At 41.8% G+C, this 72089-nt stretch overlaps 2 protein-coding genes, 2 non-coding genes and 3 pseudogenes across 4 annotated transcripts; 3 read left to right on the top strand and 4 right to left on the bottom strand.

The window, feature by feature from the left end:
* Nucleotides 1-6988: 6988 nt before the first annotated feature.
* LOC116485132 (small ribosomal subunit protein eS21-like) lies at nt 6989-7344 on the bottom strand. The gene has a single exon (XM_032753743.2). The coding sequence runs from the start codon at nt 7298-7300 to the stop codon at nt 7049-7051; it is 252 nt and encodes an 83-aa protein (XP_032609634.1). The 5' UTR covers nt 7301-7344; the 3' UTR covers nt 6989-7048.
* Nucleotides 7345-18047: 10703 nt separating this feature from the next.
* On the top strand, nt 18048-18679 carry LOC116484699 (myoneurin-like; annotated as a pseudogene).
* Nucleotides 18680-31000: 12321 nt separating this feature from the next.
* LOC116484698 (SWI/SNF-related matrix-associated actin-dependent regulator of chromatin subfamily E member 1-like) lies at nt 31001-39253 on the bottom strand (annotated as a pseudogene).
* A 316-nt stretch (nt 39254-39569) lies between these two features.
* On the bottom strand, nt 39570-40124 carry LOC116485131 (large ribosomal subunit protein uL16-like). The gene has a single exon (XM_032180438.3). The coding sequence runs from the start codon at nt 40025-40027 to the stop codon at nt 39632-39634; it is 396 nt and encodes a 131-aa protein (XP_032036329.1). The 5' UTR covers nt 40028-40124; the 3' UTR covers nt 39570-39631.
* On the bottom strand, nt 39996-40130 carry LOC116456409 (small nucleolar RNA SNORA70). Its single transcript, XR_004244642.1, has one exon. It is a non-coding gene; the product is annotated as a small nucleolar RNA SNORA70 (small nucleolar RNA).
* A 27243-nt stretch (nt 40131-67373) lies between these two features.
* LOC116484697 (cytoskeleton-associated protein 2-like) overlaps nt 67374-72089 on the top strand; it is an 11044-nt pseudogene continuing 6328 nt past the window's right edge.
* LOC116456527 (U6 spliceosomal RNA) lies at nt 68750-68856 on the top strand. Its single transcript, XR_004244737.1, has one exon. It is a non-coding gene; the product is annotated as a U6 spliceosomal RNA (small nuclear RNA).

Genomic DNA, 72089 nt, shown 5'->3' with positions numbered 1-72089 from the left:
GAAGATTTACAAAGTAAACATGCCTGTTTAAACACCACTCTGATCAGGATGTGGAACATAACCAGCACTCTAGAAATCTCTCTGCCATCATTACCACCACTGGTTATCCTAGCCACTCTTCTGACTTGTATCACCATAGATAGGTTTTACTTGTTTTGAAGCCATATATAAATGGAATCATGGAAGTTTGGGCTTCCCTGAGAGCAGATCTTCAGAGAAAAAACCTTGAGTGCAGTAGTTTATTTGGGGTTTGGCTCCAGGATGCAGGAGTGGGAAACATGGAAGAGAGAGACAGAAGAAAAACCAATAGAAAGGTATTATGGAGATTGGATATATAATGCTTCCCAGAATTGACCGAACAGGAGGCTGAAATACTTATCCGCTGGCTCCTGTTTCCAATTGATTGAGGGATGTCCCCAATGAAGTTAACTTCACTGCAATTCTGAGCTGTAATTGACCTTAATAAGCTCCAACAGCACTGAAGGACATTTGGATTATTTTCAGTTTGGGATAATACTACTACGAACATTCCTGTACATGTCTTTTGAGAATACGCATGTGTACATTTGTGATGGGTATGTAATGGGGTGGAATTGCTGGTTCATAGAATATGCGCATATTCACCTTTAATAGAGGCTGCCAACCATTTTTCTAAAGTGATTATACTAATTTATATTCTCACTATCTGTAAATGAACATTTCTGTTGTTCCACATCCTTGCTGGCAGTTGTTATTGATTGATTCCCCTTTTAATTTTAGGCTTTTTAATGCGTGTGTAGTGATATCTCACTTGCTGTTTGTTTGCTTTTTGGTAAATTTTTCATTGAAGTATAGTTTACATACAGAAAATCACACAAACTGTGTACAGGTGTGACTTTTCACACAGTGAATACATGCAAAAACTAGTATGAAATTAAGAGTTGGAACATCACCAGTACTCCAGAAGCCCCATGCATGTTCTCTTCCCGTTACTATACCACTATCCCAAGGATGGTCTATTAATTCAACAGCATAGATTTATTTTGCCTGTTTTTCAACTTCAAATAAATGAAATAATATATCATGTACTCGTGTCTGGCTTCTTTGACTCAACAATATGTCTATACAACTCATCTATATTGTTGCATGTTGTAGTTCGTTCATTCATACTGTTGTATACAGTATTGAATTGTATAAATATACTCTACTCATTCTGTTACTATGCATTTGGGCTGTTTCCAGTTTTGGCTATTATGAATAAAGCTGCTATGAACATTCTAGAATTGTCTTGTTGAACATATGTATTTCTGCTGGGTATAAAGCTTAAAAAGGAAATTACTGGAAAATAGAGTATTGCCTCGTGTTACCTACCTGCTATTTTCACTGTAATTTCATCCATTCTGGTTGATGTGTAATAGTGTCATATTAACATTTTTTCTTTGCTTTTATAAAATAAATGTTTTTATGTTGGAATAATGTTATCTTTACAGAAAAGTTACAAAGACAGTACAGAGTTCCTTATATACCCTTCATCCAGTTTCCCCTTATGTTAATATCTTAATGTTAACATGGTACCTTTGTCAAAACTAAGAAACCAACACTGACTGGCACATTACTATTAACTGAACTCCAGATCTTATTCAGATTTCACCAGTTCGTGTGTGTGTGTGTGTGTGTGTAAGTGTGTAGTTGTGCACTTTAACCACCACCATAATATATAAAATTGATTCATTGCCACAAAGGAACCCTTGTACTACCCACTTGTCACACCTTATCACCCATCCTTTCACCACCTTCCCTAACCCCTGGAAACCACTAATCTTCACTGTAATTTTGTCATTTCAAGAAGTTATGAATGGCATAATATATGTGATACAAACATAGCATATGTAACTTTTTGAGAATGGGTTTCCCCTCCACAGTATGATGCCCTTGAATTCCATCCAAGTTTTATTATATGTACCGATAGTTTTTCGTTTTTTAAAAAATTGCTGTGGATGTACCAGTTTGTCTAACTGCTCACTCATCTATTGTAGGACATTGGGTTGTTTCTAGTTTTGGGCTATTAAAAATAAAACTGCTGTGAACATTTGTGTATAAATTTTTGTGCATATAAGTTTTCATTTCTCTGGGATAATTGTCCTGGAGTGTGATGGTGGATAATATGGTAAGTATATGTTTAGTTTTATAAGAAACTGCCAAACTATTTCCCATAGTTGCTATCTCATTTTACATTCCTACCAACAATAAGAGATGCAGTTCCACTGCATTTTTGCCAGGATATAGGATTGGCACTAGTTTTTATTTTCACTGTTCTAATAGAGATGTATTGATACTGGTTTTCGTTTGTTTGCATTTCCCTAATGGCTAATGATGTTTAACATGTTTTCATGTGCTTATTTGCCATCCATATGTCATCTTTGGTGAAATGTATCTGCATGCCTCTTGCCCGTTTTATAATTGGATTGTTTTTAACCATTGTGTTTTGAGAATTCTTTATATATTCTAGATTAAAGTCCTTTGCCATGTGATTTGCAAATATTTGCTTCCAGTCTATAACTTATCTTTTCATCTTAACAGAGCCTTTTGCAGAGCAAAAGTTTTAAATTTTTATGAAGTCCAGTTTCCTTCCCTCCCTCCCTCCCTCCCTCTCTCCCTCCCTCCCTCCCTTCCTTCCTTCCTTCCTTCCTTCCTTCCTTCCTTCCTTCCTTCCTTCCTTCCTTCCTTCCTTCCTTTTCTTCAGATGAAGTCTCACTCTTGTCCCCCAGGCTGGAATGCAATGGCATGATCTTGGCTCAATGCAACCTCCGCCTCCTGGGTTCAAGCAATTCTCCTGCCTCGGCCTCCGAAGTAGCTGGGATTACAGGCGCCTGCCACCACGCCCAGCTAATTTTTGTATTTTTTTTTAATTTTTTTTTTTTGCACACAAAACAAACATTTTCTAAAAGTACATACAAACAAAAAGATGCATATCAAACATATTAGGAAGGTTGCACATGGGAAGACGGGGAATAGAAATGGGGGGTGGGAATTAAAGAAAATACATGAGAGAGGGACTTTGTATGGATCAATGATAATAACTCAATCCTCTATTTGACAAAGAAGAAGGAGAAGGAAGAGGAAGAAAAAGAAAGTGGGATAAAGGATCAGAAAGGGAGGAAAATAGAAAAAATTAGAGTATGACTCCAGGGTAGACCTGTTTTGTTGTCGCTTGGTTGGTTGGTTGGTTTGTCAGTTGTATTTTTCATATGTTTCGCCATGTTGGCTAGACTGGTCTCGAACTCCTAGCCTCAAGTGATCAACCCGCCTCGGCCTCCCAGAGTACTGGGACTACAGGCTTGAGCCACCACGTCCAGCCCCCACATTGCTTCTGGCCTCTGTGGTAGAGCTCCCAGACGGGGTGGCCGGGGCGGCCGGGCAGAGGCGCTCCTCACTTCCCAGACGGGGCGGCCGGGCAGAGGCGCTCCTCACTTCCCAGACGGGGTGGCGGCCGGGCAGAGTCGCTCCTCACATCCCAGACGATGGGCGGCCGGGCAGAGGTGCTCCTCACATCCCAGACGATGGGCGGCCAGGCAGAGACGTTCCTCACTTCCTAGACGGGGTGGCGGCTGGGCAGAGGCGCTCCACACCTCCCAGACGGGGCGGCCGGGCAGAGGAGCTCCTCATAATCCAGACAATGGGCTGCCAGGCAGAGACGCTCCCCACCTCCCAGACGGGGCGGCGGCAGGGCAGAGGCTGCAATCCCAGCACCCTGGGAGGCCATGGCAGGCGGCTGGGAGGCAGAGGCTGCAGCGAGCCAAGACCACGCCACCGCACTCCAGCCCGGGCAACACCGAGCACCGAGTGAGCGAGCCATCGTCTGCAGTCCCAGCACCTCGGGAGGCCAAGACGGGCAGAGCACTGGAGGACAGGAGCTGGAGACCAGCCTGGCCGACATGGCGAAACCGCGCCTCCAGCCAAAGGAGAAAAACCAGGGAGGGGTGGTGGCGCGCGCCGGCAATCCGCGGCAGCCCGCAGGGCAGGGCAGGAGAATCACGGGAGCCGGATGCAGGGAGTCTGCAGCGAGCCGAGTGTACTCTAGCCCGGGCCACAGAGGGAAGAAGAAGGAAAAGAAGGAAGGGAGCGAGCGAGCGAGGGAGCGAGCGAGCGAGCGAGCGAGCGAGCAAGCAAGCAAGCAAGCAAGCAAATTTTTGTATTTTAAGTAGAGACTGGGTTTCACCATGTTGGCCAGGCTGGTCTTGAACTCCTGACCCCAGGTGATCCACCCACCTCGGCCTCCCAAAGTGCTGGGATTACAGGCGTGAGCCACCACGCCCAGCCTATTTTATTTTATTTTTTTTGAGGCGGAGTCTCACTCTGTGGCCCAGGCTGGAGTGCAGTGGCGTGATCTCGGCTCACTGCAAGCTCTGCCTCCCGGATTCACACCATTCTCCTGCCTCAGCCTCCCAAGTAGCTGGTACTACAGGCGCCCGCCACCATGCCCGGCTAATTTTTTTTTTTTTTTGTATTTTTATTAGAGACGGGGTTTCACCGTGTTCGCCAGGATGGTCTCGCTCTCCTGACCTTGTGATCCACCCGCCTCGGCCTCCCAAAGTGTGGCGATTACAGGCGTGAGCCACCGTGCTCGGCCTCCATATGAATTTTAGACTAAGCTTGTCTATTTCTAAAAATATTGATTAGGTTGTAAACTAACAGCCCCACAGGTTCATCTTGCCTGCTGCCTAGACGGAGCCGATTTATCAAGACAGGAATTGCAATAGAGAAAGAGTAATTCGCACTGGAGTTTATTACTCATCAGTCTCCCTAAGAATTTGGGGACTGAAGTTTTTAAGGATAATTTGGTGGGTAGGGAGAAGGTGAGTCTGAGTTCAGACAGAGAGTTCTGATTGGCCAGAGATGAAATAATAGCGAGTCAAAGCTATCCATCCTCTTGTGCTGAGTCAGTTCCTGGGTAGGGGCCACAAAACCAAATGAGCCAGTTTATTGATCTGGGTGGTATCAGCTGATTCACTGAGTACAGGATTTGCAAAATATTTCAAGTACTTATCTTAGGTTTTTTTTTTTTTTTTTTTGAGATGGAGTCTCACTCTGTCGCCCAGGCTGGAGTGCAGTGGCACAGTCTCTGCTCACTGCAAGCTCCGCCTCCTGGGTTCACGCCATTCTCCTGCCTCAGCCTCTCCAAGTAGCTGGGACTACAGGCACCCGTCACCTCGCCCGGCTAATTTTTTTGTATTTTTAGTAGAGACGGGGTTTCACCGTGGTCTCGATCTCCTGACCTCGTGATCCGCCTGCCTCGGCCTCCCAAAGTGCTGGGATTACAAGCGTGAGCCACCGCTCCCGGCATCTTAGGTTTTATAATAGTATTGTTATCCACTGGATCAACTTGGGAAGGGTCAGAATCTTGTAGCCTCTAGCTGCGTGAATCCTAAACCATAATTTCTGATCTTTTGGCTAATTTGTTGGTCCTACAAGGGCAGTCTAGTCCTCAGGCAAGAAGGGGGTTTGTTTTGGGAAAGGACTGTTTCAAACTATAGACTGTACATTAAGTTCCTCCCAAAGTTAGTTTGGCCTACTGTCAGGAATGAACAAGAGCAGCTTAGAGGTTAGAAGCAAGATGGAGGTTAGGTCAGATCTCTTTCACTGTCTCAGTTATAATTTTGCAATGATGGTTTCATTATAATAGGAAATATGTTAGATCTGTATATTAATTGGGAGAATTGAACATGTTTGCCATGCTTAGTCCTCCAATCCATGAACATGGTATGTCTTTCCATTTATTTTTATCTTTGATTTATTTTATCATTGGTTTGTAGTTTTGAGCATACAGATCCTGTACAGGTTTTGTGAGATTTACACCTAAGTATTTTAGTATTTTTTTAATGATTGCAAATGATATTGTGTTTTAATTCCATCTTCTCCATGTTTATTACTGGTCTATAGAAATATAATTCATTGAGACCAGACTGAGCAACATGGTGAAACTCCATCTCTACAAAGAATACAAAAATTAGCCAGATGTGGTGGCACATGCCTGTAGTTCCATCTGCTTGGGAGGCTGAGCTGAAAGTCTCCTTTGAGTTTGGGATGCAGAAGTTGTAGTGAGCTGAGATCATACAACTGCCCTTCAGCCTGGGCAACAGAGCAAGAACCTGCCTCAAAAAAAAAAAAAAAAAGAAAAGAAAAGAAATATAATTCATTTTTATATGTTGATCTTGTATCCCACAACCTTAGTGAACTCTTTTACTGGTTTTACTGTTTCTTCTACCACTCTTTTTACGGGAGTACAGTGGCATGATCTCGGCTCACTGCAACCTTCGACTCCTGGGCTCAAGCAATTCACCTGCCTAAGCCTCCCAAGTAGCTGGGATTACAGGCACCTGCCACCATGCCCAGCAAATTTTTGTATTTTTAGTAGAGATGGGGTTTCACCATGTTGGCCAGGCTGGTCTCGAACTCCTGACCTCAGGTGATCCACCCACCTCAGCCTCCCAAAGTGCTGGGATTACAGGCATGAGCCATCGAGCCCAGGCTTTTTTTTTTTCTTTTCTTTCTTTTTAAGAGATGGGGGTCTCCCTACATTGCCCAGGTTGGTCTCAAACTCCTGACCTCAGGTCATCTGCCCACCTCGGCCTCCCAAAGTGCTAGGATTAGGGGCGTGAGCCACCATGCCCAGCCTTTTTTGTTTTATAATAGCATCCTAATGAGTGTGAAATGGTATCTCAATGTAGCTTTGATTTGCATTCACCTAATTATTAATGATGTTGAGCATCTTTTCATGTGCTTATTGACCATGTGTATATCTTCTTTGGTGTAATGTTTGTTAATTCAAGTTCTTTGCCCATTTCAAAATCAGGTTGTTTTAATGTTGTTGAATTGTAGCAGTTATTTATATAGTCTGGATAGCAATTTCTTATGAGATATATGACTTGCAAATATTTTTTCCCATTTTGTGGATTGCATTTTCACATTGTGGGTAGTATTTTACAGTGTTTTTTTTTTTTGTTTGTTTGTTTTTTAGGTTTTCATTATTTATTTATGACAAATATTCCACATCCGTGATTCTCTCCAGTCAAAAGTTCTTTGAGACGATGCCGTCGGCCTTGGCCAATCGGAGAATGGAATCATCTGACTCACCCATCCTACGAATGGCCCCGCAGATAGCATAAGTTTTAAACTGGCCATTAAACCTGCCTGTGACCTTGTCAACCTCGGCCACGTTCATCTGGATGGATGCGTGGTCCTTGGCACCGATGATGCGATTGCTAGCGGAGAATTTCCGCGGCACGTACAGGTCCACGAACTCGCCGGCGTCGTTCTGCATTTCGAGGTTGGGCTGCGCCTGCTGCCACCACACCGCGCGCGCGAGAGAAAAAAAGCGTATTTTACAGTGTTTTTGAAGGTATCTCTTTTTATAGTTGTTTTGAGTGGTTGCTCTAGGTGTTATCTTATACATACAAAATGGATTACAGTATACTACTATTGTTTTACCATGTCAAGTGAAATGTAGAAAATTTACCTTATTTACATACCTTACCCTCCCCATTCATAATACAATTGGATTAAATATTTTCTCTACCTATTAGAGAATCTCATTAAATAATTTTATGATTTTTGCTTCTACTCTTAGCAGTGGCAGAGATCTGAGTTACCCCAACGTAGCAGCAGCCTATCTGTATGAGTCCATGGCAAGTTCCAGAGCAGGAATGGAAGGTTATTTAAAAAGGCCTTAGAATAGGAAAGAAAGGAAGGTGCGCTTGGAAAAAAAAAAAAAAAGCAGGCACATGAAGTTTAATAGAGAAGGTCAAATGCCCTGTTTAACCATGATCCTAGGACTTTTTTAAGTTTGCCTCTTTCCCATGATTCTTCCCATAGGGTGGGCTTTCCGCATGCCCAGTACTTTCCTTACCCTTTGGAATCGAGCCTGTTCAGTGTGTTTAGGGAGTTATATGCATGTCCAATCTGAGGCTTTCTTCCTTTTTCTGGTGGAGCGTCCCCAGAAAATCATACTTCACCATTTTTGTCTCTTAACATCCATGCCCAGGAAGTTGCTTCTCCCTGGAACCTACATTCAATTAACAGGTGTGGACCATCAGGAAATGGCCTCTCCCTGGCCCTGCCACGTTGTCATTTTTAGAGAGGCAATGTGATAAATGCCGAACCATCACCAGACATTTCTAACGGGTGCAGGGAGAGCCCTCTCCTGCGCCACTCATGCCTGACTACCTGTAACACTACTGTCAAACGTAATCTTTTTAAAAATCAAGAAGAGAATTTTTTTGTTGTTGTTAACCATGTTTATACCCTTTCCATTGTTCTTTTCTCATTACTGCTACTTAAAGATTCCTTCTTTTATCATTTTCCATCTGTTTCAAAAACTTCCTTTGGCCATTTTAAAGGATAGATTGGCTGGCAAAAGTTCTTAATTTTCCTTTATTTGAAAATGTCTTGGCCAGATGCAGTGGCTCACACTTGTAATCCCAGCACTTAGGGAAGCCGAGGTGAGCAGATTGCTTGAGCCCAGGAGTTCAAGACCAGCCTGGGCAACATGGTGAGACCCTGTACAAAATTAGCTGGATATGATGGAACACGCCTGTAGTACCAGGTACTCATGAGGCTAAAGTGGAAGGATCAATTAAGCCTGGGAGGACAAAGCTGCAGTGAGCTGTGATTGCACCACTTCACTCCAGCCTGGACAACAGATTGAGACCCTGCAAAAAAAAAAAAAAAGAAAAGAAAATGAAAGAGAAAGAAAGAAAAAGAGAAGAAGGAAGGAGAAAGAGAAAGAAAAAGAGAAGAAGGAAGGAAGGAGAAAGAAAGGAAAGAAGAAAGCCAGAAAGGAAGGAAGGAGAAAGAAAAAGGAAAAAAAGGCCTGGCGCGGTGGCTCACGCTTGTAATCCCAGCACTTTGGGAGGCCGAGGCAGGCGGATCACGAGGTCAGGAGATCGAGACCACGGTGAAACCCCGTCTCTACTAAAAATACAAAAAATTAGCCGGGTGTGGTGGCGGGCGCCTGTAGTCCCAGCTACTCGGAGAGGCTGAGGCAGGAGAATGGCGTGAACCCGGGAGGCGGAGCTTGCAGTGAGCCGAGATTGCGCCACTGCACTCCAGCCTGGGTGACAGAGCAAGACTCTGTCTCAAAAAACAAAAAAAAAAAAAAAGAAAAAGGAAAAAAAAAGAAAGAAAGAAAAGAAAGAGAGAAAGAGAAAATGTGTGTAACTGAATTTCCATCTTGAAGGATATTTTATGCACATAAAATGTTGGGTTGACTATTCTCTCAGCACTTGAAAAATGTGCCACTTCCTTTTGGCCTCTATGATTTCTCATGACATTTGGATTGTTGTTCCCCTCTGCTTCGAGTTGGTATTTGAATTTAAAAAATAATAAAATTAAATAAAAATAAAAATAAATGGATTGTTGTCCCCTTATAGGTAACGCACCTTTGGCTGATTTCAAGATGTTTTCTTTGCCCTTAGTTTTCAAAAGTTTGATTATGATGTCCTTGTTGTGGATTTCTTTGGGTTCATCTGTCAAGAGTTTCCTCAGCTTCTTGAATCTACGTTTACGTCTGTTGCCAAATTTGGGGAAAATCCAGCCATTATTTTTTTTGAAATTTGTTCATCCCCACTCTCTTTCTCTTTTCTAAGACTCTGATCACACAAATGCTAGATCTCTTTTGTTATTTTCCCACGGTACCTAAGGCTCAGTTCTTTTTTTTTTCTTCCTGTTGTCCTTGTAGGGTAATTTCTACTGTGCTGTCTTTATATTTACAGGTCCTTTCTTCTGTTATCTCCATTCTATTTTTTTTTTTTTTTTTTCAGACCAAGTCTCACTCTGTTCCCCAGGCTGGAGTGCAGTGGCATGATCTTGGCTCACTGCAACCTCTGCCTCCCAGGTTCAAGTGATTCTCCTGCCTCAGCCTCCAGAGTAGCTGGGATTACAGGCGTGCGCCACCATACTTAGCTGATTTTTTGTATTTTTAATAGAGACGGTGTTTCACCATGTTGGCTAGGCTGGTCTCAAACTCCTGACCTCAGGTGATCTGCCTGCCTCGGCTTCCCAAAGTGCTGGGATTACAGGCATGAGCCACCGCTCCCAGCCACAGCTCTCCATTCTATTTTTTAGCCATCCAATTCGTTTTCAGTTTCAGTTATTGTGTTTTCAAATTTTAAAATTTCCATTTGGTTCTTATGTCTTCTATTTCTTTGTGTAGATTTTCTATTCTTTCATTTGTTGTATGCATATTTATAATTGTTTAATTATAATATATTTATAATTGAAGCATTTTTATTATGTCTACATTAAAACCTTTGTCAGATAATTACAAGATTTGTGTCATCTTGGTGCTAGCATCTGTTGCTGTTACGGGATCCTTGGGGTGTCCATTTTCTGGCCTGAAACCTCTGGCCAGTGGTGCCTTTGCCTGAGTTTTGCTCAGGCCTGCTGGGCTCATTCTGCCCACTTGGATTTGCAGGCTGCACTCAGCTCACACTACCAGCATGGATCCCACATCTGCCAAGGGTGAGTCAGGCACGGAGTGGTGAGGGGTATGTGAGCAAGCATGGGGTCCAGCCACTGTTGCAGTCAGACGTGCTAGCTGCTGCAGTGGGGCTGGCAGCTCCGGGTGCTGGCAAGGGCCCTGGCTCTCTGTGAGGCTGTAGCTGGACCAGGCGCACTGCAAGCAGCTTCCCTGGCTAGCACCAGGAAATGCAGTGGTGTCTGGAAGCTTGGAGACACCAGGCACTGCAGGACCCCAAAGAGGGAGTCACAGTCCTGGCTTGGGGAGCTCCCAGGTCTGGGCTCCCTGTGGAGTCACAGCTCTCCTCTCCTTCTCTTCACCTGCAACGTGGCAAGCAAGGGGCATGTTTCAGCCCTGTTTGTGTTATAGCTCTTTTAGCTCCACCATTCAGTGGGGCCGGAGTTCTTGTCCTGTGACCAGGAAGAATGAGGCATGCAGACAAGTGGAGGGTGAGCAAGATGAAGAGGAGCTTTATTGAGCAATAGACAACTTACCGGAGACCCACAGTGGGGTCTGCAGCCAGGGTGTCCCAACAGTGTTCAGCTCCTAGTAGAGAGGAGGCACTAAAGTGGGTTTCTCCTCTCTGCAAGCAAGTCTTCCAGTCCTCTTCCCAGCTCTCAGTAGAGAGGAGGACTTGGAGTGGGTAGCTCCTCTCTGCAACTGGTTGTCCTGTCCTCTGCTCAGCTCTGGCTGAACCCAGGGCTTTTATGGATTCATAAAAGCCCTCAGAGGGGAGGAAGTGTGCACTATTGGTCCATGGACAGCCATGGGTGACTGGGAAAAGGCATCATAAGTTCCCACTCCACGGGAATGGCAGCCCAGTCTCCAGTCCTCCTTGGCCTAAAGGTGGGGTCTCACCAGGGACCCATCCCCTTCTACCCAGGAATCTGTCTGTCTCCTGCTGTCATTTATGGTATCCTCCCAGACTTTGCTCTGAGATGGGAAGGGGGAACAGCAGGGAGAAGCCAGGAAGTGAGAGCAGGCGCTTCCAAGCCTGCGAGGTCAAGGGGGGCATTCCCGGGCCCGCAAGAGTGCAGGGATGTCTGAGTCTCCAGCCAGGGTTTGGGTGGCGGCAGCTGCGTGTGGAGGTGGGGGGAGAGGGGACAGGACTCCTGCCTGCTCTTTTGAGTGGGAGGCCCAGGTCTGCAGCTGCAGTTTTGGTGGCTGCAGCTGTGCCGTGGAGGACAGGGATCCTGCCTGCTCCCAGCCCCGAAAGAGCGCAGTGAGGCTCGGATCTTCAGCCACAACTTGTGCAGCTGCAGCTCCGCCCAAGAGGGCGGGGCTCCTGTTTCCTCCATGAAGTGAGAGGCCGGGTCTGCAGCCACAGTTTGAGTAGCCGCAGAGGCACCGAGGGACCTCCTGCCCCAACTCAGAAGGGGTGGGGCTCCCGCTTGTTTCCTCCGGCTCCACTAAGCACGCAGCCCCAGGTACCTCAGTGCTGCAGCTGGTGTGATGGTAGTGGCAGGCCATCTGGAGCAGCCGCTGCCATCATTGCCTCATTCAAATTGAGGTTTTTCTGGGTTCTTGGTATGACAAGTGATTTTTTTTTTTAATTGTATCTTGGACATACTGGTATTATTATTATTATTATTTTTTTTTTTTTTTGAGACGGAGTCTCTCTCTGTCACCCAGGCTGGAGTGCAGTGGCGCAATCTCGGCTCACTGCAAGCTCCGCCTCCTGGGTTCACGCCATTCTCCTGCCTCAGCCTCTCCGAGTAGCTGGGACTACAGGCGCCCGCCACCACGCCCGGCTAATTTTTTTTGTATTTTTAGTAGAGACGGGGTTTCACTGTGGTCTCGATCTCCTGACTTCGTGATCCGCCCGCCTCGGCCTTCCAAAGTGCTGGGATTACAAGCGTGAGCCACCACGCCCGGCCGGATATACTGGTATTATTTTATGATTTTCTGGATCTTATTGAAATTTTATATTTTAGCAGGCCTCCACTGACACCTTGCTAGTGGAAGAAGGAAGGGGACACCATCTTGGTATTTCTTTTTTTTTTTTTTGAGACAGAGTCTTGCTCTGTTGCACAGGCTGGAGTGCAGTGGCACGATCTTGCTTCACTGCAACCGCCGCCTCCCTGGTTCAAGAGATTCTCCTGCCTTAGCCTTGAGAGTAGCTGGGATTACAGATGCCCAGCACCACACCTGGCTAATTTTTGAAGTTTTAGTAGAGATGGGGTTTCACCATGTTGGCCAGACTGGTCTTGAAATCCTGACCTCAGGTGATCCACCTGCCTCAGCCTCCCAAAGTGCTGGGATTACAGGCATAAGCCACCATGCGGGGCCTGGACACCATCTTGTTACCACTGGGTGGAGGTGGAAGTCCACCCTCCTCCCCTAGCCTCTGCTGACATGAGGAAAGCTGCCTCATTTCTGCTGGGTAGGAGTAGAAATTTAGACACCCGATTCAGCCTCCACTGCTACCACCGGTATAGGGAGCGGGGCACTGTTGCTGCCAGGCAGGGGTGGAAATCTAGACACCCAGCTCAGCTTCTGTGGACACTGCAGGAAGGGAGAATGGTGCTTCATTATTGCTAGGTAAGGTGGAAGTATAGGCTCCTCATTCAGCTCTGACTGCAGTTTTTGCCATGAAGTTTGGCTGGAGTAGTGTAAATGTTGTCAAAAGATTTTCTCTCCTACTAGGTCGCCCATTTTCCAGTTCTTTGGCTGGAGAAAGAATTGGGGTTTGGGGGACAGTTTTATCTGCCATATATTAATCAGCTGGCAATTTTAAAAAACAAGCTGCTGGGATTTTAAGTGGGATTGTAAAAGCAAAATGGAATAAATCTTTAGAATTCTGATTCTTCCAATATATGAAAATGTTATAACCCTCCATTTGTTTAGGTCTCTAATTGTTTTAATATTATTTACTTGCTTTTAGCATACAGATCTTCCACATCTTTCATTAGAATTAATTTATTTTGGATACTGATGTAAATGCTATAATTTAAGATAACTTATTTTCTAATTATTTGTTTTTTAACAATAATTTATTTTTATGTGTTGATTTTGTATTCGGGTCCTGCCAAATTTATGTTAATTCTGTAGATTCATTTTGAGGTTTTTTTATTTTTTTATTTTTATTTATTTATTTTTTTGAGACGAAGTCTCCCTCTGTTGTCAGGCTGGAGTGCAGTGGCCCTATCTTATCTCGCTGCAACCTCTGCCTCCCGGGTTCAAGTGATTCTCCTGCCTCAGCCTCCTGAGTAGCTGAGACTACAGGCACCCGCCACCACATCCAGCTAATTTTTGTATTTTTAGTAGAGACGGGGTTTCACTGTGTTGGCCAGGCTGGTCTCGAACTCCTGACCTCATGATCCACCCGCCTCGGCCTCCCAAAGTGCTAGGATTACAGGCATGAGCCACCGCGCTCGGCCTCATTTTGAGTTTTTTATGTTGTCTGTGAATAATGAAAATTTTGTTTCTTCTTTTCCAGTACTTACATACTTATTCCTTATTGCCTCACTGCACGTTGTTAAATATAAATTGTCCAGTTTAATGTTGAATCAAAACAGTGACAGAGGATAAACTCATTTTATTCCATATCTCACGGGGAAAGCTTTTTTTTTTTTTTTTTTTTGAGACGTGGTCTTGCTCTGTAGCCCAGGCTGGGGTGCAGTGGCACAATCTCGGCTCACTGCAATGCAACCTCCGCCTCCTAGGTTCAAGTGATTCTCCCGCCTCAGCCTCCTGAGTAGCTGGGACTACAGGTGCCCACCACCACACCAGGTTTTTTTTTTTTTTTTTTTGAGACGGAGTCTCCCTCTGTCGCCCAGGCTGGAGTGCAGTGGTGCAATCTCGGCTCACTGCAAGCTCTGCCTCCCGAGTTCACGCCGTTCTCCTGCCTCAGCCTCTCCGAGTAGCTGGGACTACAAGCGCCCACCACCGTGCCCAGCTAATTTTTTGTATTTTTAGTAGAGACGGGGTTTCACCATGTTAGCCAGGATGGTCTCGATCTCCTGACCTCATGATCCTCCTGCCTTGGCCTCCCAAAGTGCTGAGATTACAGGCATGAGCCACCGCACCTGGCTAGTGGGAAAGCTTTTAATATTTGGCAATAAATATTTTGTTTGCTATGCTTTTTTATAGTAATCTTTTCTCATATTAAGGAAATACTCTTTCATCACTACTTAAAAAGGTTTCTAAAAAAGTTTTTATTTATTTTGTTTCTATTGCTGCTGAACAAATTCATAGCAAAGATTTTTTTTAAAATCCTGAATGGGTATAGCATTTTATCAAATGCTTATTCTCCATCAATTGTGACAACTGCATTTTTATCCTTTAATTTAAATGTTAAATCAACTTCATATTTTTGGAATAAACTCAACATCATATAACATTTACCCTTTTATAGATTGCTGGATTTGTCTTGCTAATATTTTATTTAGAATTTTTGTGTCTATGTTTATGAGAGCAATTGACCTATAGGTTTCTTTCCTTTTAATGTTCTTTTCCAGGTTTTGGTATCAAGGTTATGCTGGCCTCTTAGTATGAATTGGGCAGTATTTTCTCTCTTTCTAATCCCTGGAAGATTTTGTGTAATATAAATACTATTTATTCTTTAAATGTTTGGGAATTTTTACTTTTTTTTCTTTTAATTTTTCTTTCATGACGCAGACTTCAGGGGGTCCTAAGAACACGTTCCCCTAGTGTTTTTTGTTTTTTTTTTTGAGATGGAGTTTCACTCTTTCGCCCAGGCTGGAGTGGAGTGGCGCAATCTTGGCTCATTGCAACCTCCTCCCACTGGGTTCAAGCGATTCTCCTGCCTCAGCCTCCAGAGTAGCTAGGATTAAAGGCGCCCACCGTCATGACAGGCTAATTTTTGTATTTTTAGTAGAGAAGGGGTTTTGCCACATTGGCCAGTCTGGTCTTGAACTCCTGACCTCAGGTGATCCACCCCCCTTGGCCTCCCAAAGTGCTAGGATTACAGGTGTGAGCCACCGGGCCCAGCCCTCCCCTGGAAATTTTAATGATAAACCTACCAGGACCTAGAGGTTTTTTGTAAGTTTTTTTTGTTTTTGTTTTTGTTTTTTAGACAGATCTCACTCTGTTGGGCAGGCTGGAATGCAGTGGTGCAATCTTGGCTTACTGCACCCTCTACCTTCTGGGTTCAGGTGGTCCTCCCACCTCAGCCTCCTAAGTAGCTAGGGCTCCAAGTGAACGCCACCATGCCTTGCTCATTTTTTGATTTTTTGTAGAAATGAGGTCTTACTGCATTGCCCAGCCTGGTCTCAAACTCCTGGGCTCAAGCAATCCTACTGCCTTGGCCCCCCAAAGTGCTGGGATTACAGGTGTGAACCACTTTTCCTGGCCTGTAAGGAACTTTTAGATAAAAGATTTAAATCTTTATTAGGTATAGGATTATTCAAATTATCAGTTTGTTTTGGTAAGTTATGTTTTTCAAGAATTTTTACATATTTTAATTAAATTCTAAATGACATAATGTTGATAGTGTTCTTTTATCTTTGTAATCTTTGTAGCATCTTTTTTTTTTTTTTTTTTTTTTTGAGACGGAGTTCACTCTTGTTGCCCAGGCTGGAGTGCAATGGCACTATCTTGGCTCACCGCAACCTCTGCCTCCCAGGTTCAAGCGCTTCTCCTGCCTCAGCCTCCCAAGTAGCTGGGATTACAGGCATGTACCACCATGCCTGGCTAATTTTGTATTTTTAGTAGAGACGGGGTTTCTCCATATTGGTCAGGCTGGTCTTGAACTCCCGACCTCAGTTGATCCGCCCACCTCGGCCTCCCAAAGTGCTGGGATTACAGGCGTGAGCCACCGCGCCCGGCCTCTTTGTAGCATCTTATTGCCATTGTGATTGATTGATTGATTTAACAGTGAAGAATTGTGATTTAATTTGGACTCAGGCTATATAGTAGTTTATTACTTAATTTCTATGCAGTTGGGGATTTTATAGTTATCTTGGTGATGTACAGCTCAATTTCACAGTATTCATGAAGAGAACATAGTCTGTATTATTTCAATCCTTTGAAATTTTTGGAGACTTGCCACAACAGATAGATGTATGCTCTATTTTGGTAAATATCCATAAATCTTGAAAAGAACATATATTCTAAGATGTATTAGATGCAGTGTTCTATATATGTCAATTATGTCAAGTTTATTAATTGTGCTGTTCATATCTCTATATCCTTACCAATGTTTTTGTCAGATTGTCCTATCAATCTATCGTTTTCCAAGGGAGAGGTGTTAGATTCCTCAACTATGATTGAAATTTTGTCTATTTCTCCTTTATGTCTGGTCGGGTTTTGCTTTATATGTGTTTGAGATTATGTTATTAAATGTATATGGTTTTATGATAACTATATCCTTCTGTTTGATTGGCCCCTTGGTCATTATCAAACGTCCTTCTTTGTCTCTAGTATTGCTCTTCCCCTTTATGTCTACTATGATTGATATGAGCATAGCTACACTAGCATTCTTTTGGTTAATGTATGCATTATATATATATATATACATTTCATTCTTTTACTTTCAATCTTTTCCCTTATATTTTAGATGCAGTTTACAAAAGAAATGCAGGATACATGTTTAATCCTTTCCTTTTTTTTCTGTTGCTAGTTTTCAAGATATTAAATGCATTTCCTATTATCATCCACATCTGACCATGGTAGCGAGCACCCCTTGACTCTGACCAACCCTGAATAAGGTTGACCCGAGAACCAACAGGATATTGCAAAAATAACTACGTGTGCCTTCTGAGACTTCCAAGGTCGTAAAATACATTGTTACTTTCTATGTAGGGAGGCAGCCCTCATGTCACGAGAATACTCAGCCCTGTGGAGAAAAGCTGAGGCCTCCTGCTGACAGCACTGACACCAGCCATATGTGTAAGTTATCTTCTAAGCATATCCTTCCTGTTTTCAATTGGCTGCAGCTCCGGTTGACAACTTAACTGCAACCCCATGAGACAGCCAAGGCACAATTTCCTAACTATATGCTCCCAAATTTCTGATTCATAGAAAACCATGTGAAATAGTAAACGTTTATTGGTTTTATTGTTTGTTTTTTTCTGAGATGGAGTCTTGCTCTGTTGCCCAGGCTAGAGTGCAGTGGTGCGATCTCAGCTCACTGCAACCTCTGCCTCCTGGGTTCAAGCGATTCTCCTGCCTCCCTCCTGAGTAGCTGGGACTACAGGCACCCAGCTAATTTTTGTATTTTTAGTAGAGACGGGGTTTCGCTATATTGGCTGGGCTGATCTCAAACTCCTGAACTCAGGATGACCTGCCCTCCTCAGCCTCTCAAAGTGCTGGGATTACAGGCATAAGGCCAATGTTTTATTGTTTTTTAAAAGCTGTTAACTTCTAGGGCAATTTATTACATGGTAATAAGTAACTAATACAGATTTTGGTACATGGATGTGAGATGCTGCCGTAGTAAAAATCTAAAAAGTTGGAGTGGCATTCATAGTGGGAGGAAGCTGCAAGAACTTTCAGGAAAGTGTCACTGAAAGCCTAAAATTTCTTGAGGAGACTGTTAGTTAAATTCTGATAGCCTTTGAGAAGGCTACAAGTGTGCACTTAAAGAAACATGAGGAAGGTGTTACTGAAAACTGGAGACCAGTTTAAAGCTCATAGGAATGTGCTTGCCTCTTTTAGTATTTTGGTGTTATCTACAGAAGCACTTCTGAGAATAATGTCTTTTTGATCAGAATCAGGCTGATGAATTTCAGAAACAGTTGGAGTTTACATACATAGAGACGTTAAATCTTGACAGAGATATTTAGCATCACTGGAAACATTGAATTGAACCAACAGACTTGTCTTCTTACTCTATTGTAAGATCGTAATAATTGGGAGAAATCAAAAGTATCTACAAATTTAGTTCAGGCAAATCCTGAACAAGAGGTTTTGGCAAAGAAGTCACCTCAAACTAAAAAGAAAAAGAAGTCTTTCAACTCCCAGAAGACAGAATAGAATAAAACAGTGTAATATCTCAGTGACATTTTAGAGAATGCATCTATTGAATTATTCCTAGATGCAAATAAATTGTCCACACCCAGAGTAGAACAAGTTGCACAAAGAAATAATTCAGAACTTGAGCTGACATAAGCTGTGGAAAATTCTTTTCTAGCACAAGATGTGCAAACTGTTACAGTGAAACAGAAATGTGGAAAATCACAACCAAGCTGTGCTCTGAAAGAACGCTCATGTCTAATATAGCCAGTGTAGAAGATTATAGTAACCAAAACAACATGGTATAAAAATAGACACACAGATCAATGGAACAGAATAGGGAACCCGGTAATAAAGCCATATACTCATAGCCAACTGATTTTTGACAAAGTTGACAAAAACATACACTGAGAAAAGGACGCTCTTCAATAAATGGTACTGGTATTTTTTTTTTTTTTTTTTTTTAGAACACAGTTTCACTCTATTGCCTAGGCTGCAACCTCTGTCTCGTGGGTTGAAGAGATTCTTGTGCCTCAGCCTCCCAAGTAGCTGGGATTACAAGTGTGTGCCACCACATCTGGCTAATTTTTGTATTTTTAGTAGAGACGGCGTTTCACCACGTTGGCCAGGCTGGTCTACTGTCCTGAGTAGCTGGGATTATAGGTGCCTGCCACCACGCCTGGCCAATTTTTTGTATTTTTAATGGAAATGGGGTTTCACCATGTTGGCCAGACTGGTCTTGAACTCCTGACCTCGTGATATGCCTGTCTCGGCCTGCCAAAGTGCTGGGATTACAGGTGTGAGCCACCACATGCGGCTAGGAACATTTTATATATATATGTAGTGTACACACCATGGAAGACACACACATGTATATACACACACACGCACCTACATAACATATATGTATCTGTTATAAATACATATATATTGTGTATATATATACACACACGTATATATACATACATACACACACCATGGAGTATATACATACACATGTAGATGTGTTATATATACATACACATGTAGATGTGTTATATATACATACACATGTAGATGTGTTATATATACATATATATAAAATGTGTGCGTGTGTGTGTATACACACATACCATAGAATACTGATCAGCCATAAAAAAGAATATAATCATGTTTTTGCAGCAACATGAATGGAACTGGAGACCATTATCTTAAGTGAAATAACTCAGTACCAGAAAGTCAAATACTACATGTTCTCACTTATAAGTGGGAGCTAAATAATGTGTACACATGGACATAGTGAAATAATAGACATTGAAGACTGGAAAGGTGGGGAGGGTACCAGAGATTGAGGGATGAGAAATTAACTAATGGGTACAATGTACACTATTCAAGTGATGGCTACACCAAAAGCCCAGACATCACTGCTATGTAATGTATCCATGTAACAATATTGCACTTGTACCCCTTAAACTATAAAAATAAACGGAAAAAACTAGAAAAATATGGATTCTTGTCACCTAGTGGCAAAAAGTTTAGCACCACTATAATCTGCAGTAAAATGGAAGGTAGAAAAGGTATCTAGTGAAATGGGTGATCTAAGAAGGTTTTCAGGTTGGATGTTAAAAGCATTTCCTGATTCTTCTAGCTTCTTAGAGTAAAATATGAGAGAAGAGAGATAATATATAGAAAAGACCTTATATAAAACAGTCTTTTTTTTTTTTAAACAAAAAGGAGCAATAATTCGTGGGTCAAAAAATGTCTAGCATCTACAGATGGCAAGTAAAGCTAACACTAACAAATGACAAGTGGGATTCCATCCAACAGCAGCAGAATACACATTCTTCTCAACCACATATGGAACATTCTCTAGGATAGATCATATGTTACACCACAAAATGAGTTTTAACAGATTTAAGAAGACTCAAATTATATCAAGTATCTTTTTTGACCACAATGATATGAAAGCGACAGTCAGCAGAGTAAACAGACAACCCACGGAGTGGGAGAAAATCTTCACAATCTATACATCTGACAAAGGACTAAAATCCAGAATCTATAAGGAGCTCAAATTAGCAAGAAAAAACAAACAATCCCATCAAAAAGTGGGCCAAGGACATGAATAGACAATTCTCAAAAGAAGATATACAAACGGCCAACAAACCTATGAAAAAATGCTCAATATCACTAAGGATCAGGTAAATGCAAATTAAAACCCCAATGCGATACCACCTTACTCCTGCAGTAATGGCCATAATTAAAAAATCAAAAAATAATAGATGTAGGTGTGGATGCAGTGAAAAGGGAACACTTTTACACTGCTGGTAGGATTGTAAACTAGTACAACCACTGTGGAAAACAGTGTGGAGATTCCTTAAAGAACTAAAAGTAGAATTATCATTTGATCCAGCAATCTCACTTCTAGGTATCTACCCAGAGGAAAAGAAGTCATTATACAAAACAGATACTTGCACACACATGTTTATAACAGCACAATTCACAATTGCAAAAATAAGGAACCAGCCCAGATGCCCATCAGTCAAAGAGTGATAAAGAAATTGTCGTATATATATACATGATGGAATACTACTCAGCCATAAAAAGGAATAAATTAATGGCATTCAAAGCAATCCTGGACGGAACTGGAGACTATCATTCTAAGTGAAGTAACTTAGGGATGGAAAACCAAACATCATATGTTCTCACTCATAAGTGGGAGCTAAACTTTGAGGATGCAAAGGCATAAGAATGATACAATGGACTTTGGGGACTCGAGGGAAAGGGTGGGAGAGGGGTGATGGATAAAAGACTACAAATAGGGTTCAGTGTATACTGCTCGGGTGATGGGTGCACCAAAATCTCACAAATCACCACTAAAGAACTTACTCATGTAACCAAACACCACCTGTTCCCCAAAAATCTATGAAAATAAATTTGTTTAAGAAAAGAAACTAGAAATCAATAACAAGGGATTTCAGAAAATTCACAACTATGTGGAAATTCAACAACATGCTCCTGAGCAACCAATGGGTCGAAGAATAAATTAAAAGGGAAATTTAGAAATATCCTTCCTGTTTGAAAAACCCAGTCTCTGAAAATCTTGACACAAATGAAAATGGATGTAAAATGTACCAGCCCTTATAAGATGCAGCAAAAGCAACTCTAAGAGGGAAATTTATAGCAATAAATGCCTACATCAAAAAAGAAGAAAGATCCCAAATAAACAACCTAATATTGCATTTCAAGGAACTAGAAAAAGAAAAACAAATTAAGCCCTAAGTTAGTAGAAGGAAGGAAAAAATCAAGATTAGAGCAAAATAAATGAAATAGAGACTAGAGAAACAATAAGAAATATCAACAATTTTGGGTTGGTTTTTTTTTTTTGGCCAGACAAGGTGGTTCACGCCTGTAATCCCAGCACCTTGGGAGGCTGAGGTGGGTGGATTGCTTGAGCTCAGGAGTTTGAGACCAGCCTGGGCAACACGGCGAAACCCCATCTCTACAAAATAATGCAAAAATTATCCAGGTGTGGTGGCATGTGCCTATGGTCCCAGCTACTCAAGAGGCTGAGGTAGGAGGATAGCTTGAACCCAGGAGGTGGAGGTTGTAGTGAGCTGAGATTGTGCCACTGCACTCCAGTCTGGGTGACACAGAGAGACCCTGTCTTAAAAAAAAAAAAAAAAAAAAAAGTTGATTTTAAAAAAAAAAGATATAATCAACAAACCTTTTTCAAGAACCTACAAGTGTGAACAACTAGAAGCAGAGAGTAGCGTGGTGGTTACCAGAACCTGTGAGGTGGAGGGATTGGGGAGATGTTGGTCAAAGGACACAAAATTTTATCTGGACAGGAGGAAAATATTCAAGACATCTATTGTATATCATGGTGACTATAGTTAATAACAATATATTGTATATTTGAAAATTGTTAAGACAATAGATTTTAAGTATTCTAGCCACAAAAAATGATAAGTATATGAGGTAGTGAATATGTTAAATAGCTTGATTTAGCCATTCCACAATATATACATATATCAAAACATTATGTTGTACATCATAAATACATATACTTTTTAGTAGTCAATTTTTAAAAAACAGCAAATAGGAAATATTAAATTTAGGGTACTTTTAGGAAAACTGTCTAAAGGTGAAGCTTAGAGTGATGGTAAAATCTTTTAAGACACAAATTTATTTATGCTAAGTAAGGGATATGAGAAATTAACTGCATAAAGATACCTGCATAAAGAAGACACAGCAGTACTCTATCAATGTGACAATTATTCTTGGCTTTCAAATCTTCACAAAGATGTTCAGCTGCCTGTGATAATCTGATTGAAGTGAAAAATTCCATTCCATCCTTAATAAAGTTTTCTTTCTTAGGGTTTGTTTTATCTCTGCCTAGTCATACCAGCTCTTTTAATAAAGCCTCAGAATATTTCTGAATGTTTACTGTGAGGCAAGTTACATCTGAAATAAATGTTTCATCATCATAGAAGAAGCAGATTTCAGGTCTGCTTGGGAAAATTCTGCAAACATAATGGCACAGGAAAGCTGAACATGAAGGAATAGGAAAAGATGTGTCATTCAAATACTCACCAAAATAGGCCAGCTGTGGTGGCACACATCTGTAATCCCAACACTTTGGGAGGCCGAGGTGGGCGGATCACCTGAGGTCAGGAGTTCAAGACCAGCCTGGCCAATATGGCAAAACCCTGTCTCTACTAAAAATACAAAAATTAGTCAGATGTGGTGCTACACGCCTGTAATCCCAACTATTCGGGACGCTGAGACAAGAGAATTGCTTGAACCCAGAAGGCGGAGGTTACAGTGAGCTGAGATCACGCCACTGCACTCCAGCCTGGAGACAGAGCAAGACTCCCTCTAAAAACAAAAACAAAAACAAAAACAAACAAACAATAAAACCTAACCAAAATAAAGCTAGTGTAGCAATATTAACATAAGACAAAATATAACTTATCATGAAAATCATTACTGAGAAATCAGTAAGAGATAGACTTCTGGCATGACAGCATGAGGCACTCTGTTGACTTTGTCTTCATTGAAGCTGATGAAAATTATTTAAATGGCCAGGCACAGTGGCTCACGCCTGTAATCCCAGCACTTTGGGAGGCTATGGGCGGATTGCTTGAGGTCAGGAATTCGAGACCAGCCTGGCTGACATGGTGAAACCCCATCTCTACTAAAAATACAAAAATTAGCGGGGCGTGCTGGCACACACCTGTAATCCCAGCTACTCCAGAGGCTAAGGCAGGAGAATCGCTTGAACCTGGGAGGCAGAGGTTGCAGTGAGCCAAGATAGTGCCAGTGCACTCCAGCCTGGGAGACAGAGTGAGACTTCGTCTTAAAAATAAAAATAAAAAAAAGAAAATTATTAAAAACATACACACACACACACACACACACACACACACACACACACACACGAGCCATATGAAGCCTCTGGAAATGGTCCTAAGGGTAAGCAGGAAATGAACAAATACCTATTTGAGAAAACGTACATAAGTTTGGTAAGAAAGGTGAGAGTTTGTGGTATTTGAAACAAGGCTGCTCTAGAGAGGAATATTTGATTCCAGACTACTACAGCCAAGAGCACACGCCTCTCTCTCCTCTTCATTTCCAGCCAGTGCTGAGCGCTGACTTCACACCAAAAATTAACTCAAAAGAGACCAAAGACTTACATGTAAGAACAAAAAGTATAAAACTCTAGAAGAAAACATTTAGAAGGTAAATATTCATGACCTTGAATTTGGCAAAGAATTCTCAGATATGACACCAAGAGCATGAGCAGCAAACGAGAATACAGGTAAATTGGACTTCGTCAAAATGAAAACCCTCGTGCTTCAAAAGACACCATCAAGAAAGTGAAAGACAACTCATATAATGGGAGAAATATTTGTAAACCATCTATACCTGATGAGCAACTTGTATCTAGAATATATAAGAAACTCTTATAAGTCAAAAATAGAAAAACACATAACCCAGTTTTAAGTGGGCAAAGGATCTGAATAGATATTCCTTCAAATAAAACACACAAATAGCAAACAAAACAAAACAAAACCACATGAAAAGATACTTGACATCACTAGTCATTAGGAACAAGAGTGAGATATTGCTTCATAGCAACTAGGATGGCTAGAATAAGAGTCAGAAAAGAACAAGTGTTGGTGAGGATGTGGAGAAATTAGAACACTCTTTTTTTTTTTTTTTTTTTTTTTTTGAGATGGAGTCTCGCTCTGTCTCCCAGGCTGGAGTGCAGTGGCGCAATCTCGGCTCACTGCAAGCTCCGCCTCCTGCGTTCATGCCATTCTCCTGCCTCAGCCTCCCGAATAGCTAGGACTACAGGTGCCCGCCACCACGCCTGGCTAATTTTTTGTATTTTTAGTAGAGACGGGGTTTCACCGTGTTAGCCAGGATGGTCTTGATCTCCTGACCTTGTGATCCGCCCGCCTTGGCCTCCCAAAGTGCTGGGATTACAGGCGTGAGCCACCGCGCCCGGCCAGAAACTACAGCCCTCTTACACTGGTAGCGGGAATTGTAAAATTATGCAGCTGCCTTGAAAAACAGTCTGGCAGTATCTCAAATGATTAAACAGAGTTAGGATATGACCCAGCAATTCCCCTCCTAGGTATACACCCAAGAGAAACGAAAATGTGCACATGGACACTTGGGCATAAATGTTTATAGCTGCGTTATTCATATTAGCTAAAAGGATAAAACATCCCAAAGGTCCATCTCCTGAAGAATGGATAAACAAGATATGGTATATCCATACAATGGAATCTATCTGGCCATAAAAAGAATGCAATACTGATCCATGCTACAACATGGATGAACCTTGAAAACATTATGCAGAGTGAAAGAAACCAGCCAGAAAAGACCACAGACTTTATGACTTCATTCAAATGAATGTCCGGAATAGGGAAATCTACAGAGACAGAAAGTCGATAAGTGTTTCTTTAAGGCTGAGGTGGGAGTAGGTGCAGAGGGATAAGAAAGTGACAGCTAAAGGGTATGGTGTTTCTCTTTCATGTGATAAAAACGTTCTAAAACTGGCTGTGGTGATGGTTGCACATATATGTAAATATATTTTAAAAACCATTTCTTAAAAATTTTTTTCTTTCCATCCACGTTGAGTTAATCTAAAAACCATTGTTTTGTACATTTCAAGTGTGTGAATTGTATGATATATGAATTATACCTCAAAGCTGTTTTTACTTTTCTTAAAATTTTTATTTTAGGTTCAAGGATACATGTGCAGGTTTGTTATATTGGTAAACTCGTGTCTTGGGGGTTCTTTTGTACAGATTAGTCATCCAGGTACTAAGCCTAGTACCCAATAGTTATTTTTTCTGTTCCTCTTCCTATTCCCACCCTCCACCCTCAAGTAGGCCCCAGTGTCTGTTGTTCTTCTCTTTGTGTCCATGTGTTCTCATCATTTAGCTCCTACTTATAGGTGACAACATGCGGTATTTGGTTTTCTGTTCCTGTGTTAGTTTGCTAAGGATGATGGCCTCCAGCTCCATCTGTGTTCTAGCAAAGGATATCATCTCATTTTTTTAAATGGCTGCATAGTATTCCATGGTGTATATGTACCACATTTTTTTTTATCCAGTCTACCATTGATGGCATTTAGGTTGATTCCATGTCTTTGCTATTGTGAACAGTGCTGCAATGAACATATGCATGCATGTGTCTTTATTGTAGAACGATTTATATTCTTTTGGGTATATACCCAGTAATGGGATTGCTGGGTCAAATGATTGTCCTGTTTTTAGCTCTTTGAGGAATAGCCACACTGCTTTCCACAATGGTTGAACTAATTTACACACCCAACAGTATATAACCATTCCCTTTTCTCCACAACCTTGAAAGCATCTGTTATTTTTTGACTTTTTAATAATAACCATTCTGACTGATGTGAGATGGTATCTCATTATGGTTTTGATCTGCATTTCTCTAATGATGAGTGATATTAAGCATTTTTTCATATGCTTTTTGGCTACATGTCTTCTTTTAAATATGTTTCTTCATGTCCTTTTCCCAGTTTTTAATGGGGCTGTTTGGTTTTTTCTTGTAAATTTAAGATCTTTATAGATGCTGGATATTAGACTTTTGTCAGATGCATAGTTTGCAAATATTTTCTCCAATTACGTAGGTTGTTTGTCTACTCTATTGATAGTGTCTTCTACTGTGCAGAAGCTTTTACCTTTTTGGGTTTTTTTGTTTGTTTGTTTGTTTGTTTTTTTGAGACGGAGTCACGCTCTGTCACCCAGGCAGGAGTGCAGTGGCACAATCATGGCTCACGGCAACCTCTGCCTCCTGGGTTCAAGTGATTCTCCTGCCTCAGCCTCCCGAGTAGCTGGGACTACAGGCGCCTGCCACCATGCCCGGCTAATTTTTTTGTATTTTTAGTAGAGATGGGGTTTCACCATGTTGGCCATGCTGGACTCAAACTCCTGACTTCAGGTGATCCGCCCACCTTGGCCTCCCAAAGTGCTGGGATTACAGGCATGAGCCACCACACCCGGCCTGCTATTACCTTTAATTAGACCCTGTTTGTCAGTTTTTTCAATTTTTTTTTAAAGAGATAGGGTCTCACTATGTTGGCCAGGTTGGTCTTGAACTCCTGGCCTCAAGTGATCCTCCTACCTCGGCCTCCCAAAGTGCTGGGACTACAGGCATGAGCCACCATGCCCAGCCTCTGTCAGTTTTTGCTGTGATTGCTATTGGTGTCTTTGTCATGAAATCTTTGCCCATTCCTATATCCAGAATGGTATTGCCTAGTTGTCTTCTAGTGTTTTTATAGTTTTGGGTTTTACATTTAAGTCTTTGATCCATCTTGAGTTAATTTTTGTATATGCTGTAAGGAAGAGGTCCAGTTTCAGTCTTTAGCATATGACTTGTCAGTTAGTTATCCCAGCACCATTTATTAAATAGGGAATCCTTTCCCCCTTGCTTGTTTTTGTCAGGTTTGTTGAAGATCAGATGGTTCTAGGTGTGTGGCCTTATTTCTGAGCTCTCTATTCTGTTCCATTGGTCTGTGTGTCTATCAGTACCATGCTATTTTGGTTACCATAGCCTTGTAAGTATAGTTTGAAATTGGGGAGCATGATGCTTCCAGCTTTGTTTTTTTTTTTTTTTTGTTCATTTGTTTTGTTTTTTGCTTAGAACTGCCTTAGATACTTGGGCTCTTTTTTGGTTCCATACGAATTTTTAAATAATTTTTTCTTGTTCTGTGAAAAATGTCATTGTCAGTTTTATAGGAATAGCATTGAATCTATAAATTGCTTTGGGCAGTATGGCCATTTTAATGATATTGATTCTTCCTATACATGGGCATGGAATGTTTTTCCATTGTTTATATCATCTCTGATTTCCTTGAACAGTGTTTTGTAATTGTCATTGTAGATATCTTTCACCTTCCTGGTTAGCTGTATTCCTAGGTATTTTATTCTTTTCGTGGCAATTGTGAATGGGATTGCATTCCTGATTTGGCTCTTGGTTTTGCTGCTATTGATGTATAGGAGTGCTAGTAATTTTTACACATTGAGTTTGTATCCTGAGACTTTGCTGAAGTTGTTTATCAGCTGAAGGAGCTTTTGGGCCAAAATTGTGGGATTTTCTAGATATAGAATAATGTCATCTGCAAACAAAGGTTCTTTGACTTCCTCCCTTCTTATTTGAATGCCCTTTATTTCTTTCTCTTATCTGATTGCTCTGGCCAAGACTTCCAGTACTGTGTTGAATACGAGTAGTGAGAGAGGGCATTCTTGTCTTGTGCTGGTTTCCAAGGAGAATGCTTCCTGCTTTTGCCCATTCAGGAAGATGCTGGCTGTGGGTTTGTCATATGTGGCTCTTATTATTTTGAGTTATGTTCCTTCAATATTTAGTTCATTGAGAGTTTTTAACATGAACGGATGTTGAATTTTATCAAAAGCCTTTTCTGCATCTGTTGAGATAATCATGTGATTTTTCTCTTTAGTTCTGTTTATGTGATGAATCACATTTATTCATTTATATCAATAAATGTGTATGTCGACCCAATCTTGCATCCCAGGGATAAAGCCGACTTCATTGTGATGGATTATCTTTCTGGTGTGCTGCTGGATTCGATTTGCAGTATTTTGTTGAGGATTTTGGCATCAATGTTCATCAAGGATATTGGTCTGAAGTTTTCTTTTATTGTTGCGTCTCTGCCAGGTTTTGGTATCGGGATGATGCTGGCCTTATAAAATGAGTTGGAGAGGAGTCTCTCCTCAATTTTTTGGGATAGTTTCAGCAGCAGTGATAGTAGTTCTTCTTTGTATATCTAGTAGAATTTGGCTGTGAATGCATCTAGTCCTGTGCTTTTTTTGTTGGGTAGGCTATTTATTACTGACTCAATTTTGGAGATTATTATTGGTTTGTTCAGGGAATCAATTTCTTCCTGGCTCAGTCTTGCAAGGGTATATGTATCCAGGAATTTATCCATGTCGTCTAGGTTTTCTAGTTTGTGTGCATAGAGGTGTTCACAGTAGTCTCTGATGGTTATTTGTATTTCTGTGGGATCAGTGATAGCATCTCTTGTTGTTTCTGATTTTGTTTATTTGGATCTTCTCTGCTTCTTCTTTATTAGTCTAGCTAGTGGCCTATCTATGTTATTTTTTTTTTTTTTAAAACCTAACTCTTGCATTTGTTGATCTTTTGAATGGGTTTTTTCATGTCTCAGTCTCCTTCAGTTCAGCTTTGATTTTGGTTATTTCTTGTCTTCTGCTAGGTTTGGGGTTGGTTTGCTCTTGCTTCTCCAGTTCTTTTTGTTGTAATGTTAGGTTGTTAATTTGAGATCTTTCTAACTCCTACTTGGGGAGTTCAGTGCTATTGTATATAGGTCCCCAATCTCTTCTGACTTGTAGAAGTCTGCTGTTAGCCTGATGGGGTTCCCTTTGTAGATGACCTGTTCTTTCTTTCTAGCTGCCTTTAACATTCTTCCTTTCATTTGGACCTTAGAAAATCTGACAATTATGTGTCTTGGGGATAGCATTTTTGTGTAGACTCTGCAAGGATTCTCTGTATTTCCTGAATTTGACTGTTGGCCTCTCTAGCAAGGTTGGAAAAGTTTTCATGGACAATATCCTGAGATACGTTTTCCAAGTTGTTTGCTTTCTTCCTGCCCCTTTCGGGGTGCCCGTGAGTCATACATTTGGCCTGTTTGCATAATCCTATATTTCTTGGACGTTTTGTTCATTCCTTTTCATCCTTTTTTCTTGATTTTTGTCTGACTGTCTTATTTCAGAAAGCCAGTCTTCAAGTTCTGAGATTCTTTCCTCAGCATGATCTGCTGTTAATACTTGTGATTGCATTGTGAAATTCTTTTAGTGTGTTTTTCAGCTCTGTCAGATCAGTTAAGTTCTTTTTTATACTGGCTATTTTGTCTGTCAGCTCCCGTATTGTTTTATTGTGATTCTTAGTTTCCTTGGACTGGGTTTTGCTGTTCTCCTGAATCTTGATGATCTTCATTCCTATCCACATTCTGAATTCTATTTCTTGTCATTTCAGCCAACTCAGCCTGGTTAAGAACCCTTGTTGGAGAACTAGTGTGATCATTTGGAGGACATAAGACACTCTGACCATTCGAGCTGCCAGAGTTCTTGCGTTGGTTATTTCTTATCTCTGCACGTGGGTATTCCTTTAACTGTGGTGTAGATTGAGTACAGAAAATTGACTTCTTTTCTGGATATTTTCACAGGTCTGAGGCTTTGTGCAGGGTCATTATTTGTAGCTGACTTACCTTTGGTTTCACAGAGGGGTAGGTTAGTGAGGTATTTTTGGTGTTGAAGCTTTGGAGTGTGATCCAGTAGGTGGCACTTAGGTGTAGTGGTCAGTTGGTAGGCTCTTGCTCAGTCCTGTGGCTCCCCTATATTTCCTCACAGTTGCAGCCATGCTCCCTCTCAATGCTGTGAAAGTGTGCCCTCCTCTCCCACTTGAGTGCTGCCTGTAGATTGTGGCTTGACACTCCCAGGCTTCCCACTGCAGCTCTGGGGTGTTCTTAGGGTTTATGTTTCCTCCCTAACTTGGAGGCATCAGAGGAATGAACTTTAGCAGTGGTTGTGGCTGAAAGTCTTTCACTTATCTTTCACTTATCTGGGGCCCTACCCCAGAGAGATACAGGTCGGCAATCACTTAGTGCAATCAGCCCTGAATGGGGGCTGTGGGCCCAAGCTGAGGGTTCCCTGCTGGGTGATAAGTGTGGGGTAAGGGAAGGTGAGGCATAGGTGGGGCCCGTGGGAGATGGACTGGGCTCCTCTCCTTGGGTAGACTGCTGCTTGTTGGAGGTGTGGATAAGGTACTTAGGGTCTTTGCTCCTTCATTAGTCTCAGGGTAGCAAGAGCAGTTCCACTGCAGAGGCACTGGCAGAGGGGTTTTCATTTGCCCCTGAGGGCTTCACCTCTGAGGGATGTGGAGCCACTGTTACTGGGAATGTTCAGCCAGTGGGGTGGGGCAGCTGAACTGCTGGCATTAGCTTGGAGCTCTGCTTGGGGATCGGGGGTCAAGGGCTCGCTTGGAAGAGAAACTGGTCTCCTCTTCATATGGTTACTGTGGTGTGCTGTAAGCTCAGGTGTAGCCCTCAGGCTCTTTGTTTCTTCCCCAGACCAAAGGCAGCAGGGATAGAACGGCTGCCGTGGTCGTGGCAGAGGAGCTGTTGAATGCCTCTGGGGTTCTCTCCCCAGGGAAAACCCTGGGCCACTTCCAATGGGTATAATCAGCTGTGGGTGGGGCAACTGTTCTGCAGTCATGAGCTGGGGGCCCTGCCTAGTGAAGAATGGGGGCCGGGGTTCCCAGGGAAGAGGGCTGGACTCCTCTCTATTGTGGCTGTGGCGTGCTGGAGGTGCCAGTGTAGTGACTAGGCCCTTTGTTCCTTCCCCAGCCCAAGGGCTGTTAGGGTTGTTCCACTTCAACTGCAGTAGTGGAGGGGTTGTGGGTTGACTCAGGGATTTCCTCCTTGGAGAAATGCTGGGCTGCCTTTGTGATTGAAGTGGTCAGGCGGGAGTAGGTTGGTTGTGCTGGAGTCCCAGGTTGGGTGGCCCTGCTCAGTGAGGAGAAGTGAGGACTGGGATCTGGGTAGAGAACAGCCCAGCCACTTTTCTGCAAGGTGGGTGCTCTGTGCTGGGGGTTTTGACCAGCCTGTGGTCCCCACAGACTCTCCCGGGCCTGGAGACAGTAAGGATAAAGGCTGTAAGACAGCAAAGATGGCAACCCACCCTTCCCACTGGGAGCTCTGTCTCAGGGAGTTTCAGAGCTGCTACTGGCTTGATAGCCCCAGTGGGGGGTGGCTGGAAATCCAGGCCAGGAAGACCCACCCAGTGAGGAGTTATGGGATTGGGACCCACATAACAAATAGTCTAGCCACTTTTCTGTAGGGCTGCTATAATATGCTCGGAGTCCATTCCAGTCCCTAGTCACCTCATTTTTTTTAGTATCTGAAGGTATTAACAGTGAAGGCTGCAAAACAACAAAGATGGTGACCCACGCCTCCCTCTGGGAGCTCTGTCCCATGGAGGTTTGGAATTGCTGCCAGCTGGAAAACACCTGAGGGGGTGGATGTAGACCTCGGTCAGGATGTTCAGCCAGAGAAGAGAAATGGGATCCAGGACCTGCATGAAAAAGCAGCCTGGCCATCTCTCCGTAGAGCTGCTGTGCTGTGCCAGGGGACTGCTCCAGTCCCTACTCATCTTGGACTTCCCAGAGCCAGATGGCAACAACAGCTAAGGCCGTGAGACAGCAAATATGGTGGCCTGCCATCCCTCTGGGAGCTCCATCTCAGGAAGATGAAATGCTGCTGCTGTGGCTGGCTGGAGTTCCAAGCCAGTGGGTCTTATCCTGTGAAGTGCCACGGAAGTAGGGCCTGCACACCATTGCTGCTCAGTCCCCTAGATTCAGCCCCTTTCCTAGAGATATGTACAGGGGTCTAGCCTTCTTTTTTTTTTTTTTTTTTTTAGATGAAGTCTCACTCTTGTGCCCCAGATTGGAGTGCAATGGCACGATCTCGGCTCACTGAAACCTGTCTCCCAGGTTCAAGCGATTCTCCTGCCTCAGCCTCCCGAGTAGCTGGGATTATAGGTGCCTGCTACCACGCCCGGCTAATTTTTGTATTTTTAGTAGAGACAGGGTTTCACCATGTTGACCAGGCTGGTCTCGAACTCCTGACTTCAGGTGGTCTGCCTGCCTTGGCCTCCCAAAGTGCTGGGATTACAGGCATGAGCCACCACACCCGGCCGGATCTAGCCTTCTTGGCCAGAGTTGCAGCTGCTTTTGTTTGAGAAGCCCAGATATCTAAAGCTCCTGGGGCTCCATGTGTGCCTGAGTGGCTGCTCTGCTGGGACTCCACGTAGCTCTGAGTGTCAGACCACAGGCCCTGGCGGAGTGAGTTCACAAGGGGATCTCCTGACCTGAGGTTTGCAAAGATCTTTGAGAGAAGCATGAGTCCCCAGGATTGCTCACTCACTTACTCACCACTTCCCTGGGTTGGGGAGGCTCCCCTTGCTCCATGTTGCTCCCAGGTGGACAGTTGTCCTGCCTTGCTTTTCTCCATCCTCCCTGGGTCCAGTTGTTTTCTTGACGAGTCCTAATGCACATACTTGGATGTTTCAGTTGAAGATGCCGTATTTACTTGCTCCTTCTTTTCTCCCAGTGGGAGCAACATCAACTAGCTGCTTCCAGTCAGCCATCTTGGCTAGCCCCACTTCAAAGCTATTTTTAAAAAAATAAATCAGAAATAACATTATTTATTTATCTAAATTAATGATATACCAAAATGATACAATCATGAACGTTTTGCACCTAACAACATAGCCTCTAAATACAAAAAGCAAAAACAGAACAGAACTTTAGGGAGAAATTTATAATCCAAAGTCACTGGAAGATTTTAATATTTTTCTATCTGAAATGGACTTGTTAAAAATTTGGTAGTGTAGAACATTTCATCCTTCAATTAAGATATACCTTAAGCCGGGCACAGTGGCTCATGCCTGTAATCCCAGCACTTTGGGAGGCCGAGGCGGGCGGATCACGAGGTCAGGAGATCGAGACCATCCTGGCTAACACGGTGAAACCCCGTCTCTACTAAAAATACAAAAAATTAGCCGGGCGAGGTGGCGAGTGCTTGTAGTACCAGATACGCGGGAGGCTGAAGCAGGAGAATGGCGTGAACCCGGGGGGGCGGAGCCTGCAGTGAGCCGAGATCGCGCCACTGCACTCCAGCCTGGGTGAAAGAGCGAGACTCCTTCCCAAAAAAAAAAAAAAAAAAAAAAGAAGATATACCTTTACCTATTTTATATGTATAATTGCATATACCTATATCAGAACTTAGTAGAGGGACCATGTATTAACCCACAAATTTCAGAATTAATATCACAAGACCCTCTTCTCATGTTGCTGTTCTGTCGGAGGCAAGCATACTGTTTGCTTACTCTTTTTAGTAAATCCAAGTGTTTTTTTCAAGTTTGGCTGCTCTGCTAGAATCTCCTCTCCCTTTTGCAATAGGTTAGGTCCCAAGGCCATGGTGTTCCTATCCAGGAGCCCCTGCAGCTATTTTCTCCTAAGGTCCTACAGAAGGGGGTCCCCAACCCCTGGGCCACAGACTGGTATTGTAGAACCAGGCTACACAGCAGGAGGTGAATGGTGGGTAAGTGAGCAAAGCTTCATCTGTATTTACAGCCATTCCACATCACCTGCATTACTGCCTGAGCTCTGCCTTCTGTCAGATCAGTGGCGGCATTAGATTGTCATAGGAGCTGGAACACTATTGCGAACTGTGCAATGTAAGGGATCTAGGTTGCATGCACCTTGTGAGAATCTAATTAATGCCTGATGATCTGAGGTGGAAGAGTTTCATCCTGAAACTATCCCGCCACTTCCCTCCCTTTACCCCAGTCTATGGAAAAATTGTCTTCCACAAAACCAGTCCCTGGTGCCAAAAACACTGGGGACTGCTGTCCTACAGCTCCCCGGACTTTGTAGTCTCCACAACTCCTCTCCTACTCAATTATTTACTAGTGATAAGGGTAAATTTTTATTCCTTCCAGAGAAGTCTACTACAGCAGATATAAACTATAATCCTTTATCAATAGGTCATCATTGATTACTAATGGATTAGCCTGGTATTATTTCCCTACAAAGAATTTTTGACTAGTACAATTTTATCTTCAGGTTCACTTTGTTCTGTTTTCTATCTCTTCCAGTCTCAGAAATTCCCAATCCTCACTTTGGGAGAGGGGTTAATTTGATCTGTCAGTAATATTTTAATTCAAACTCATCTTCTTGATCTTTCTCACTTTTCTATAGCTATTATTTTTGTTACCTGCTGGTCATTCCCCTCAAATAAAAAACAGTAAACTTTTTAGAGCAGTTATTCAAACTATTCCGAGGGGTCCTTGTGAGTTACACAGGGACTTTTTCATGTCCCGCCTATGAGGAAGAAAAAAAATTGAAAGAGGCTCCTATTTCTGTTATTTTGCATAGAGGGACTCCCTCTCCTTTTATTTGAGGAAACATATGGCTTCTCAAAAATCTGAAAAATACTGCCTTTTTAAACAACCATAACCCTCACAAAATTTTAGTATTTCTTAATTAATCATGTGGAAAATTACCAGCAAAAAACTCTTAGATTTACATAGAAGTTAAAATCTAAAGAATGGTGTATAATTGGTTCCAAAAAACCATAGAAAGAACTTCTATTTTTAAAAAACAAATTCATGGTTATTGCCCTTGGATCATACTTTATGAATCACTGTCTTAGAAGACAAAAGCAAAATTCTGAGGTGACAGCTAAGAAGAAAGGGATCCAGTTGCTTGGACAACTGAAGTCTTGTATTTTAGATGACATGATGTCAAAAGATATCCTTATTTTATGTATTTAAGGAATAACATTTTTCATTCCTCTCACAGCTGGAGACCAAACTCCTTTCAAAACGGGTCTCTCACTGTGTATCTACAACTCTCATCATAGAGACCCTTCTTAAAAGGAGTTTGGTTTCCAACTGTGAGAGCAAATGCCTGGGGTCTGTGGATGAGGGAGGCATAGGAAAGAAGCTCTATGTATACCCTCCTCCCTGGGATAGCACAGTGAGAGCACATGTGGATATGAAGGGCAGGCAGCCAAGGAAAGCAGCCAGTGAGATTCCTTGAGCAACAGTGATCCCAAACAATGGTTCTTAAACAGTAGGCTGCCTTGCCCAAGGTTCACAGGAGAAGCTTGTTATATGTGCAGATTCTAGGTCCCAACCCACAGAAAATTTGATCCAATAGGTCTATAGCTTGGCCCCAAAGTCTGGTGATTCTGACTGAGACAGGAGGTCTCTGAACCTCACTCTGAGAAACACTAAACCATGGGGTACTTGCAGGAGCAGACGGATCTTCCTGAGCCACATGTTTATGCATATCTCTTCCTAGCTTGCTGGACTTGTCCGTGTCCTGGGAAATCAGCCTGTGGGTAGGATGGTCATCCTGGACATGCTCTTCCCTCCAGAAGACCTATCTGTGGTTAACAGTTTCCAGAAATCTGGGTTACTACCTGGTGATAATCTAACACCAGAGCATTCTCTCCTTCAAAGTTGCTTCAGATGTCTTTCAGCAAACCATGTAATTCCAGCAAAGCGCCTGGCTTGATGTCAGAGCTGTTGCTGTGGGGGTCAGAACACAAGTCTTCCATAGAAACACAGCAAAGACAAAGCCAGACTCACTGTATTCATAGGCTGAGTCTGGGGATCAGAGCCTGCCACTGACTTTAGTCTCTCATGTCGTCAGAGGTGTGAGGCACAGCTGATCTTGTGCTGGCAGCAGCCACCCCAGAGCCATCTTTTCCCCTGGCAGCCCAGCAGCTCACCCCTGGGGAGGAGGATGTGTTCACTGATTAAAGTTTAAAAGGCAGATGAGGAAGTAGGACTAATTAGCCCCATGAAGGCCCATTAAAGTGTTTGAAAAGTTACTAGCATCTCTGAGAGTCTACCCATGAGGAAACAAGTGGCTGGGAAACAGGGAATGAGGGGACTAGATCCACACAGATCCCTGCAAATATGCTGCTCATTCGCCCCAAAACACTACTCCACCTTCACTCTAAACTTAACTCTTACGTGATTATCTGTATTTCCTCGACACTGGAAAACCAGGTTTTTCTTTCTTCTATGCCAGTTACCCAATGTACATTTGTGTTGTACGTTAGAGCTGAGGACCTTCCTGCCCTTCAAGATTATAGCAAAGTTAGAGGCATAATATGTGGTTCCCAAATATTTGGGAATTTTCTAGGTATCTTTCTGTTATTGATTTCTAATTTAAAAGAATATGGTCAGAGAATACATTTTGTATGACTTGATACTTCTGAATTTATTGAGACTTACTTTAAGGCCCAGAATAGGGCCTATCTTGGTGAATGTTCTATGTCCACTTGGAAGGAACATATACTCTGTTTTGTTGAGTGGAGTGTTCTATCTGTAACTGCCAATTAGGTCAAGTTGGTTGGTATTGTTGTTCGAGTCTTTCTAATCTGCTGTTAATCTCACCCAGTGTATGTTTTCATATCAGACATTGTAGGTTTCATCTACAGAAGTTTGTTTTCAGTCTCTTTTTATATCTTCTTGTCTTTACTTATTTTTCGTACATATGGAATACAATTATAATAACTGTTTTAATGTGCTTCTGTACTAACTCTAACATCTGTGTCATGCCTGGGTCAGTTTCAGTTGGTTGATTATTTTTCTTTTCATGGGTCATGTTTTCCTGCCTCTTTACAAATCTAAATAATCTTTTTTCAGATACTAGAGATTGTGAATTTTATCTTGTTGGGTGGTGGATATTTTTATAGTCTTATAAGGATCTTTGGTTCTGGGATGCAGTTAAAGTTATTTGGCAACAGTCTGAGCCTCTTGGTCTTGCTTTCATGATTTGTTAGGCAGGTCCACAGCAGGGTCAATCTAGGGCTAATTATTCTCCAATACTGAGGAAATAACTTCCGGAATACCCAAACCCCCATGAGCTATGAGCTTTTCCTGTTCAGCTGGTAGAACTGGCACTGGAATTGGCCCTCTGTAAGCACTGGGCAGTGTTCCCTCCAGTATTTTCAGGTTGTTCCTTCCCTGTCCTTGGGAAGTTTCTCCATATGATGTGCTCATCACTACTCTTTTTTTTTAAAACAAAAATTTTTTCATTTAAAAAAGTATTTAGAACACATAAAACAAGGCAACATTTCTCCTTTTTTCTCATCTCTGGTATGGGATCTGTTGGTGACTCCTCCACTGTTGCGCTGTTGCTTTCTGAGCCAGTGTTACTATCACTGGTTCCTTCCTCTGCCATACTGTCGATCCCCTCCTGCCCACTCTCTTTGTCTTAAGGAGTAGATGTGCCTTCTTCACTGTTCTGTTGGCTCTCTGTCATTTCTTCAAGGTGTGTCTCCTCTGTCGCCATTGGAATGTTCTCGTCGTCTTTCTTCTCCTCACCTTAGTTGGCCGCGTGCTCTTCCTCAGGAACGATGCTGCTCTGACTGCGCTTAGCTTGGTCTGCCACCTCCCTCTCCCTTTCCTCCTGCCTTTTGTGGGCCTGTTCCTCTGCCCGTGCAATCTCAGCTGCAATTTTCTCCATTTCCACTTCTACCTTCAGACTACACAACCTTTTAAGTTATTGCTAAATGAATCTGTGCTTTCCAGGAATTTCCTCCTCTTCTGGTATCGTTCCTCTATTTGAAGAAGTTCAGCTTCTAGTTTTTGGGGATGAACTATTAAGGACTGGACCTGTCGTTTGAGGACCTGCATTCCAGCTGTTGTGACAACTGACTGAACGTCTGGCACCACACTGTCACTAAGGATTTCGTTGATGAGGCTGTGGTTTCTCTGGAAACAGGCAGTGGCTGTATGCTTCATTGAAACGCCATCATCATAATCACCTGGATCTTCATCACGCTGAATGCTCATGTAAGGTTCTCCTTTCTCTATGCAAGACTGTCTCTGTCGACTTTCTTTCTCTAAGGCAGCTTCTGCACAACTCTTTTTTTTTTTTTTTTTTTTTTTTTTTTGAGACGGAGTCTCGCTCTGTCACCCAGGATGGAGTGCAGTGGCGTGATCTCGGCTCACTGCAAGCTCCACCTCCCAGGTTCACGCCATTCTCCTGCCTCAGCCTCCCGAGTAGGTGGGACTACTGGAGCCTGCCACCATGCCTGGCTAATTTTTTGTATTTTTAGTAGAGACAGGGTTTCACCGTGTTAGCCAGGATGGTCTCCATCTCCTGACCTCGTGATCCGCCTGCCTCGGCCTCCCAAAGTGCTGAGATTACAGGTGTGAGCCACCGCGCCTGGGCCTGCACAACTTTTTGCATTTATGTAAGCAAGGTACACGGGGGAATTATGATAGGACTTCATAGACTCATTGTACTCTATCTTTTCTTCTTTGTATTCGTTTAAATATTCTTGTTTTTCTTCATCAGTGAGATCTTGCCACATGCCACCAATAATCTTGCCAATCTCCCACAACTTTAGGTCAGGGTTGGAAGCCTTGACTTGGTCCCGGACCTTTCGGCTGTACCTCATGTAGGGCATCAGCAGCTTTCTGATGGTTTTGGAATCATAATACCAGAGGATGCCATGACCCGGCTGTTGGTGCCTGGGTTCCCTCCCAGCCTGTAGTTGTTGTAGGTGAGATGACTGTATGGATTGTATCCCACAAACCCTGATGTGCTGGGCGTTTGTGTTGCAGGAGCTGGGGTGGGAGGTGGGGCATAAGATGGTCTTTTTGACATTTTAGAAGATTAAATTCTCAGTTCCTGAGAGTGAATCTGAGACCCTGCAGGCAGAAAAAGCGCCCGCAGCTCTGGCTTCGCTTCCCTTTGTCCTCTCATCACTACTCTTACGAATACTTGAGAGACGGCCCTCTGGGGTTCTCCGTCTATGGAAATTTCACTGTCTAGTACTCTGTCATAGGAACATTGGCCCATAGGTCTTTCTAAAGTCCCAGCTCCTTCTCAAGTCAGAGTGTCCTCCAGGATCCTTCTCAGTCCACCCTCTCTGCCCTGTGGTCTGGAAACTCTCCAAAGGCAGTAAGCTGGGGCAACTGTTGTGTTCACCTCATTTGTTTCCCACCTCTTGGGGTCATTGTCTTTCATTGCTTCCTGTCTGAGGTCTTTACTGTTTTTTTTTTTTTTTTTTTGGACAGGAAGTAGAATTTATTGGTGAGTATTAAGAGGGGGTCAGCACATTGGAAGCCCTCATGAGTGCAGGGCCCGCCACTTGTCCAGAGGGCCACGATTGGGGATGTACTTGACCCCACAGCCATCTGGAATGAGCCGCTTCTCAGCCACCATGTCTTCAAATTCATCAGCATTGAACTTGGTGAAGCCCCATTTCTTTGAGATGTGGATCTTCTGGCGGCCAGGAAACTTGAACTTGGCCCTGCGCAGGGCCTCAATCACATGCTCTTTGTTCTGCAGCTTGGTGCGGATGGACATGATAACTTGGCCAATGTGAACCCTGGCCACAGTGCCCTGGGGCTTTCCAAAGGCACCTCGCATGCCTGTTTGGAGCCTACATTGGGGTAGTGCAAGGTCAGAAACATGAACATCCATCGGAAAGGCCTGTCTCCAAGGTCCCTTAGAGCAACCCATACAACCAACAGGCTGCGTACACTACCAAGGAAGCTGCTGTGTGCAGCCATTGCACACTGGGCCCCCATGAGGAAAGGAACTCAGTTGGCTTAATTGGCTGCAGATCTTTACTGTTTTATGTATTTTTTTTTTTTTTTTTTTTGAGACGGAGTCTCGCTCTGTCGCCCAGGCTAGAGTGCAGTGGCGCAATCTCGGCTCACTGCAAGCTCTGCCTCCCGGGTTCACGCCATTCTCCTGCCTCAGCCTCCCGAGTAGCTGGGACTACAGGCACCCACCACCACGCCCGGCTAATTTTTTGTATTTTTAGTAGAGACGGGGTTTCACCGTGTTAGCCAGGATGGTCTCGATCTCCTGACCTCGTGATCCGCCCGCCTCGGCCTCCCAAAGTGCTGGGATTACAAGCGTGAGCCACCGCGCCCGGCTGTTTTATGTATTTTTAAGTTATTTTCTTTTTAATTTTTGATGTGGTTTTAAGTAGGGGGGTAAATTTGATCCCCACAACTCCATCTTGGCCAGAAGTTAAAGCTTCCCATGGGTAAATTCGATTATAAGATTTCCGCAAATTTGGAGACTTACCATGGTCTGGCTATCTGTTGGTTTCTGTTTTTGCCTATCATGTCTTCATTCAGCACTGTGCAGATCTAACAGGAAATCTAATACCTTCTTTGCTACACACACATACCTCTTACACAAAGCATTCATGTTGAGAATCTATCAAAGATTTTTGTGGGTGATAAAAGAGAGGTTTATATTGAATTTATTCACACATCGCCAAATTGCTTTTATGGCTTTATTGTACTTAAAATTCTCTTTGGCTGACACCTAGGATAGCTCTCCGAATTTCACCCAGAAATCAGAAGTATATATATCTCGGCTCACTGCAATCTCTGCCTCCCAGGTTTATGCCATTCTCCTGCCTCAGCCTCCTGAGTAGCTGGGACTATAGGCGCCCACCACCACACCCGGCTAATTTTGTATTTTTAGTAGAGATGGGGTTTCACCTTGTTAGCCAGGACGGTCTCGATCTCCTGACCTCGTGATCCACCCGCCTCAGCCTCCCAAAGTGCTGGGATTACAGGCATGAGTCACCGCGCCCTGCCTGATGGCTGTAAGCTTTCTACATTGTTAAATAAAATACATCACAGTAAGCTTTTTAAAATATTTAATAATTGTAGTTCAATTAATTTTTTCATATATGGCATGTTGCCCTCATTCAATTGAACTATAAAGTTCATTGCAACGCATATTATCTTCTGTTCTTTTTGCACAGCAGAGTTTATTAGGCTGATGCAAAAGCCATTGCAGTTTTTGTTATTACTTTTAATGGCAAAAACCGCTAGTACTTTTGCACCAACCATAAATTTGTTTGATACATCAACAAATTAAAAATAAATAAATGGGCCAATTGAAAATATACAGGTTTTTTTTTGTCTTTATTTTACTTCATTTTTTTGAGACAGGGTGTGGTTCTGTTGCCCAGGCTGGAGTGCAGTGGTACAACCTTAGCTCACTACAATCTCTGCCTCCCAGGCTCAAGCAATCCTCCCACCTCAGCCTCTGGGGTAGCTGGGACTACAGGCTGGGGCTACAGGCTAATTTTTTTTTTAAATTTTTTTGTAGAGACAGGGTCTTGCTATGTTGCCCAGGCTGGTCTCAAATTCCTGGGCTCAAGTGATCCACCTTCCTCGGCCTCCCAAAGTGCTGGTATTATAGCCATGAGCCACTGTGCCTGGCTTAGATTTAGACTAAATAAGAGTTAAGCAGGGTTTCTGGACCCATGGTCAATATGCAAAAATCAGTTGTACCTCTACATAGCAGCAATAAACAGTTATAAAATATCTAAAAAAGATATTACAATAGAATAAATGTATCAAATACTGATAAATTATAAAATATGGGTGAGACCTCTTATTTTTAAAATATAAAACATTATTGAGAGAAAGTAAAGACGATCTTTTTTTTTTTTTGAGAGGGAGTCTCTCTCTGTCGCCCAGGCTGCAGTGCAGTGGCGCCATCTAGGCTCACTGCAAGCTCCGCCTCCCGGGTTTGCGTCATTCTCCTGCCTCAGCCTCCCGAGTAGCTGGGACTACAGGCGCCCACCACCACACCTGGCTAATGTTTTGTATTTTTAGTAGAGACGGGATTTCACTGTGTTAGCCAGGATGATCTCGATCTCCTGACCTCGTGATCCACCCACCTCGGCCCCCCAAAGTGCTGGGATTACAGGCGTGAGCCACTGCACCCGGCAAGAAGATCTTATATGTAGAGAAATATACAATGTTCAAGAATTGGAAAACTAAATTCTTATAAAAAGATATCAATTCTCTCCAAACTGATAAAGTATATACAGATTTAGTGCAATCCCAATTAAAATCACAATAGTTTTTTTATGGAACCTTACAATCTGAGTTTACAATTCATATAGAAATGCAAATGCAAACAATAACCTAAATGCTTTGAAAAATAAGGTGGGAGAACATAGTCTACTGGCTTGGATTTATGATAAAGCCGCAGTAATTAAAACAATGTGGTTTTGGTGCAAGGATGGATAAAGAGACCAATAAAACCAGAAATTCACACAACACACCCAACACAAAAATCTCGTCAAAATGTATACAAAATGTAAATACAGGTTCACAGTAGATCTAAGTGAGAAAGGCAAACAATACAACTATCAGAAAATAATATACAAAAATAACTTCATGTCTTTGAGACAGGAAAACATTTCTAAAACAGTTCATAAATATTACAAATCATAAGGCAAGGACTAAATTTGACTGTATCAACATTTAAACCTCAATTTATTAAAAGATATTTTAAAAGCAAAGAAAGACAAGCCAAAGGGTGGGAGAAAACATTTGCACACATATAACCAACAAATGATAAGCATCCAGAATATATGAACCAAACAGAAAAAGATAAATAACCCAGTGAAAAAAATAGACTAGAGGAACAAGCACTTCACAAAGAATTCAAATTGTCATTAAATCCAAAAAAAGATATCTCATTTATTAGTAATCAAGAAAACACTCATAACTCACACACCCACCAGTAGGATCCAACTATATATTCAGACTCAGACTGAATTATACTACCCACTCACCAATAGGATCCAACTATATATCATAATATATGCCAACTATATATTCACCTGAGTAGCAATAGCAAGGATTTGAATCAACTGGAAGTTTCAAACCTGTATTGTGTAAGTTTGTATAAGCACTTTGGAGCAGCTTGGCATTAGCTGCTTTAGTTGAAAATAGGCATATGTTGGCCAGGCGCGGTGGCTCACGCCTGTAATCCCAGCACTTTGGGAGGCCGAGGTGGGTGGATCATGAGGTTAGGAGATCGAGACCATCCTGGCTAACACGGTGAAACCCCGTCTCTACTAAAAATACAAAAAAATTAGCCAGGCATGGTGGTGGGCGCCTGTAGTCCCAGCTACTCGGGAGGCTGAGGCAGGAGAATGGCGTGAACCCGGGAGGCGGAGATTGCAGTGAGCCGAGATCGCGCCACTGCACTCCAGCCTGGGCGACAGAGAGAGACTCTGTTTCAAAAAAAAAAAGAAAGAAAGAAAATAGGCATATATTATGATCTAACAGCTTTGCTTGTGATATTCACCCAACAGCTATATGTGACCATGTACATAAGGGGACATGTAGAAGAATGTTCAGATAAGCCATTTTATTTTATTTTATTTTATTTTTTATTTTTTGAGGCAGAGTTTCCTCTTGTTGCCCAGGCTGGAGTGCAGTGGCACGATCTCAGCTCACTGCAACCTCTGCCTCCCAGATTCAAGCGATTCTCCTGCCTTAACCTCCCGGGTAGCTGGGACTATAGGCACTTGCCACCGCACCCAGCTAAGTTTTATATTTGTTTACTAGAGACGGGGTTTTCACCATGTTGGCCAAGATGGTCTCGATGTCTTGAACTCACGATCCGCCCGCCTCGGCCTCCCAAAGTGCTGGGATTACAGCTCTGAGCCACGGCGCCCAGCCAAGTCTATTTATTATAACCAAACAATGGGAACAGACCAAATGTCTATTTACAACAGGATGGATAATTAATTATGTGACATTCATTCATTAGAATACCATACAGCAATGAAAGTGAACAAATTATAGCTAACCACAGCATTAAGTGTCTTATGTGAACAAAGCCAGATGCTAAAAGATACATATGATTCCAATTATACAAAGTTCTTAGATTAGTTGGAAAAAGGATTCGAAAAGTAAAGAATTACCATAAAACTCAAGGAAATGACTACTTTTGGGGAGAAGCAGGTGACTCCAACTGGTAAAGGGCACAAGGGGAGCTACTGGGATGCTGAGAATGTTCCATTTCTGGAACTGGGTACTCATTGCATGCAAGGGTGTTCACTAAGGTAAACATTTATGTTTTATGCATTTTTTTTCTAAATGGGTGCTTTATTTGGCAATGAAAAAAATTCAAAAATACTTCTTGCAAACTTTAGTTTATGAACTGAGATTCATGTGAAATGCTAAGTATCTGATAAAGCATAAATTCTGGGTCTATTTCTTACTAATACCTAGAACTCTTTGAGAGAAAAAACATACACATGTTACCTAGAGTAAGAAATGAATGTGGCTCTCTATATGTCACTGAGCTGTATAAAGACACTGTTGTGTATTAGAGTTCTCCAAAGAAACAGAACCAGTATATACATACATATATATAACCATTTATATCTATGTATCAATATATACACACACACATATATACACATATATAGTCACGCATTGCTTAACAACAGAGATACATTCTAATAAAAACATTGTTGGGTGATATCTTTTTTTTTTTTTTTGAGCTGGAGTCTCATTCTGTCACCCAGGCTCCCAGGCTGGAGCGGCACGATCTCTGCTCACTGTAATCTCCGCTTCCTGGGTTCAAGCGATTCTCCTGCCTCAGCCTCCTGAGTAGCTGCGATTACAGGTGTGCACCACCATGCCTGGCTAATTTTTGTATTTTTAGTAGAGACAGGGTTTTGCCATGTTGTTCAGGCTGGTCTCGAACTCCTGACCTCAGATGATCTGACTACTTTAGCCTCCCAAAGTGCTATTACAGGCGTGAGCCGCCGTGCCTGGGCCTGTATATGAGGTCTGTCATTGACCAAAACATCAGTATTTGGGTTATAACTATATATATAGAGAGAGAGCGAGGGGGCTGGGTGGGGGCAGGAGAGAGAGAGAGATTTATTATTAGGAATTGAATCACATGATTATGAAGTCTCACAATCTGCTATCTGGGAGCTAGAGACTCAGTAAACCCGGCAGTATAATTCAGTCTGAATCTGAAGGCTTGAAAACCAGGAGGGCTAGAAGTGTAAATCCCAGTCAGACAGCAGAAGATGAGATGAGATGTCCCAACTAACTCAGGCAGGCAGGTAGCGAAAGGGGTGAATTCCTCCTTCCTTTGCCTTTTGTTCTGTTTAGGCCCTCAACAAATTGGATGGTGCCCACTCACATTGAGGAGAGCAATCTACTTTACTGGTCTGCTGATTCAAAGGATAATCTTGAAACACTCTCACAGACACACCCACAAATAATGTTTAATCTGGGCACCCCCAGGCCCAGTCGACACATATAATTAATCATTATGCCCTAGTAATAGATACAAACAATATTAGCCCCTCCACAGATATGAAATGAATATGTTTTAGCATTTATTTATTTATTTATTTATTGAGATGGAGTCTCGCTCTGTTGCCCAGGCTGGAGTGCAATGGCATAATCTCAGCTCACTGCAAGCTCCGCCTCCCGGGTTCACGCCATTCTCCTGCCTCAGCCTCCCGAGTAGCTGGGACTACAGGCACCTGCCACCATGCCCGGCTAATTTTTTTGTAGTTTTAGTAGAGACGAGGTTTCACCGTGTTAGCCAGGATGGTCTCGATCTCCTGACCTCGTGATCCACCCGCCTCAGCCTCCCAAAGTGCTAGGATTACAGGGAGCTTTTATTTTTAATTGTGGTTTATCTTTATTATTAATTTTTAAAATTAAAATTAATCTGTTCTTAAAATTTTCTCTAAAGTTGATAACATTGACCTATAAGATAAAGCCTAAATTCCTGAGGGCTGCCTTCTCATTCATCTCGTCTCTTGGTACCTTTCTCAGAGTTTATGCTCCAGAAACACTGATCTATTTGTATTATTTCCCAAAATACACTGTATTTCCTCAAGCCTTTTTTCTTTGCATCATATTGTACTCTTTGCTGTAACATTTTCCTTTGAAAATTTCTACACATTCTTCAAGTTTGCTGCTGAAATGCTACCTTCCTGTGAAGGCATCCTTTTGCTAAGCATCCATACTCCTAATAACTTTGTGCATACTTCTGTTAAAGGAATTATCTAAATTTCCAATAAGTATAAAATAATTCCTCTCCTTCTCCACTAGAGGGCAGAGACAGCTTTTTCCCCCATTTTTATTTCTAGCGACATGAGGGACTTATAATTAACTAGCCAAGTTACTGTATTTGTTGAGTTAATTAAGATGACTCTTAATCCATGACGCATTCTAGCTCCCTTCCCAGGGTTGTAATTATTGCACTGGTGGCAGTAAATCAGCTTTCTATAAGTTGTGCAATTTGGGGTTTAAAAATATCTCTAGGCCGACCCCTCCTTTCAGTAACAACGCATCCTCCAGTAACTGCAGGAACTTGTGAAGAATCAGAACACACCTGCGACTGCTAAGATGGCAAGTGAACTCAGGTTGCTGGCTCCTTCTTCTGAAATCAGTCCTGCAGTAAATATAAAGTAAGAGGTAAACATAGACTCCAGGAATTAACCATCATTACCACTACCTCTGTAAGAAACCCCAGGGAAAACTAGAGACTGTCTTGCACTAAAGTGTGTGAGAAGGAGTGGGAGAAGATGGGAGTGGGAAGAGCAGGGGAAGGTAGGGGAGACTGTGGTCTGGGCAGAGGGTAGCAGCCAGAGTGAAGAAAGGCTTCTTAAAATTCTGCTTCCCCCTTTCTGCAGGTTTGCTTTGGAACAGTTGTTGCCTTTGGCTTCACAGTAAAACTAGTGGCAACATCCTAGACCGCTGTGGATGGTATCTATGGAGGCTGTGTTAAGGAGCTCCAGTATGTTGCTTCTAACAACTGCATAATACTCAATTATTTTATCTGCTGCATCCTACTTTCCCAGTGCCGTACACAGTTTGTCTCCAAATTCCTTGGCAGTATTCCTGCAAACTTTCTCTTTTCTGTTTTTTGTTTTGTTTTGTTTTGTTTTGTTTTTTTTGAGACAGAGTCTTGCTCTGTTGCCCAGGCTGGAGTGCAGTGGCACGATTATGACTCACCTGTAGCTTCACCCCTCTGGGCTCAAGAGATCCTCCCACCTCAGCCTCCCAAGTAGCTGGGACTACAGGCACACATCACCATGCCTAAGTTTTTAAAAATTTTTTGTAGAGATGGGGGTCTGACTATGTTGCCTAGGCTGGTCTTGAACTACTCCTAGACTCAAGTGATCCTCCTGCCTTGGCCTCCCTAAGTGTTGGGATTACAGGTGTGAGCCACCACACACAGCCTTATTTCTTTTTCTGCTTAAATTAGCCAGTTAATGTCTGTTTTTTGTAACTATTAACCCTGACCTTTAGTGGAAACAAAACTGGAAGAAAGAAAAATATTAGGAGGTTATTAAAATAAACCAGACAAGACACAGTGATGATGCGGGCAAGAACATTTGAGGTATAAGAGTTGTTGGGCTAGGGATATATTTTGGACATAAAGAGGACAGGAAAGGGAGGAAAATAAAGTAACCAAGCATGAGTCCTAGGTTTTGGCCACAGCAACTGTAATGAATGGTGGTGTCATTTATCGAGACGGGAACTAATAAAGTAGAATTTTTATTTTTATTTTGTTTATTTATTTATTTATTTTAGGATGGGAATGTAAAGTTCTGTTTTGGAGGCGGGTGTGGTATCTCATGCTTGTAATCCTAGCACTTTGGGAGGTCAAGGTGGGTGGATCACCTGAGGTCAGGAGCTCAAGACCAGCCTGGCCAACATGGTGAAACCCCATCTCCACTAAAAACACAAAAATTAGCTGGGCATAGTGTTGCACACCTGTAATCCCAGCTACTTGGGAAGCTGAGGCTGGAGAATTGCTTGAACCTGGGAGGCAGAGGTTGCAGTGAGCTGAGATCACACCACTGCATTCCAGCCTGGGTGACAGAGTAAGACTCCGTCTCAAAAAAAAAAAAAAAGGTCTGTTTTGGTCATGCTATGTTTCTGAAGACCCCTATAAGACACCCAAGTGGAGATAACATATGTGTCTGGGATTCAGTACAGAAGTCCGGACCTGCAAACTTATAAAATCAGTAGCATAAGGGAGTATTTAACATCATGGGCCTGGATGAGATCATTAGGGAAATAGTGTACATAAAAAAGAGGACCAAGAAATGAAGCCAGAGGCAATAGATATTTAAATTGGGAAGACAAGGAGGATCCAACAAAGAAGACTAAGAAGCAGCAGCCAATGAAGTACAAAGAAACCAGAAGAATGTGGAGTCTCTGATAACAGATGAAAGCATTCTTTCAAAAAGTATGGTGAGGTCAAGTATATCACATGTCACTGAGAGTTCTATGAGATGAGAACAGAAAATTTAACATGAAATATAGGGAAATGGAGGTAATTAATAAAAATATTTTTAGGACAGTGGTGTGGAAAAAATCCTGGGATTTATTTCCTTTGTCGCTCCCTGACCCCAACTTTCTCCTTTTTCCTGCCTGGAACTAAGATAAAAAGAAGACTGAAGTTAGAATTGCCATATTGGGTCAAGAGGTGACCTTAAGGATGGAAGTTTTGCACTAAAGATGACACAGCAGGAAGACAGAAGGAGCCTGGGTCCCTAGTGACTGTATGGAACTATAATATCTACTTCTGGACTTCTTTCATATAGAGGAAAACAAACCTTATCTTATATATGCTACTTTAATTTGGGTTTTCTGTTATATGTGACTAGACCTAATTCCCACTGACATAGAAAGAGAGCAAGGAAAAGAGGCAGTGTCATGATAGAAAAAAAAAGTTTTTTTTTTTTAAATTGACAGATAACATTGTATATACACAACATGATGTTTTAAAACCTATATATATAGTGGAATGGCTAAATCAAGCGAATTAAGATGGAATTCCTCACAGTTGTCATTTTGTGGTGAGAACACTTGAAATCAGCTCTCTTAGAATGTTTCAGGAATACAATGTATTGTTATTAGCTATAGTCATCATGTTGTACAACAGATCTCTTGAACTTCTTCCTCCTATCTAACTGAAATTTTGTATCCTTTCACCAACATCTCCCCAACTCCCTCCCTACCACAACACTAGCCCTTGGTATCCCACATTCTACTTTCTACTTCTACGAGTTTAACATTTTTAGATTCCACACATGAGCGAGATCATGTGGGATTTGTCTTTCTGTGCCTGGCTTATTTCACTTAACGTCATATCCTCCAGGTTCATCCATGTTGTCTCAATGGACAGGATTTCCTTCTTTTTAATGGCTCAGTAGTATTCAATTGCATATATATGCCACATTTTGTTTATCCATTAATCCATGGATAGCACTTGGTTTGCTTCCATGTGAGTGGTAATACTATGAACATAGGTGCACACAAATATCTCTTCCTGATTTCAATTCTTTTGGATTTATACCCAGAAGTGGAATTGTTGGATCATACAGTAATTATATTTTTATTTTTTTGAGGGACCTTGATATGGTTTGGGTCTGTGTCCCCACCTAAATCTCATATGGAATTGTAAACCCCAGTGTTGGAGGAGGGGCCTGGTGGGAAGTGATCGTTCATGGGGGTGGATTTCCCCCTCGCAGTTCTTGTGATAGTTAGTGAGTTTTCACGAAATCCGGTTGTTTAAAAGTGTGTGGCACCTCCTCCTTCACTCTTCCTTCTTCTGCAGCGTGCCTGCTTCTCCTTCGCCTTCCACCATGATTGTAAGTTTCCTGAGGCCTCCCCAGCCATGCTTCCTGTACAGCCTGCAGAACTGTGAGTCAGCTAAACCTGTTTTCTTTATAAATTACCGAGTCTCAGGTGATTCTTTATAGCAGCGCGAGAAAGAACTAATACAGACCTCCATACTGTTCTCCATAATGGCTGTACGAATCTACATTTCTACCAACAGTGTGCAATGGTTCTCTTCTCTCCACATTCTCACCAACATTTATCTTTTCGCTTTTTGATAACAGCCACTTTAACAGTTGTGAGGTGATAGCTCTCTGTGGTTTTAATTTGCATTTCCCCACTGATTAATGATGTTGGGCATTTTTTCATATACCTGTTGACCATTTGTATGTCTTCTTTTGAGAAATGTCTATTCAGGTTCTCTGCCTATATTTTTCCGGTTGCCCAGGCTGGAGTGCAATGGTGCAATCTCAGCTCACTGCAACTTCTGCCTCCTGGGTTCAAGCGATTCTCTTGCCTCAGCCTCCTGAGTAGCTGGGACCATGGGCGTGTGCCATCACGCCTGGCTAATTTTTGCATTTTTAGTAGATACAGAGTTTCGTCGTGTTGGCCAGGCTGGTCTTGAACTCCTGACCTCAAGTGATCCACTCACCTCGGCCTCTCAAAGTGTTGGGATTACTGGCGTGAGCCATTGCACCTGGCCCTATTTTTAAATTGGGTCATTTGTTTTCTTGCTATTGATTTGAGTTCCCTAAATATTTTAAATATTAATCCCTCATCAGATACGTGGTTTGCAAATACTTTCTCCCATTCTGTAGGTTGTCTCTTCACTCTGTTTACTGTTTTCTTTGCTATGCAGAAGCTTTTTAGTTTGATGTAATCCCATTTATCTATTTTTGCTTTTGTTGCCCGTGCTTTTTGGGTCATATTAAAAAAATCATTGCCCAGAGCAATGTCATAGAGCTTTTCCTGTATGTTTTCTTCTAGTAGTTTCACAGTTTTAGGTCTTATGTTTTTTTTTTGTTTTGTTTTGTTTTTGACGGAGTCTCACTCTGTCACCCAGGCTGGAGTGCAGTGGTGCGATCTCGGCTCACTGCAAGCTCTGCCTCCTGGGTTCACACCATTCTCCTGCCTCAGCCTCCTGAGTAGCTGGGACTACAGGCGCCCGCCACCATGCCTGGCTAATTTTATTTTGTATTTTTAGTAGAGACAGGATTTCACCGTGTTAGCCAGGATGGTCTTGATCTCTGACCTCGTGATCCGCCCGCCTCGGCCTTCCAAAGTGCTGGGATTACAGGCATGAGCCACAGCGCCCAGCCTAAGTCTTTATTTTGAGTTGATTTTTGTATATAGTGTGAGGTAAGAGTCTACTTTTATTCTTCTCCATGTGGACATCCAGTTATCCCACTATTGTTTATTGAAGAGACTGTCCTCCCCCGCTGTGTGTTCTTGGCACCTTTTGTGAAAATCGGTTGGCTGTAAATATGTGGATTTATTTCTGGGCTGTCTATTCTATTCCATTGGTCAATGTATCTGTTTTTATGCCAGTACCATGCTGTTTTGATTACTATAACTTTGTAGTATATTTTGAAGTCACACAGTGTGATGCCACCAGCTTTGTTCTTTTGGCTCAAGATTGCTTTGGCTATTAGGGTTTTTTTTTGTGGCTCCCTATAAATTTCAAGATTTTTTCGTCTGTTTCTGTGGAGAATGTTATTGGTATTTGGTAGAGATTTCATTGAGTCTGTAGATCTCTTTGGGTAGTATGGACATTTTGACAATATTAATTCTTCTACTCCATGAACATGAATATCTTCCCATTTATTTGTCTTCTTCAATTTCTTTCTTTTGTTTTTTTTTTTTTTTTTTTTTTTTTTTTTGAGATGGAGTTTCACTCTTGTTGCCCAGGCTGGAGTGCAATGGTGTGATCTCAGCTCACTGCAACCTCTGCCTTCTGGGTTCAAGCGGTTCACCTGCCTCAGCCTCCTAAGTAGCTGGGATTACAGGCATCCACCACAACGCCTGGCTAATTTTTTGTATTTTTAGTAGAGACAGGGTTTCTCCATGCTGGCCAGGCTGGTCTTGAACTCCTGACCTCAGGTGATCCACCTGCCTCGACCTCCCAAAGTGCTGGGATTACAGGCGTGAACCACCTCAATGTTTTATAGTTTTCAACATCTATATCTTTCACCTCCTTGGTTAAACTTATTCCTAAGTATTGTATTGTATTGTATTTATTTTTGACACAGAGCTTTGCTCTTGTCACCCAGGCTAGAGTGCAATGGCATGATCTCAGCTCACTGCAACCTCCGCCTCCCAGGTTTAAGCGATTCTCCTGCCTCAACTTCCTGAGTAGCTGGGACTACAGGTGTGCACTACCACACCCAGCTAATTTTTGTATTTTTAATAGAGACGGGGTTTCACCATGTTGGCCAGGCTGGTCTCGAACTTCTGACCTTGCCCGCCTCAGCCTCCCAAAGTGCTGGGATTGCAGGCGAGAGCCACTGTGCCCAACATGTTTTATTTTATTTTCTGAGACGGTCTCACTCTGTCACCCAGGCTGGAATGCAGTAGAATGAACATGGCTCACTGTAGCTGCAGCCCCCTGGATTGAAGCAATCCTCTTGCCTCAGCCTCCTGAGTAGCTGGAACCACAGCTATGTGCCACTATGCCCAGCTAACGTTTTGATTTTTTTTTGTAGAGGCGGGGTTTTGCCATATTACCCAGGCTGATTTTGAATTCCTGGGCTCAAGTGATCCTCCTTCTTTAGCCTCCCAAAGTGCTCTAATTACAGACACGAGCCACTGCACCTGGCCTACTTTTTTTTCTGTAGCTATTGCAGATGGGATTTTCTTGATTTCTTTTTCAGATAGTTCACTGTTAGTGTATAGAAACACTGTTGATTTTTGTAATTGATTTTGTATACTTCAACTTTACTGAATTCATTTATTAGTTCCAGCAGTTCTTCTGTGGAATCTTTAGAGTTTTCTATATATAAGATCATGCTATCTGCAAACAGAGACAATTTGACTTCTTTCTTTCCAGTCTGGATGCACTTTATTGTTTTTTCCTCTTGGCTATTACTGCTCCGGCTAGGACTTCTAGTACTATGTCGAATAGAACTGGCCAGAGGGGGCCTCCTTGTCTTGTTCCTGATCTTAGAGGAAAAACTTTCAACTTCTCCTTACTGAGTATGATGTTATTGAGTATGATGTTAGTTATGGGTTAGTTGTATATGGTCTTTACTGTGTTGAGGTACATTCCTTGTATACCTAATTTGTTGAGTTTTTATTATGAAACAATGTTGATTTTGTAAAATACTTTTTCTGGATTTATTGCAATAATATATGGTTTTTCTCCTTCAGTATGCTAGTATGTTGTATCACATTTATTAATTTGCATATTTTGAACCTTTCTTGCATCTCAGGGATAAGTCCCGCTAGATTATGGTGAATCATCTTTTCTTCTGGGCTGTTGAATTTTGTTTGCTAGCATTTTGTTGAGGGTTTTTTTAATTTAAATTTTTTGTGGGTACATAGTAGGTATATATATTTATGGGTTACAGGAGATATTTTGATATGGGCATGTAACGCATAATAATCACATCAAGGTAAATAGCGTATCCGTCACCTCAAGCATTTATCCTTTGTGTTTCAAACAATCCAGTTACATTCTTTTAGTTATTTTTAAATGTACAATTAGATTATCTTTCACTCTGTTGTGCTAGTAAATACTAGGTCTTATTTATTCTTTCTGTTTTTTGTACCCATTAACCATCCCCCTCCCCTCACCCTGACTACCCTTCTCAGCCTCTGGCAACCATTCTTCTACTCTCTATCTCCACATCCATGAGTTCAGTTGTTTTCATTCTTAGCTTCCACAGATAAGTGAGAACCTTTACTGAGGATTTTTGCATCTATGTTTATCAGGAATATCAGCCTGTAGTTTTCTTTTTCTGTAATGTCCTTATCTGGCTTTGGTATCAGGGTAATGCTGGCCTCATAAAATGAGTTTGAAAGTATTCCCTCCGCTTCAGTTTTTTTGAAACAGTTTGAGAAAGATTCGTATTAGTTCTTTAAATTGTTGGCAGAATTCAGCAGTGAACCATCAGGTCCTGGGCTTTTCGATGGAAGATTTATTATTATTATTATTAATCTTCTTACTTGTTATTGGTCTCTTCACATTTTCTGTTTCTTCAAGCTTCAATCTTGGTAGATTATATGTGTCTATGAATTATCCATTTCTTCTAGGTTATCCAATTGGTTTACATATAATTGCTTATAATAGTCTCCTATGATCCTTTTTATTTCTACTGTATCAGTTGTAATATCTCCTTTTTCATTTCTGATTTTATTTATTTATTTGAGATAGAGTCTCATTCCGTCACCCTGGCTGGAGTGCAATGTGTGATCATAGTTCACTGCAGCCTTGAACTCCTGGGCTCAAGGAATTCTCCTGTCTCAGCTTTCCAAGTAGCTGGGACTACAGGCACAAGCCACCATGCCCAGCTAAGTTTTCTTTATTTTCTGTAGAGACAGGGTCTTGCTTTGTTCCCCAGGCTGGTCTTGAACTCCTGGCCTCAAGTGATCCTCCCACCTCAGCTTCCCAAAGTGCTGGGATTACAGATGTGAACCACTGTGACAGGCCTGATTTTATTTATTTGAGTCTTCTCTTTTTTTCTTAATCTAGCTGAAGGTTTATTGATTTTGAAATCTTTTAAAAAAACAAACTCTTCATTTTGTGATGTGGTTTGGCTGTGTCCCCACCCAAATCTCATCTTGAATTCCTACATGTTGTAAGACGGACCTGGTGGGAAGTAATTGAATCACGGGGGCAGGTCTTTCCTGTGCTGTGCTTGTAATAGTGAATAAGCCTCACAAGATCTGATGGCTCTATAAGGCAGAGTTTCCCTGCACAAGCTCTGTCTTTGCCTGCTGTCATCTATGTAAGACGTGACTTGCTCCTCCTTGCCTTCCACCATGACTATGAGACTTCCCCAGCCATGTGGAACTGTAAGTCCATTAAACCTCTTTCTTTTGTAAATTGCCCATTTTTGGGTATCTTACCAGCAGTGTGAAAATGGACTAATATGTTTTGTTAATATTTTTTGTTTGTATAGTCTCTATTCCATTTATTTCCACTCTTATTTTTATTATTTTCTTTCTTCTACTAAATTTGAGCTTAGTTTGTTCTTGTTCTTCTAGTCTCTTGAAATGCAATGAGATATTAGATTGTTTATTTGAGATCTTTCTTCTTTTTAGGCATTTATTGCTATTGACCTCTGCTGCTCATCTTGTAAATTTTTGTTTTTGTTTTTTAGAGAGACAGGATCTCACTCTTTCACCTAGGATGGAGTCCAGTGGTGTGATCATAGCTCACTGCAGGCTCCAACTCTTGGGCTCAAGTTATCCCCCTGCCTCAGCCTCCTGTGTAGCTGAGACTACAGGTGTGCACCACCACAAACAGCTAATGCATCTCATAAATTTTGATATGTTATGTTTCCATTTTCATTTGTCTCAAGATATTTTTAATCTAACCCGCCCACACCTTTTTAGAGATTGGGGTCTTGCTATGTTGCCCAAGCTGGTCTCAAACTCCTACGCTCAAGCAATCCTCCTGCCTTGGCTTTCCAAGGTGCTGGGATTGCCAGTGTGAGCCACTGTGTCTGGCCTCTTAAATTCCCTTTTAATTTCCTCACTGACCCATTAGTTGTCTAGGAACATAATATTTAATTTCCATGTATTTGTGAATTTTCTGAAGTTTCTCTTGTCACTGATTTCTAGTTTTATACCATTGTAGGCAGAAAAGACACTTGAGATAATTTCAATCTTCATAAATTTGTTAAGACTTAGTGTTTGTGGTTTGACATTTGATCTATCCTGAAGAGTGTTCTATGTGCACTTGAGAAGAATGTGTATTCTGCTATTGTTGAATGTATGTCAAATCTGTATATATCTGTTAAGTTTATTTGGTCCAGAGTGTAATTTGAGTTCAATGTTTCCTTATTGATTTTCTGTCTGAATGATCTCTCCATTGCTTCAAGTGGGATATTGAAGTCTTCTATTACTATTGTATCATAGTCTATTTTTCCCTTCAGATCTATCCATATTTGCTTTATATATTTAGGAGCAGCAGTCCCAACCTTCTTGGCACCAGGGACTGATTTCGTGGAGGACAATTTTTCCACAGGTGGGGAGAGGGAGGACAGATGGTTTTGGGATAAAACTGTTCCATCTCAGATCATCATCAGGCATTAGACTCTCATAAGGAGTGCACAACCTAGATGCCTCACATGCACAGTTCACAATAGGGTTCGCACTCCTATGAGAACCTAATGCCACTGCTGATCTGACAGGAGGTGGAGCTCAGGCAGTAATGCTTGCTCACCTGCTGCTTATCTCCTGTTGTGTGGCCCAGTTCCTAACAGGCCACTGACTGGTACTGGTCTGTGGCCCAGGGGTTGAAGACCCCTGTTTAGGAGCTTTGATGTTGGGTGAATATACATTTACAATTGTTGTACCCTCTTACTGAATATTGAATTGACTTGTTTCATTGCATAATGAGCTTCTTTGTCTCTTTTTATAGTTTTTTTTTTTAGATGGAGTTTCCCTCTTGCCACCCAGGCTGGAGTGCAGTGGCATGATCTCAGCTCACTGCACCCTCCACCTCCCAAGTTCAAGTGATTCTTATGCCTCAGCCTCCTGAGTAGCTGGGATTACAGGTGCCCATCACTATGCCCAGCTAATTTTTGTATTTTTAGTAGAGATGGGGTTTCACCATGTTGGCCAGGCTGGTCTTGAACCCCTGACCTCAGGTGATCCACCTGCCTCGGTCTCCCAAAATGCTAGCATTACAGTGGTTGCCACTGTGCCTGGCCTTCTTTTTATAGTTTTGATTTAAAGTCTGTTTTATCGGATATAAGCACAACTACTCCTTCTCTCTTTTGTTTCCACTTGTGTAAAATGCCTTTTTCTATCCCTTCACTTTCAGTTTATATGTCTTCTTACAGGTGAAGTGAGTCTCTTGTAGGCAGCATACAATTGGGTCTTTTTAAAAAAAAAAAAAATCCATTCAGCCACTGTATGTCTTTTGATTGGATAATTTACTACATTTACATTCAGGGTAATAATTGATAGATTAGGACTTAACTGCCATTTTGCTAATTGTTTTCTGGTTGTTTGTAGATCGTTTGTTCCTTTCTTCCACTTTTGCTATTTTCCTTTGTATTTAAGAGATTTCTGTAGTGGTATGTTTTGATTTTTTACTCTTTATTTTTTGTGCATCTACTATAGGTTTTTGCTTTGTGGTTACCATGAGGCTTATAAAAATATCTAATAGTTATAACAGGCTATTTTAAGCTGAAAATAACTTAACTTTGATTACAAAAAAAACTCTACACTTTTACTCCACTTTCTCATTTTGAATTTTTGATGACACAATTTACATCTTTTTTTCTTTCTTCTTTTTTGAGACAGAGTCTCGCTCTGTCACCCAGGCTGGAGTGCAGTGGCGTGATCTCTGCTCACTGCAAGCTCTGCCTCCCAGGTTCACGCCATTCTCCTGCCTCAGCTTCCCAAGTAGCTGGGACCACAGGCGCCCGCCACCACACCTGGCTAATTTTTTGTATTTTTAGTAGAGACGGGGTTTCACCATGTTAGCCAGGATGGTCTCGATCTCCTGACCTCGCGATCCGCCTGCCTTGGCCTCTCAAAGTGCTGGGATTACAGGCGTGAGCCACCAAGCCCGGCCACAATTTACATCTTTTTATATTGAATATCCCTTAATGAATTAATCAGCTATTATTGTTTTTAATAATTTTGTCTTTTAGCCTTCATACTAAAGATATAAGTGACTTATATACCAAAATTACAGTATTAGAGTATTATGAATTTGACTCTGTACTTACTTTTATCAGTGAGTTTTATACTTTAATATGTTTTTGTGTTACTAATTTGCATCCTTTTCTTTCAGCTTGAATAACTCTTTTTAGCATTTGTTGTAAGACACATCTGGTGGTGATGAAATCCTTCAGCTAAAACAACCTTTTTATAAAGATGGGAGATACTATAACATATTTTTAGAATAATAGGAATAATCCTACAGAGGAAGAATTTGATGATGCAGAACAGAGAGGGTATAATCAGAGGAGCAAAATCTGTGAGTAAAGAAGAGAGATTGGAGTCTAGTATACAAATGGGGGGATTGGTCTTTGATAGTAGTGAGAAAAAATTATCTACTGTAATAGGTGAGAAGGTAGGCAGGCTACAGATCCAAGTAGTTTGATAGCTGTGGTAAGGGAAGATGAATCAGTTGTCAGTTGGATTCTTCTATTTTCCCAGTGAAATATAAAGTGACTTACAAAATTAATTATGGTCATTTCTAAAATGGAGATAATAGTGTTTGCTTCCAAGGGTTAATGTTCATGCGTGTAGCCCCCCTAAAGTATGTAGGCCATGGCTAAATTTGCTGTACTGAAATCTTGACTAGGCCGAATAGCTCAGCAAGAAACAAAACTCAGAACTAGCCAAGTTATGTAAGATGCTTCGTATGTGTTTCATAACTACGTTGTATTTCTATGGCACAGAAACAATATATGAACCTAGAATGCAGGTGTTGTTAGTTGTAGTGACTAAGTCTGATAAATACTCTCTCCCAAGGTCCCCAAAAGAAGAAAGATCTGCTGTTCTCTGCCCTTACTAATGAAATCACTGAACTTTAGGTGCCATTCCATGAGTAACATGGGAAAGTCTGGGAAGCTATTCCGCTTTTTTCTCATTTTCAAAGTCCTCATTCTCTCACCTTCAAAGTCCTTGAACTTTGGCCAGCTCTTATAGCCTGTTCTAGCCTATGTGTTCACTTTGGAATTTGTGTTATCATTCGATTTGACACAGGTTGTTGGGGGAAATGAATGGTTAAAACAGTGCATTAAATTAGTTACATCTTTTGTGTAATAGGAAAAAAACAAACTGTTTTTTCCCACTATGCTCTCAACATAACACTTCTGGAACAAGATATGTGAGCTTCTCTCTCATACCAACCAATTATTCGACATCAACTGGGTGTCTTACAATTTAATTCAGTCTTGACACTATCTACCTGGGGTTAGGGTCAGATCTCACAAATTATGGACTCAGTCCCACAGACTTCAGATGCCAGTGGCAAGTCTGGATCTTTGGAATTTCTGACCAACTAGCTATAAATTGGAGGTTCCCTTGACCCCATCTCAGGTTTGATAATTTGTTAGAGCAGCTCCCAGAATCAGGGAAACACTTACTTAATGTTTACTGATTTATTGGCAAGAGTATTACAAAGTATACAGATGAACAGCCAGATGAAGAAGTACATAGGGCAAGGTATGGGGAAAGAGGCATGGAAGCTCCTTGTCCCCTGGGGGTACCCCACCCTTCAGTGTTCAGCAACCGGGAAGCACTCCAAACACCGTTCTTTTGGAATTTTATGAAGGCTTTATTATATAGGCATGATTGATTCATTGGCCATTGGTGATCAACACAAACTTCAGCTCTTCTCTCCTCATGGTGGTGGCAGAAGCACTGGCTGAAAGTTCCAACCCTCTAATTACACGGTTGGTTCCCCAGCATCCAGCCCCTATTCTAAGGCTGTCCAGCCCCCAGCCACCAGTTTTCTCCTTAGAACACAAAAGACACTTATCACTTTGGAGATTCTGAGGGTTTAGTTCTTAAGTCACAGTATTCATCAATCCCTCTTGGTTCCTGTTATACTTCCCTTATGCTTAGAGGTCATATGGAAAAATGTCACATCCAATGTGGGAATCTTTATGACAATGTCTTTGGGATGGCTTTCTTGTGGACTCACAATTTGCATTTGGTTGGGAGCCCACTGCCTTAGCTGAGTGATCATTCCTAATATTGGGTAGAAACCTGTCTTCAGGTTAGGTTTTACCTATTGATAGCTATTCTGCTCTCTGGAGTCACATAGGTCTTTATATATGGTGATCATTTTCATTTCACCAGGTTTTCTCTTCAGGCTAAACAACCACTAGAACAATGTTTTTCAATGTAGGTTCTTTTGCTTCAGGATCAACTAAAGATCTCAACATCTCTGGGATGGAGCTCCAGAATTTGCATTTCCAATTAGCTTACCAAGTGATTCCTCTGCACTCTAATGTTTTAGGACCATTGCACTAAACTATATAAGTCTAGGGACCATACCCCTCTTTCTCACCACTGTAATCCCCACACTTAACACAGTGCCTAGAATGTAGTGCTTGATAGTTATATATTGACTGACTGACTGAATGAATGGATGAATTCTGGCAATTGGTATAGATTATCTCTTGAGAAACCATGTTGCCTTTACCTTAGGGCAATGGTTCTGAAACTTTTTGGTTTCAGGACCCCAAAGGGTTTACCATAGAAACTTCTAGAAAATGCAAGACTATACAAGCACATTTCCTGTTAGCCATTAGAGTGATGATGTTATCACATGTCTTGTAGCCTCTGGAAAACTCCTCTGCATACTCAGAATGAAAGTAAAATAGGCAAAACAAAACAAAACAAACAAACAAAAAAATTTGGTATTAGGCAGGGCACCATGGCTCACACTTGTAATCCCAGCACTTCGGGACACCAAGGCAGGCAGATCACTTAGGCCAGGAGCTCGAGACCAACCTGGCCAACATGGCAAAATCCCATCTTTACCAAAAAAATACAAAAATTAGCTGGGCGTGGTGGTGCATGCCTGTAGTCCCAGCTGCTCAGGAGGCTGAGCCATGAGAATCGCTTGAATCCAGGAGGGGGAGATGGCACTGAACCAAGATCGCACCACTGCACTCCAGCCTGAGCAACAGAGAGAGATTGTGTCAAAAAAAAAAAAAAAAAGAAAGAAAGAAAAAAGAAAAAGAAAAAAAATCTTGGCATTATTATGAAAATAGTTTTGACCTCCTAGACTTCTTGAAGGGACTATACTACACTTTGTGAACTACTGCCTGAGGGGATATTTTGGCTGCAGAGGCAGTATAAAATATAGTGGTTAAGAGCATGAATTCCAGAGTAAAGTCACCTGGATACAAATTGGCTCTGTCGCTTACTAGTTATGTGACATTAGTAATCTGAGACATTACTCAGCCTTCCTGTGCTTCATTTTTCTTATGTGTAAAACAGAGATGATAACAGTGCTTGCTTCTTAGGGGTACTGTGAGGACTAAATGAGTTAAAACACTAAAATGCTTAAGACAGCGCCAAATATATGTTAATACTAAGCATGACAAAGGTCTATGTAAATATTGTTATTAACAATGTCTTTATTATTATCATTATAGATACTACATGGTTGTGCATAACTATTATTACCCCAGGCCCCTTCCAAAGGCCTTTTCGTGAACACAAACCATACTTGCAGCCCATTAGTCCTGCAACCCAGTGGCCAGCCAGAATCAGAGGCCACAAATTTGGACAACAGTTCTCTTACTCCTTTTCTGAGTTATTTTTAAACTCCCTGACTCTGTGTGTTGCAAAAGCAACTTTATTGCAAAAGCAACTTTTAGTCTGTATCTTCTAATATAATTTTGTGGTGTCCTCATTCTCTTCCATTTTTGAAAGATACTCCTCAGCGAGGCATGGTGGCTGGTACCTGTAGAATCAGCTACTTGGGAGGCTTAAGTGGGAGGATCGAGGCAAGAGGAACTCTGGAGGCCAGGAGTTCAAGGCTGCAGTGAACTACGATTGTACCACTGGACTCCAGCCTGGGTGACAAAGGGTGACCCTGTCTTTAAAGCAAAAGGAATTTCTCTCCTACAATAATACATATTTGACTCTGCTAGACAACTATGCAAGAGATTTTTTAAAAATTTCTTTTTTCCCCTGCCCTTTGAACCACCATGCCTGGCCTGTTTTTATTTTTATTTAATTAATTAGTTAATTTTTTGAGACAGAGTTTTGCTCTTATTGCCCGGGCTGGAGTGCAATGGCACAATCTCGGCTCACTGCAACCTCCACCTCCCAGGTTCAAGCGATTCTCCTGCTTCAGCCTCCCGAGTAGCTGGGATTACAGGCATGTGCCACCATGCCTGGCTAATTTTGTATTTTTAGTAGAGACGGGGTTTCTCCATGTTGGTCAGGCTGGTCTCGAACTCCCGACCTCAGGTGATCTGCCTGCCTCGGCCTCACAAAGTGCTAGGATTACAGCCGTGAGCCACCGCTCCCGGCTCTATTTTTATTTTTTAGAGGCAGAGTCTCACCATGTTGCCCAGGCTGGCCTCAAACTCCTGGGCTCAAGTGATCCTCTCTCCTCAGACTCCTGAGTAGCTGGGACTATATATGGATGACACCGCACCTGGTCAGCATTTGTTTTCTTTATTTTTTAGAGATGTTGGCAGGGGGAGGAGTTCTTACTATGTTGCCGAGGCTGGTCTTGAACTACTCGCCTCAAGGGATCCTCCTGCCTCAGCCTCCCAAGTAGCTGAGATTACAGGTGTGAGCCATATTCCCAGCTCAGAATTTTAAAAAATGTCTAAGCACATGTTTACTGGTCTCTCTGAACATCCTCCTCCTCACTCTTCCTCCTTCATTTTAATAGTTTCTAAATTGTTTGATGTTATTTATCTTTAAAACTCTTTCAATTTTCCCCCAACTAAAGGTTTCATTTAACCAGTAAGAAGAATTTTGGGGGCTAGGCACCGTGGCTCATGCCTGTAATCCCAACACTTCTGGAGGCAGAGAGAAATGGATCACTTGAGGTCAGGAGTTCAATACCAGCCTGGCAAACATGTTGAAAACCCGTCTCTACTAAAAATACAAAAAGTATCCAGGTGCAGTGGTGCACACCTGTAATCCCAGTTACTTGGGAGGCTGAGGCAGGAGGTTTGCATGAACCTGGGAGGTGGAGGTTGCAGTGAGCTGAGATCATGCCACTGCACTCCAGCCTGGGTGACAGAGTGAGACTCTGTTTCAAAAAAACAAAAGGAAAAAAAAAGAGAATATTTGACTCAATATATTGATAATATTGAGCTCAATATATGTAAGAGAATCTTTTAAAAATATTTAAAACTCAGATTATGAAAGTAATATATGGCTGGGTGCAGTGGCTCATGCCTATAATCCCAGCACTTAGGGAGGCCAAGGTGGGTGGCTTGCTTGAGTCCAGGAGTTCGAGACCAGACTGAGCAACATGGTGAAATCCCATCTCTACTAAAAATACAAAAAAATTACTGGGCATGGTGGCTTGTGCATGTTGCCTCAGCTACCCAAGAGACTGAGGTGGGAGAATCACCTGAGCCCAGAGGTCAAGGCTGCAGTGAGCTGTGATTGCGCCACTGTACTCCAGAGCCTGGGTGACAGAGTGATCCCTTGTCACATACACAGAAATAAAAGAAAATATAAAAATTAAAATGAAACAAAAAAATAAAGTAACGTATATTCACTAGAGAAATTTTGAAAATACATTTTTTAAAAAGTAAATAAAATTCACTTATGATCACTCCATTGAAACATAACCACTAATAATATATTGGCATATATTCTTTCAGTAGTTTTTTTTCTATGCAATATGTGTATTTTTGCAATAAAATTGAGATCACTCAAATATAGTGTTTTGGTTTAATAATATACAAATATATGATGGCCACTTCCCCTGTTTCATTAGATATTATTCTACAGCATGTTTTAAAAGGACTCGAGTAATCTAGGATTGCTGTAGAAAAATTAGAACATTAGTCCTAAATGACCACCCATGGACAACTAGAGTAATTTGATATTTATCTTTCCATACCTTTTTTTTCTGTGCATATACTTGTAGAAAAACAAGACCAACTATTTCTACTGTGGGTTTTTTGTTTTGTTTTGTTTTTGTTTTGAGACAGGGTCTCACTCTGTTGCCCAGGCTGGAGTGCAGTGGCACGATCTCGGCACACTCCAATCTCTGCCTCCCAGGTTCAAGTGAGTCTCCTGCCTTAATCTCTCAAGTATCTAGGATTACAGGTGCGTGCCACCATGCCCGGCTAATTTTTGTATTTTGGGTAGAGACGGGGTTTCACCAGGTTGGCCAGGCTGGTCTCGAACTCCTGGCCTCAAGTGATCTGCCCACCTTGGCCTCCCAAAGCACTGGGATTGCAGGCGTGAGCCACCATGCCTGGCCCTCTACTGTTTTGTAAGATGCTTTTTTTTTTCCCTATGATAAAATTCACATAATATAAAATTCACCATTTTATCATTTTAAAGTGCACTATTCAGTGTGGCATTTCGTACATTCACAGTGTTGTGCAACATCACCATTATCTACAGTAGTTCAATAAAATTTTCATTTTAAAATTCCATAACCATTATAAGCATTCATTCCCCATTTTCTCCTTTCCCCAGCTCCTGCTAACCCTAACATGCTCTTCCATTTCCATGGATTTATCTGTTTTGGATATTTCATATAAATGAAATCATACAATATGTGGCTTTTTGTGTCTGCTTTTTTCACTTAGCATAATATTATATAGGTTCATATATGCTGTAGCGTGGTTAAATAATAAATATGTCATTTCATCATATGGATATATATCACATTTTGCTTATCCATTCATCAGTTGATGGCTATTTGAGTCATTTCCACTCTTTGCTGTTGTGAATAGTGCTGCTATGAACATTCATGTGCAATTGAGCACCCATTTGGTATATACCTGTGAATGGAATTGCTGGTCATATGGTAATTCTGTGCTTAACCTATTGAAGAGCCACCAAACTATTTTCCACAGTGATTGCAGCATTCTGTATTCCTACCAGCAATATATGAGGGTTCCAATTTCTCCACATCCTTGTCAACACTTGTTATTTTCCTTTTTTACTGAGACGGGATCTCTGTTGCCCAGGCTGGAGTGCAGTGGTGTGATCACGGTTCATTGCAGCCTTGACCTCCCAGGCTCAAGGGCTCCTCCAACCTCAGCCTCCTGAGCAGCTGGGACTACAGGCACATGCCACCACGCCCAGCTAATTTTAAATACATTTTTATAGAGATGGGGGTCTCACCATGTTACCCAGGCTGGTTTTCAACTCCTAGGCTCAAGCAGTCCTCTCACCTTGGCCTCCAAAAGTGTTGGTATTAAATGCGTGAGCCACCATGCTGGCCTATTTTCCATTTTTTAATAGCTCTTCTAGTGGGAGTGAAGTGGTAAAGTGGTATCTCATTGTAGTTTTGAATTGCATTCCCTATTCAACATCATTATCATGTCCTTGTTGGCAATTTGTGTAGCTTTTTTGGAGAAATGTCTATTCAAGTCATTTGCCAATTTAAAAATTTAATGCAGTATGCTTTTCACTTAAAAATATACTACGGGCTGGGTGTGGTGGCTCATGCCTGTAATCCCAGCACTTTGGGAGGCCAAGGCAGGTGGATCGCTTGAGGTCAGTGAGCCAGGATGGTGCCACTGCACTCCAGCCTGAGTGACAGAGTGAGACCCTGTCTCAAAAAAGCAAAACAAAACAAACAAAAAAAGGTCAGTTACTTTACTGTTGGATATCTAGACTGTTTGCCTTTTAAGGTTTTAAAATTAATGCTGTAATGTACATTTCAGTAAGTAACTCTTTGCACATGTCCAAGGTTATTCCTGGGAAAAGTTTTTTTTTTCTCCCAAGTTTCAGACATAATCAGTGTCATCCCCAGCACAATACATCAAAGGGATTTTGTGCATTTAGAGGAGAACTATTTCCTGTTTAAGTGTAAAATTGTGTGGGTGGCTTCTGGAAGACCTTCATTGTAAGCAGCTTTATGGTGAAACATGTCATTTAGAAGTCTGGACCTCCTTTTTTAGTTTGCTATAATCTATATTGGCTGAATATAGATTATTATAATACAATATAATTTTGTCTTTATTGATAAATAAAATACAAGTAAAATAAATAAAATATAAATATATTTTGTCTTTATTGATTATTATATTATAATATTGGGACCCAGTTTCTTCCAGGGTTCTGACTTATGTCTTCTGTCCCAGCTAACATCTTGATTGAACAATGCCAGATGCTGGACATACAGCACTGCTCCAGTACCTCTGGCTTTAATAAATATGAAGGGGGATGAAGCTTGAATGCTTCTTGACCCCAATGAGGATCTGGTGGAACATGTGAGTGGCGGCAGCCTCCGGTCCGAAAGGAGGAAACAAACCTGCCTGTCAGGCCCTGGATTAAGTACCCCCTGCACTCTATTCCTGAGAAAAATTCTTAGAAGCAGAATGGCTGGGCCAAAGTAGGCAATTCTTAATCTGTAGATACAAGTCATTAAATTGCTTTCCATTAAAGTTATACCAATTTATAGTCCTACCAGAAATATAAGAAAGTGCCCATTTCCTTGCATAATCATCAACAATGGGTTTTATGCATTTGAAAATGTTAATCATCTGATTGGCATAAAATGGCACCTTATTGACTGAATTCTTTTTCTTTTTATTTTTTTAGAGATGGAGTTTCACTCTATCCCCCAAGCCATGGAGTACAGAGGCAAGATCCTGGCTCACTGCAGCTCAAGGACTCAGGGAATCCTCTGCCTCCTGAGTAGCTGGGACTACAGGTGTGTGCCACTAGCTCATCTAATTTTTTATCTGTAGAGATGGGGTCTCACTGTGTTGCCTAGGTTGGTCTAGAACTCCTGGCCTCGAGCAGTCCTCCTGCCTTGGCCTCCCAAATTGCTGGGATTATAGGCACGAATCTCCTTGCCTGGCCTATTTTTATTTTTTAGAGACAGAGTCTCACCATGTTGCCCGGGCTGGCCTCAAACTCCTGGGCTCAAGCCATTCTCCCTCCTCAGAATGCTGAGTAGCTGGGACTATATGTGCACGACACCTGCACCTGGTCAGCATCTTATTGCTTTAAATTGCATTTATTTAACTACTATGAATATAAATAATCCTTCATAGATTTATTGGCCATTTAAATTTCTTTCTTTTTGGTAAATTGGCTATTTTGTCTTTATCAATGTTTTATTCTTTTCAATATTAATACTAACAATCTTTTAGCTATACGTTATTCTCTGTCATCCCTCCTTCCTCAACTTTTCATTTGAATTTTACCATTATTGTGATTTTTTTTTTTTTGCATAAAAAGTTTTAAATTTTTGCTGGGTGTGGTGGCTCCCACCTGTAATCCCAGCACTTTGGGAGGCCGAGGATTGCCTGAGGTCAGGAGTTCGAGGCCAGCCTGGCCAACATGGTGAAACGCCATCTCTACAAAAATACAAAAATTAGCCAAGCGTGGTGGCATGCACCTATAATCCCAGCTACTCGGAAGGCTGAGGCAAGATAATTGCTTGAACCTGGGAGGCAGAGGTCACAGTGAGCTGAGATCATGCCACTGCACTCCAGCCTGGGCAACAGAGTGAGACACCATCTCAAAAAAAATTTTTTTTTTTAAGTATAGACTGTGTATAGAGTACTAAGGGGGCATTGAAGGCCATAATCATGATGGTGGCCACAGAGGCCAAGGGAAGCTTCCCAAAGTGGGTGAGTACTGAGCAGAAGGAGTCCTGACGGACAGGTGTGGGGCTAGGACTGGATACAACAGCCTAAATAAGGCATGGAAGTAAGAAATATATATGCTAAAGTAGAATTTTTGACTCAGTTATTCTGACATCATATGACTTTGACTTCTCGCTAGTGGTTTCGTTTGTGGCAGGCCAGGTCTCACTAATGCAGGCCTCCATCACAACTGTTTCAGTACTGACTGATTGGTTTAGTTAAATATTATAAACTAAAAAAAGCCAGTGCCCTTATACAAAGGCTGGAATGTTTTGCCTAGGCCTTTCCCAGGCCTTAAAGCATGACAAAATAAAGGAATTCTTAACAGGACCCATTTAGGATTAAACAAGTTTCACTGGGGGTCTGAAGAAACTCCCCAGGCCTCCACAAGCAAGTTTTTTGGATGTCTGAAAGAACTCCCCAAGCCTCGGTGATTTAGTAGGAGACAAGCTAAGGGTAATCACCCCAAGACCTGGACCCATTTAGTTAAGTAATCTAATTTACTGAGGCTTCAGAGGAAAGTCTTCAGGACTCAGACTTTAGTTATAGATTAAAAGAAGTAAATCACTTATGTCTTTAGACAAATGTGCACTTACACATAGACATATAGCTTAGAAGGTATGTAAGCTCTGGAAAACTCTATAATTTTGAGTTGGTCTGGCAATAATTTCCAGGCCTTCTCCCTGTAACTGGTTACAGAAATAAAACTCTCTTCCACTGGCTGGGCAGGGTGGCTCACGCCTGTAATCCCAGCACTTTGGGAGGCCTAAGTGGGTGGATCACCTGAGGTCAAGAGTTCAAGACGAGCCTGGCCAACATGGTGAAACCCTGTCTCTACTAAAAATACAAAAAAATTGGCTGGGTGTGATGGTGGGCGCCTGTAATCCTAGCTACTCAGGAGGCTGAGGCAGGAGAATTGCTTGAACCTGGGAGGCAGAGATTGCAGTAAGCCAAGATCATGCCATTGCACTCCAGCCTGGGTGACAGACTGAGACTCTATCTCAAAAAACAAACAAACAACTCTCTTCCTACCCAGTTCATCTGCATCTTATTATTAGGCCCGGAAAAATAGCAGCCCAACCCTCAGTTTGGTCCGGGAACAGTTTTTTTATTGACATCTCACTAATGTGTGCAACAAACAGCCCTGACCCTCACCCAGCCCATCACTGAGTCAGTGCTGTCATCATCATCATCCTTGGGATAATCAAAAAGAACACACACACACACACACACACACACACACAAAAGGAGGGAGAGGGAGAGAATGAAGCGCAAGGATGAGATGGAGGAGTCTGTCATACATATTAATGAACAATTTAGTGCTTGCTTCAGTAGCACATATACTAAGATTGAAACAGTACAGAGAAGATTAGCAGGGCCTGTGAGCAAGGATGACATGCAAATTCTTGAAGCATTTCATATTTTGTGCAGTACCAGAGATCATTTCACTAATTGCTGAGTAGCACTAAGGAAACAGTGTGAGTCAAAGCAAAATGGGTGGAACCCAATATTGAATTGTGATTTTCACTACACAAGAAAAACAATTAGGCGGTGTTCACTGGTTGTGGCCTGAAGGAGTCCTACATCTGCAGTCAAAGCTGGAGGTGCATCCCCTCACCTCAGGCTGTGACAAATACCCAAGCCATGTCCCAAGGCCTGCAGTGGCCTCCAAGGCCCAATTCATGTTCAAAGAGCGAATAAGACAAAGACTCAAGAAACATCTGTTAAGAAGAAAAACATTTTTTGATACAAACAGGAAAATCAGATAGTGTCCAGGCTTTTTGCAACTGAGAATGATAAGGACCTGGGCTGGAATCTGTAAGTTGCCTACCAAAGCTGTGTAACCTCAATAGAGGCCAGAGAGTGGTGACATTTGAGGACCAGTTCCAAGAAGAGACAAATATTTTGAAACTTAAGTCAGAAATGGCTGGTAAAGAAAATGTCAACAGACTCATGAGAAGCAAAAATAATACAATGGTGGTAAAAATCGTATTCCTTTAAAACCTTCTAATGGACTGACCAATTCAACTATAGTAATTGTCACACATAAATGTGAGGATAATAATCAAACTTTGAAGTTGTTACCAACTGAAGATGACCCCTAATGTCAACATATGACATTAATGTAAGACATTTCACCTTAACAATAATAGTAAACAGAAACAAACGATTGCAGAAAAACAAAAGCAAGAGGTTGACACACCCAAGAAGTCTATGATGGAATCTTATTGAGGCCAAATTGTTCAGTCTAAGTTTAATTCATTTAGAAAACCTCTACAAGTCAAAGATGAGACTTCTGCAGCAACAAAGAAATTTTCAATTACTATTCCTAAAGCCACAGAGCCTCAGCTTATAAACACCAGCAGGATAACAGTGAAAAGTAATAGAGTCTCAAATACAACTGCTACTGTTACCACACAATGGGTGAGTTGGTTGCTTGGCCAGTGACAGTCCAATGACCACAACCAAGGAAAATTTAACAAGGGGATTTCATTACTTGCAACAAGTAAGGAGAATACTGGGGATAATTCCCAAAGCACCTCCTCTCGGAACAAAGCTAAAAACAGGGCTTGTATTGGGCTGCTTAGCTGAGTCATTGTATGTAGAGGTGGAGTAAAGTCATCAATCATGCTTCTTCATATATCACATACATAGAAAGTGGCAAAAAAACTCCTCCTTGGGTAGGACTTTTTGTATGGTAATGTGGGGAGTTTGTCAAATTCATCTCCAATTCAGAGGGCATCTCTGGATCGAATGGGTTTTGTTTTCTTCTTCCTGGAACTTTTTGAAACAACAAAAACTCAAGGTGCAACAGTGTGTACTTGTTCACAGTGTGTGCAAGGACCCTGGGTTACACTAAATTTAACTTGGGATACACCAAATGTAGTGCTAAGTTTGTGTGATCTCTTATTAGAAGTCATCCAACAATACCCAGGACACTGTGAAAGAAGGCATCAGTAGAATCTCAGCCTTGTTTACAATCAGGAAAAGGTCTCATAAAAAAGAATTATTACAATCAAAAACGGTTTTATCTAGGGTCAAAACCAGTTCTTCTCAGGACATAGAAAAGAAATAAGGCACAATCAAGAAACATGGCATCTGATCTATTGGACAAGTGGTTGCCAAAATAAAGTTTTAAAAAGAAAAAAAAAAAAGGAGCATAGCATGTGAAATCGTAGCCAGGCCTGCTTCATCTTATTGTTTTAAAAAATTATTTTTTAAGCCAGCCACGGTGGCTCACACCTATAATCCAAGCACTTCGGGAGGCCGAGGTGGGTGGATCACCTGAGGTCAGGAGTTCGGGACCAGCTTGGCCAACATGATGAAACCCCGTCTCTACTAAAAATACAAAAATTAGCCGGGCATGGTGTCAGGAGCCTGAAATCCCAGCTACTTGGGAAGCTGAGGCAGGAGAGTTGCTTGAACCTGGGAGGCGGAAGTTGCAGTGAACTGAGATTGCGCTGTTGCACTCTAGACTGGGCAACAAGAGTGAAACTCCATCTCAAAAAACAACAACAACAACAACAACAACAACAACTATTTTTTTACAGACAGGGTCTCATTATGTCGGCCAGGCTGGTCTTGAACTCCTGGTCTCCAGGGATCCTCCTACCTCAGCCTCCCAAAGTCCTGGGATTACAGGTGTGAGCCACCGCCCCCACTCGTGCTTCATCTTCTAATGCCAAACTGATAGAAAAATCAAAACCTATTGACCAGTGAAGACATACTATAGCAAAACCAACTGCTGATGGTAGATCAACTCAATCCAAGGAAAACTCGGAAGAGAGAAAAGCTCATCTGAATGAGTGGAAAGCTGGCAAAGAAAGAGTGCTGAAAAGGCCTCCTAACTGAATAGTTACCTAGTGTGAGCCTTAAGAACAAAATGAAAAACCAGTTGGGTCCTTTTGGACTACCATGGCAGAAGATGAACAAAAATTATTTACAGAAAAGGTAAGCAACACATTTTCTGAATGCCTAAACCTAATGAAGGATGCCCAGAAGAAGAAATACTGGTCACACTGAACAATCTGATTAAAAATATTCCAGATGCCAAAAATCTTGTAAAATATTGAGTATGTCTTGCACATACTGAACCAACCCCAAGTCCTATTGAAAGTATTCTTGCAATCTGTAAGAAGGCCATTCTGGCAGGGGCTCAACCTATTGAAGAGATGCGACACACAATTGTAGATATTCTACCAATAAAGAGTTAAGAAAATGTCAATTTTGGAGAAAATATTGAGGAGGCTTGTGCAACCAAGGAACAAGTCCAAGAAGTCAACACTGAAGATACAACTGTTAATCTAGAGTCAGGAAAACCAGAAATGGGGAATAGACATCATATTTTTTTGTATGCTTCCACAAGCACTGAAGAGAACAGACATCATGGAAATGTGCTATTTCAATATTCTGAAAAATGGCAAGATGACAAAACAAAAGATCCAACCAATGATGTTAAAATCCCCAATACAGAAACTAGGGCAAGTTGCTTAATTAAATATAATGTATTTACTATGCCATACTTGCAAAGTGTAAAAAAGAAGGTGCAATTTGATTAAACAAATTATACATCTAAAGAGCTGAAGTTTTAAATACCAGTGAGATGTTCTCAATGTCAACATAAAACTTTAAAATTGCCAGGTATGTTAAAAGACCATT

This window comes from Hylobates moloch, unplaced genomic scaffold, assembly GCF_009828535.3.
Source record: "Hylobates moloch isolate HMO894 unplaced genomic scaffold, HMol_V3 SCAFFOLD_16, whole genome shotgun sequence".
Classification (NCBI taxonomy): Eukaryota; Metazoa; Chordata; class Mammalia; order Primates; family Hylobatidae; genus Hylobates; species Hylobates moloch.
This window is presented reverse-complemented; position numbering and strand designations above follow the sequence as displayed.

Bases quoted from the DNA above. Each gene is read 5' to 3' on its own strand.
- LOC116485132 (XM_032753743.2), bottom strand. From the start codon at position 7,300: ATGCAGAACGACGCCGGCGAGTTCGTGGACCTGTACGTGCCGCGGAAA.
- LOC116485131 (XM_032180438.3), bottom strand. From the start codon at position 40,027: ATGGGTTGCTCTAAGGGACCTTGGAGACAGGCCTTTCCGATGGATGTT.